Raw genomic sequence first — 71299 nt, 5'->3', positions numbered from 1 at the left:
CGTGAGTTCAAGCCCCCCATCGGGCTCTGTGCTGACAACTCAGAGCCTGGAGCCAGCTTTGGATTCTGTGTCTCCCTCTCTCTCTGCCCCCTCTATCTCTGAGCGTGCCCACTCACACTCTATCTCTGTCTCTTAAAAATAAATAAACATGAAAAAAAATTTTTTAAATAAATAAGCATTTGAAAAAAAGGATGAATGGATAAACAAAATGTAGTCTATCCATACAATGGAATATTACTCAGCCTTAAAAAAGGAAGGAAATTCTGCTACATGCTACAACATAGAATAACCTTCAGGACATTATGCTAAAACATAAACCAGACACAGAGAGACAAATACCACATGATTCCATTTATAGAAGGTATCTAAAGTGGTCAAGATCATAGAAACAGAAAGTAGAATGGTGGTTACCAGAGGTCTAAGGGGCAGGGGGATGAGGAATTGTTATTTAATGGGTAGAAAGTTTCAGTTTTGCAAGATAAAAAAGTTCTAGAGATTTATTGCATAATAATGTGAATATACTTAACACTACTGAACTATATACTTACAAATGGTTAAGAGAGTACGTTTTATGTGTTTGTTTTTTTTTTTACCATAATTAAAAATAAATTAAAAGCCAGGGGAAACTTGTCCATTTCCTCACTTCAGAGATTTATGATACTGACCGAGCTAGGCACTTTATATACATTGTTTTAGTCGTCACCTGGACTTAAAGTAGCCGGCATCACTATTTCTTTTCCATGGCCTGGGAAGTTGTGGCCCAGGGAAAGAAGTGGCGTCATCCACTCCCTTGGAATTTGCTGAGGGGAGGAGCCCAATTTGTACCCAGCTTTGTCTGCCTCCAAATTGGGGTTCTTGTCGCTTCCAATTCACCGCCAGATGAGTGTCTCCACATTCAAGCAGCGAGTCATTGACAGAAAGAAGATATTTATTTATTTATTTATTTATTTATTTACTTATTTATTTATTTTGAGAGAGAGGTTGGAGTGAGGAAGAAGAGTAGAGGGGAAGAGAGAGAATCTTTTTATAAAATAGTTTCTTTTTACTTTTATTATAATACATATATATTTTTTAAATTTTAATGCTTATTTATTTTTGAGAGAGAGAGACAGAGTGCAATCAGGGGATGGGAAGAGAGAGAGAGAGAGACAGAATCTGAAGCAGGCTCCAGACCTGAGCTGTCAGCACAGAGCCCGATGCGGGGCTCAAACTCATCAACCATGAGATCGTGACCTGAGCCAAAGTCGGACACTTAACTGAGCCACCCAGGTGCCCCTGTTATTATATTTTTTTAATTTATGTTGAAGAGAAAGAATGAGAGAGAGCGTGAGCAGGGGAAGGGCAGAGAGAGGAGGACAAACACTCCTAAGCAGGCTTTGGGCTGACATCAGAGAACCCCATGTGGGGTTCGAACTCAAGAACCGCAAGATCATGACCTGAGCTGAAGTTGGAGGCTTAACCGACTAAGCCACCCAGGTGCCCCGAGACAGAGAGGGGAGCGATGGTGGGGAGAATTCCAAGCAGGCTCCACACTCAGCACTGAGCCCCATGTGGGCTGGGATCATGACCTGAGCCAAAATCAAAAGTCGGACACTCAACAGACTGAGCCACCCAGGCGCCCCCAGAAAGAAGACAGGCTTTTAATATGACTGTTCCATTTCCCCAAATTGAGCAGAAGTTCCTTGGTGATAAGTTACTTGAATCTTCTACTTCTTGATCTGCTAGGGGAATTAAGTCAAGTACTGGGCACACATAGTTAGTAGGTAACAAACACTTGAGAACTAGTGGATTTTTTAAAACATCTCCCAGCGCCAGAACAGGTTTTCACGGAAAATACCACTTAAGCACTTTCAGCTCAGAAAGCATTTTCACATATATTAACCTCTTTGCTCTGAGTGGAATCCTTGGGTAAAAGAGTTCCTTATGGTCTCCATTTTACAGAGAAGGGAAACACGGCTCAGAGGGCCATGTTCAAGGTCCCACAGCTGGGACTGCAATTTCTGGAGGCATCCAGGGGTGTCTGTTGTTCTCGTGCTATGCTCACCTGCTGATAGAAAGACTGGGCCTTGACCGTCAAGGCCAAATAAGCTCCAGGAAGTCCATGTGAAGGCTGGATGTGCCTTTCTTGAGATTGCAGTCGTAACATCAATACTCAGCCAGGTACCATGTGCCAGTGAGTGAAAGGCTGGGCATTCCCAGCCCCAGGAAAGGGCCGGTCGGACAGGGGTCAGGCCGGAGTCCAGCTAAGCAGGGAGGCGGGGCAGCTGGCTCAGGGGAGGGAGGCACAAAGAGGCCAAGCTTGGGGAGCTAGCTAAGGCCACCACATCGATAATAGCCAACCGGGTCTGCCACCCAGGGGTCAGAGATTGTCCAGAGGAGCTGGAGTGGACAGATCAGAGGACCAGTGCTGCCTGTTCTCTGCCCTATTTTCCACTCCCTTGCCAAGTGTGAGCAGCTGCAAGCCCCAGGATTCTGATCCTCTGTTGAGGGCAGTCGTTGGCCTGCGGGGTCGGGGATGGGGGTAGAGGGATGGCCACCCAGTGACCAATCACATCGTTAGGACTTTTTCTCCTCCTGACAAAAGCATCTTGTGTTCACCACAAAAATACTGAGGACTAGGGGCACCTGGGTGGCTCAGTCGGTTAAGCTGAGGTCATGATCTTGTGGTTCTTGAGTTCGAGCCCCACATCGGGCTCTGTGCTGTCGGTGCAGGACTCACTTTGGATCCTCTGTCCCCCTCTCTCTACCTCTTCCCCATTTGTGTGCACACTCTCTCTCTCAAAAATAAATGAACATTAAAAAATATATGTTGGGGCACCTGGGTGGCTCAGCTGGTAAAGCATCCAACTTCGGCTCAGGTCATGATCTCACAGTTCGTAGGTTCGAGTCCCGTGTCAGGCTCTGTGCTGACAGCTAGCTCGGAGCCTGGAGACTGCTTCTGATTCTGTGTCTCCTTCTCTCTCTGTCTCTCCCCTGCTCATGCTCTGTCTCTCTCTCATAAATAAATAAACATTAAAAAAATTTTTTTAAATAAAAAAATTATTGAGAGCTACCCAAAAACCACATATGCACACAATAAAAATCACCTATAATGCTCTGTTTTTGAACTGTTAAGGACAAAAGTTAAAAAGCAAATGCCCTCAGCTTCCCCCCCTAACTCTCCCCTCCCCCCCACACCCAAGGTCATCAAAATGGTGGCAGCTTCATAGAACTTAGTAAGGCTCCTTCCCTCCCATTTTCTTTCCCTTGGAGGGATGGATTTTCCGAGGAAGGAAGCAAGAACTCAGTCACTGTTTTCAATGACAACACAAATGCAAATTTCCCTCTAATGTTGATAACAAGGCACTCTGTCTGGGAAGGGTCCCGGCTCTGTCCACTCTGAACACATGTACCCTCCTCCCCCTCCCCGACCCCTCCAGCCGCCCTTACAACCTCCCCGTGCAGGAAACCAGAGGAGGCGGCTCTGGGCTTTGACCTCAAGGCAGCCAGGAGGCTTTGGTGCCCTCCAAACACCTATTAGAGCACTGACACTGGAAATCCCACCATTTGAAGGTCATAATGTTAACGGAAGACTTCATTTTCCCTGAAAATACAACTCCCTCATGGGAACTATGAATCTTTTAAAAGCATGGAATAGACAATATGTTGCAAGCTTTTTTTCCTGAGGACGGAGTTTAGGGGGTTTTTGTTGTTTTGGTTTGGCTTTTGAGACAGAGAGAGAGAGCATGTGCCTGCATGTGAGCAGGGATGCGGGGTAGGTAGGGGCACAGAGAGAGAGAGAGAGAGAGAGAGAGAGAGAGAGAGAATCTTAAGCATAATCCACGCTCATCTTGGAGACCGACGCAGGGGTTCATCCCACCACGACCCTGGGATTGTGACCTGAGCCGCTGAGTGAAACCAAGAGCTAGACACTCGACCAAATGAGCCACCAGGTGCCCCCGGGTGCTGTTTTTGTTTAATGATAGTTACGGTTTTCTTTCCTGATTATAAAATAACGCATTTGTTGTAGAAAAGGTAGAAGAAAAGAACATAAATAAGAAAACAAAATAAGTCATATCACGACTAACATTTTTTATATAAAATTCTTCTAGGGGCACCTGGGTGGCTCAGTCAGTTGAATGTTCAATTATTGGTTTCTGCTCAGGTCATGATTTCACCTTTGTGGGGTTGGGCCCCATGTTGGGCTCTGCACGGAGTGTGGAGCCTGCTTAGGATTCTCCTCTCCCTCTCTCTCTCTCTGACCCTCCCCTACTCACAGGCTCTCTCTCTCTCTCCCTCAAAATAAATAAACATTAAAAAAGTAATAAAATAAAAATCTACGTTTTTCTATGTAAATTATATACGTCTAGATAAATACACACAAACACGTTTGCACACAGACATATAAAGAATCCCAAATTGGCATTAAAACAATTTTTTAATGTTTATTTTTGAGAGAAAGAGAGCACAGCAGGGGAGCGGCAGAGAGAGATGGAGACAGAGAATCCCAAGGAGGATCCAGGCTCTAAGCTAGCAGCACAGAGCCCAGCGTGGGCTTGAACCCACAAACCATGAGATCATGGACCTGAGCCAAAGCTGGACACTCAACTAACTAAGCCACCCAGCTGCCCTTGAAATTGTCATTAAAAATTTTTTTTAAAAAAGGTTTATTTATTTTTGAGAAAGAGACAGACAGAGTGCTAGCGAGGGAGGGGCAGAGAGAGAGGGAGACACAGAATCGGAAATAGGCCCGAGGCTCTGAGCTGTTAGCACAGAGTCCAACATGGGGCTTGAACTCATGCACGGAGAGATCGTGACCTGAGCCGAAGTCGGACGCTTAACAGACCGAGGCCCCCCGGGCGCCCATGAAATTGTCATTCTTAAAAAATATTTTACCATGTCATTAAATATTCTTTGATCACGTAACTCTTTTTTTTTTTAATGTTTTATTTATTTCTAGGAGAGAGAGAGAGAGATCACGTAACTCTTAATGTATACGTGCACAATTGTCATATAAACACACCCCAGTCCAGCGCAGATAAACGGTCCCCTGCCGCTGAACACACCTGCTGCACCAACTCTCCTCTCCTACACCCAATGTCGCAGCGAACAGCCTCCTGGAGAAGCACTGCAAGCGGGTGTACCCCTGGGATCGGGGAACACGCAGAGCAACACGGGCCAGAGTCTGGGCAGGGGCCACTGAGAAGAGAGTGCCACCCACCGGGGAAGCCTGAGGAACACGGAGACAGTGGGCACTTCCCAGGTCGCTCGCCATGGGCTGGGGCTGGCCTCCGCTGCATGGCACGTGAGACATGACAGGCGGGTGCTGCCTGCTGGCCAGCTTAAATGCCCCAGCGCTGTCCTCCTTCTATAAAAATAGCTCGCATGCTCCGGTGGGCGGTCTGCACGGCTCTCTCCGAGGGCAAGCTGCAGCCTCGGCCCCTGCAGGCACTGCCTCGCGCTGCCGGGCCGCAGGAGCCCACACCCTGGCCGCAACTGTCCCAGCCAAGGTTCGGCCTGACACAAAGCAGCCATTTACGGGCTGGGTTTGCAGGAGGGGCCTGTGGGAGGGGCAGGCCAGCATTCAAACTCTGCCCAGCGGGGCCCTTCTGCATGGACGGCGGCTTCCCCGGCCAGCGCCCTCTCGCAGGGATGCTTAAGAACTAGAGGACCATGGAGTGGGCAGAAGGTGAGGGCTACCTGGAGAGAAGGCAGTGGACGGAGCCACGTGGCGGAAGCCAGGAGGCAGCAGAAGACATCAGTGGAGACAGTCCATTACGAGGTTTGGTGTCAGCATGCCAGGACTCCAGGACCAAGACCCGGGTGCTCCAGAGAGCCGGGGCTTGCCACCTTCCCGGCACGGCTTTACGAGCAAGCCTCCTCCCTGGAAATGACCAGGGTGGGTCAGTGCTCCCCGCAGGGCGGAAGTTTCACTGCATATGCCTGGATGGCACTTTCCCGGGAGTGTCTCCTCATAACAAGCCCGGTAGGGGGAGGGGCTATCCCCATTTTACAGATGAGGAGACAGACGTTCACAGAGGATATGAGTCTGCTGATAGGTCAGGGGGCAGATACTCAGAGCCAAGTTTGCTTACTCCACGTCCAAGAGGTTCACACCACCCCAAGTGGCATCGCCTTCCCTCTCCACAGATGCCCTCATGTGCTGCCTACTGCTGTCACCAGCCCTTTCTGAAAGTCATCTAGCCGTAGTTGACATCATGTGTTTCAATTCGTCTACTCAGCTGGCTGTTATAATGCATGACTAGGACCACAGGTTTCCTCGTCTGTAGTGCCCCGTGCGTGGGGGATACAGTAGGTGCTCAATAAGTGCAGATGGCTCCCCATGCAGTTTTTCAAAAAGTAGAGCCCACTTCCCATTTCAGAGTATAGAATGGGCTTCTAGGCAGCTTTGAAAGAATGTCCCTGGGAATCAGATTACATTCCAATTTGAAACCAGATATACAGGACGCTTATTCAGGCCCCTCAACTCTCAAAGACTCGTCTATGAACCAGGAAATAAGGAAAAATATGTAAATAAGTAACCAAATGGAATCTCATAAATTCCATGCACAAAAGCTAAAGCATGCTCGTCTTAAAAAAAAAAAAAAAAAAAAAGCGGGGCGCCTGGGTGGCTTAGTCGGTTAAGCGTCCGACTTCGGCTCAGGTCACCATCTTACGGTTCGTGGGTTTGAGCCCCGTGTTGGGCTCTGTGCTGACAGCTAGCTCAGAGCCTGGAGCCTGTCTTCGGATTCTGTGTCTCCCTCTCTCTCTGACCCTTCCCTGTTCACACTCTTTCTCTCTCTCTCTCTCAGAAATAAATAAAACATTAAAAAAAAATTTTTTTTAATGCTTTAGCCTCACTCTGTACCTATGTAACCCTTACTTTACACATAATTCTAACAAGGCTGGTCACTTGAATTCCAAGCCCACAGTTTATTGGGAACTGGCTGCTAGTTTGAAAACTGAGGTCTCAGTATAGTAACAAACATCAGTAATCATAATCATGGCCTTGAGTTACCAAGACAAGGCTCAGTTATGTAGCAGGAAGATACAATTCATTACAGAAAGAGCTTCTAAAGAAGACAATGGTTTGGGTGGGGTTTTAAGATTTTTTAAAAATGTTTTTTATTTATTTTGAGAAAGGGGGGGGGCCTGTGTGGGCATGCGTGCATACTCAAGTGGAGGAGGGGCAGAGAGAGAAAGAGAGAGAGAGAGAGAGAGAGAGAGAGAGAATCCCAAGCAGGCTCTGTGCTGTCAGTGCACAGCCGGACACAGGTCTCGATTTCACAAACCATGAGACTGTGACCTGAGCCAAAACCAAGAACTGGACACTCAACTGACTCAGCCACCCAGGGGCCCCTGGGTGTTTGTTTTCTTTTTAATGTTTATTTATTTTGAGAGAGAGAGAGAGCAAGTGGAACAGAGAGAGAGGAAGAGAGAGAACCTAAAGCAGGCTGTGTACTGTCAATGCAGAGCTGACGCGGGGCTCAATTCCATGAACTGTGAGATCATGACCTGAGAGGAAACCAAGAGTTGGCGCTTAGCCAACTGAGCCACCCAGGCGCCCTGGTTTGGGTGTTTAAAGGGAAGAGTTCCAGGGGCACCTGACTGGCTCAGTCGGTAGAGCATAACACTCTTGATCTTGAGGTTGTAAGTTTGAGCCTCACCTTGGGTACAGAGATTACTTAAAAATAAAATCTTTAAAACTTACTTTTTAAAGGGAAGAATTCCAGTTACCCTGAAGAGTCACCATGTGCTGAAAAGGAACCCAGTCCTGCCCTCAGTTCTCCAGTATTGCCATCCCGCCGGTGATGATTGTCTCATTGCATTGCACCCCTCCAACGTGTGCACTGTGGACTCTAACGTCATGAACTCTGGAGCCAGATTCACGGGGTTCAACTCCAGGCTCTGCCACGTCTAAGTTGTGTAACGTTGGGCAAGTTACTCAACCTCTCTGTGCTCATTTCCTCAACAGTCGAATGAGGCTAATAAGGGTTCCCACCCACCTGATGTCCCAATCAGGTACATATAGAGCCCTTAGGCATGAGCGTGATAAAATTCAGCTCTATGGATCCTCATTTGTGAAATGGAGGGGCTAATGCCCACTTACAGGTTGTGACGAGGGTGAGCGGTGAGTACACAGAGCGCCAGCAGAGGGTGGACCCTCAGGCTGTCATTACTGCAAGCTCACAGCTCCTCACCTGCAGCCCTGGGGTCAGACACATGTGGGTTTTCTGAGCTCTTCAGATTCCAGAAGGGTCACACAATGCACATGCTGACACTACATAGCGCCCCAGCTGGGTCTGGGGCAGCACCCTCAGTTAAACCCAGAGAAGGTTTGGTGGCGAAATGCACAAGCCCTCCCATCCAAGTACTAACCAGGCCCGACCCTGCTTAGCTTCTGAGATCAGACGAGATCGGGCGCGTTCAAGGTTGTATGGCCATAGACTGCACAAGCCTTAAGAGACTTTAAGAGGGTGTCTGGGTGGCTCAGTGGGTTAAGCTTCCGACTTCGGCTCAGGTCGTGATCTCACGGTTCGTGGATTTGAGCCCCTGTGCTGACAGTCAGCTCAGAGCCTGGAGCCTGTTTCAGATTCTGTGTCTCCTTCTCTCTCTGACCCTCCCCTGCTCACGCTGTCTCTCTCTCTCAGAAATAAAAAATTAAAGACTTTAAGGAACCTCATGGCAGGCAGACCAGATTCACGGCTGAATCAGTTTATATCAGGCTTAGTTTTTAACGGCTGGTTTTTGGAGCTTTCAGAATTCAGAACTGCAGCAAAGGGAGTGTGAGCCGGGATGACAAAGGGGGACAGGCAGCCCTGGTGGAGACCCTGGGGAGACACTGCCAGTCTTGAAGTAGGGTGCAGGGAAGGACTGAGCAACTGCCTGATGGCAGGGGTGAGTCTGTAGTCAGGAGGAGAGGACACAAAGCAAGCCATCAGATGCTTTGGAGACCGGAGGGACCCTGACACACAGATGTAGGAAACTGTCAAAGATAGGGTCTGAGCAAGAGTGTGATCTAATCAACGACGGACAACAGATTAGTCAGACTTGCCAACAAACAGGAAGAAGGCAGCCTGGAGTTATCTCTTGGCCCCACTGAAATTTCCCAGCCTAGAAGGAAGAGCCCACCATGCTCCAGCCCCACCAAAGTCACACAGGGGAAAGATTTTAATATCCTGTCAGCCTGTCAGGGACAGCCCATAGAATCTTATCAATTACATGGGCACATTTAAATCATCAAAACATAAGCAATAAACATAGTTCGAGTTCTACTGGTGCCTGGTCATGAACAAGTTGTCTCTAGCTCTTACAGTAGTTTATAAGGTATGAATTATTGTTCCATTTTACAGAGGAGGACACTGAGTCTCAGATCACGTAAGAAAGTCCAGGGTCACATGGGTTGTTCATGTAATGCTAGTGCCTGAAGGTCTTCCATTAAACCACATGCTCATGGGACTACTGCAGCCGAGGCCACGAAAGGGACACATGGAGGGCTGAGGTCTGGGGAAAGGGTCATCTCAGAGGGGTCTGCAGCCTCAGAGACCCCTGCTTCAGACTTTGGGTCCCTCGGACTTTCTGAATCCTTATGTTTTGGATGTATCTCTTGTAAACCCCAGAGAGTCTGCCCTGACTCCATTCTGACAATCTTTATCTTTTGTTGGGAGCATTTAGTCCATTTATATTTAATGTAATTACAAATATGTTTGGGATTAAATATACTCTCCTTTCTGTTGGTTCCATCTGTTCTATGTTTCTTCCCCCCCCTTCTTTTTTTTCCCCTTCTTTTGTATTTATTGTTATTATTACTATTATTATTGTTTGCTATTGAATATTTCCCTCTATTAACTTGGAGTTTATTCCTCTTTCTGTGTTTGGGCCTATCCTCAGTATTTTGAGGGTTATGTAAGATAGAGAGAGAGAGAGAGAGAGAGAGAGAGAGGCAGACAGAGATAGAGATAGAGATAGAGATATGAAAGTGTTTTGTAGCTCTAGTCGGATACCTTGAGATGATCTTATAAAAAACAAGAGCTTTGGAGTTAGACAGGCCTGGGCTAGAATCCTGGCCCTAGCACCTTCTAGCTGTGTGCTCCTTCCTAGCTGCTTTTCCCCCAAGTCTCAGTTTCTCTGGCTGTAAAGTATGTAAAATGTCACACAGCTTATTGTGAAACTTCAGTGAGCTAGGAGATGCCAAGTGCGCCGGCCAGGGCTTGGACAGAAAAGAGGCTTGACGTTCTTCTCCGGCCTTCACTTCTCTGCATCCCGGAAGATGCAAGAGTCTCAGGGGCCTGGCTGCACAGCTGGGCTTGACCGTAGAAACCCTTCCCAGAAGGAGTCCCTTGGCTGCGAGATGTTCCCAGGGCACAGCCAGGCCATAGCATCATCATCGATGACGATGACGGACAACACTGCCTCAGTCTGGGAAGTCGGAGGCTGTTGGGAAATTCTGCCAAAATGCGGAAGGGGAGTGGGTTGTATTGCTCAGTGTCCCAGGGGAGCCCAGGGAAGGGGCAGGGCTCCCTGACACTGCATGTGTCTCCAGCCCAGCTGGGGAAGGGGGCCTGACCAGTGAGCAGCATCCTCCCCTCCTGGGAGGCAGGTGTGTCCTCATGGAGAGCAGAGCGGTGACTCACCAGACCGCCACGGCTCGTTATAAATATCTCTCGAGACACCTAACTCCCTCGGTCCTGATTCTATATTAGCACAGCGGCGCTCCATAATTCCATAATTAATTAGGTTTCCTAGGCACCCTGAGACTGGGAGAGGGTGTCCCAGCCCGTGGACACAAATATTACAAACTACATGTGAACTGAGAGAGAAGTTCTCTTTCTTTCTCTCATCTACTTGGGCTTTTTTTTGCAAAGCAGCGTTGTGGAAATTAGGAGAAATGAGTCCCTTATTTGAATGATTCTAAAGTGTTCTGATGGATCCAGTAACCCAAACCAACCCCCTTCTCATTTACTTAACCCACTTGAGGAAATTGAGGCTGGGGGCGGGGAGCATCTAGATCTCAGAATATGACAAACAGTGGCTGAGTGGTAACCCAGGGCTCCTGCCTCCCCTTTCTTCAGCTCCCAGAGTCTTGGCTGCCTCACCTGTGAGCAGAGGTACCAGTTCCTGATCTGAAGGGCTGTCAGGATACTGAACAAAAGAGAGGGCGAAGGGCCCCGTGTTGGGGGAGCCCAGCACATGGAGGCACTAAAGGACATGGGTCCCCTTGTCTGGTCCCTCGTCCTTATTTTTTCCTTCCAGACCAACATCTTTCTCTGCTTCCTTCTATTACGTCTGGCGGTCAATGGAAAGTCTTAATAAAATGATTAAAGGGGGCGCCTTGGTGGCTTAGTCGGTTGAGCGTCCCACTTCAGCTCAGGTCATGATCTCATCGTGGGTTTGAGCCACACGTTGGGCTCTGTGCTGACAGCTCAGAGCCTGGAGCCTGTTTCTGATTTGGTGTCTCCTTCTCTCTCTGTCCCTCCCCTACTCACAATCCATCTCTCCCTCTCTCTCAAAAATAAACATCAAAAAAGAATTTTTAAGTGTCTAGAGCAACTGAGGAGCTACATTTTTAATTTTAAATTAAATATAATTTAATATAAATTAAATATAATTCTAAATTAAAAAATTGATAATTCAGTTCTCAGAAAAATTTTAAGAATGTTTGGAACAATCTGGTATGTGAATCTACTGTTTCAACTGTAAATTTTGTGGAAACCTAACTACAGATCAAACATTTAAAAAATGTTAATGTTTCTATTTGTTTGTTTGTTAATGTTTATTTATTTTTGAGAGAGAGACACACACAGCACGAGTGGGGGAGGGGCAGAGAGAGCAACATACACACACAGAATCTGAAAAAGGCTCCAGGCTCTGAGCTGTCAGCACAGAGCCCGATGTGGGGCTCGAACCCACAAACTGTGAGATCATGACCTGAATTGAAGTCTGACGCCCAACCAACTGAGCCACACATGTGCTCCATGTTTTTACTTATTTTTGAGAGGAGGGGAGGGGCAGAGAGAGGGAGACACAGAATCTGAAGCAGACTCCAGGCTTTGAGCTGACAGCACAGAGCCTGATGCAGGGCTTGAATTCATGAACCATGAGATTATGACCTGAGCCAAAGTTGGACGTTTAACTAACTGAGCCACCCAGGTGCCCCTAGATCAAATATTTCTAATGAAAATTTAGTGTCCAAATTATAAAATGTCTTTTATATGGAGGAATGTTTATATGACAATACTTTGGATATATTGGGTTAAATAAAAATGTTATTAAGTTAATTTTACTTCTTTTCTTTTTTTAGTGTTTATTTGTTTATTTTTGAGAAAGAGCACATGAGGTGGAGGGGCAGCTGGGGCGCCCGGGTGGCTTAGTCGGTTGAGCGTCCGACTTTCGCTCAGGTCATGATCTCGCGGTGCGTGGGTTCGAGCCCCGCGTCGGGCTCTGTGCTGACTGCCAGCTCAGAGCCTGGAGTCTGTTTCAGAGTCTGTGACTCCCTCTCTCTCTGACCCTCCCCTGTTCACGCTGTCTCTCTCTCTCTCCTAGAAATAAATAAAACATTAAAAAAAATTTAAAAAAAAAAAAAAGAAAAAAAAAAGAGGTGGAGGGGCAGAGAGAAAGAAGGAGACGCAGAACCTGAAGCAGGCTCCAGGCTCTGAGCTGTCAGCACAGAGCCTGATGTGGGACTCGAACCCACGAACCAATAGATCATGACCTGAGCTAAAGTCAGACTCTCATCCCAACTGACTGAGCCACCCAGGTGACCCTACCTGTTTTCTTTTTACTCTTTTAAAATGTGTGCAGTAGGGGCACCTGGGTGGCTCAGTCAGAAGAACCTGCCTTGATCCTGGGGTTTTGAGTTCAAGCCCCAGGTTGAGCATAAAGCTTACTTTTTAAAAAATGTGAATCATAGAAAATTTTAAATTACAAATGTTTTGGGAAAAACAGTGAAATCTGAATAAGCTTGTAGTGTAGTTGACTGTATTGTGACAATGTTAATTTCTTAGTTTTGGCAAATGTACCTTGGTTATGAAAGATGTTAACCTTAGGAGAAGCTGACTGAAGGGTCTACTGAAACGCTGTACAATCTTGGCAACTTTTCTACAAATCTAAAATGATTCCAAAATTAAAAGGGTAAAATACTCCCCAATTACATATGTAATTACTATTGGAGAAATACATAATGCTATTGTATTCCTATTACAGAGCTTAAAACAGCTGTCTAAGAGGGGCGCCTGGGTGACTCAGTCAGTTAAGTGTCTGACTTTGGCTCAGGTCATGATCTCACAGTTCTTGGATTCGAGCCCTGCGTCAGGCTCTGGGCTGAGAGTGCAGAGCCTGCTTCAGATTCTGTGTCTCCCTCTCTCTCTGCCCCTCCCCCACTCACGCTCCGTGTTTCTCTCTCTCAAAAATAAACACTTAAAAGTTTTTAAAAAATTGGGGCGCCTGGGTGGCTCCGTTGGTTAAGTGTCTGACTTTGGCTCAGGTCATGATCTCCGGGAGCCCCACACTGGGCTCTGTGCTGACAGCTTAGAGCCTGGAGCCTGCTTCAGATTCTGTCTCTCTCTCTCTTGTTCTGCCCCTCCCCCACTCATCCTCTCTTTCTCTCTCTCAAGAATAAACATTTTAAAAAATTTTAAATAATAAATAATTTAAAAATGTGTTTAAATTAAAAAAAAAAACAAACCAGTTCTCTAAGAGATATTGTTCTCATAGATGAGGAAACTGGTGCTCAGAGGGATAAGTGGTGGGATTTGGGAGCCTATGTGTTTGGTTTAGAAGCCCTTGAACTTCCTGCCACCCTTGGCTTCCTCGTTAACTACTGGCACCCGTTAGATCGCCGGGAGCGTTTTCCCCAAGGACTCTAGTGTGGGTGCGCCCATTAGGAAGCCACTTACTGTGACAGGCAGGGCCAGTGAGTGGAGAGGAGACAGGGAGATGGGGAGCAGAGGCAGAGGAAAACTGGGGCTCCTGTGATAACAGGGACCATCCAGGTGGGAGTCCAGGCCCGAGGCCGCCAGATAAAAGGGAGGCACATGGGCAGAACCGATGCGCCTTCCATTTCACCGCCGCGCTGTTTTATCTCTGCCTCGCTTTGGAAAGGAGCTCAGGAGCGTCTGCTGCTGAGCAGGACAGACTCGGGGACAGAATGGGGGGGGGGGGTGCTGCTAAAGCCTTAGATTAACAGGCCCCCAAGGGGACCAATAATGGCACCGCATGGGGAGAGCCAGGGACCTGGTCACGTCCCAGTGTGCGAACAAGGCAGTGGGGACGCTCTGTTTGCAACACGCCCGTGGCACCTTCTTCCTTTCTCATTTCAAACGAGAGTGTTCTCCGTCCTAACGTCCAAGACCCTGCCTTCCAACCTGCCGCGCCCAGGCGAGGCCACCAGAAGCCGAGGCCGTCCCTGTCCCTGTCCACTCGCTTCCCGCAGCCCTGAAGCTACCTACCCTCCGCTCCCCGTCCCAGCAGGCCCCCAGGCGCCAGCCCAGGCCTCCCTGAGAGCGAGAGCACCGCGCGGGGACCGAGGGCTGCCACCTCCCCCCCACCCCCCACCCCCCACTGCGTGGGGACCCGAGGGCTGCCACCTCCCCACCCCCACCCCACCCCCTTAACCCCGCACCCCCTTCCCACCCCACCCATCCCCCCTCCCCACCCCACCCCACCCATCCCCCCTCCCCACCCCACCCCACCCTCCTCACCCCCGTCGGCCCGGGCCCCCGCGGGCCTGCGTCTCCCCGGCCAGGGAGGACGCCACCCAGCTGGCTCTCGGAGGCCAGGGCCGGCCCGGCTGGCAGCGCGCCGTCTGCGGCCAGCCGCCCACCGACTTCCCGCTGCCAGATGCGGCGGAGCGCGCCGGGCGGCCCTGTCCTGACGTGCCCCTTCCCCTCTGCTGCCCCGCCGCGAGCCGCGCTTCCAGGCGGCCAGATGTGCCGGCCCGGGTGCCGGCGGCCCCTAACGAGGTCCAGATGTGCGGCGCGGCCCGGGGCCGGCGGCCGCTACCAAAGGAGAGGGAGGCCCCGGGAGGGAGGAGCCGCAGCTGGACGCGGCCGTGCCGGGGAGGAATGCGCCGGGAAGGGTGCCCGCTGGCCTGCGAGCTCGGGATGGCTCTGCCTAAATAAGGGCCTGGCCTCTCCCGGAGCCCGAGGCCCCAGCAAGTCTAGGTGCGGCGGCGCTGGGGACGCGCCTTCCCGCTGTGCCGGGACCCCCCCCCCCCACCCCCCGGCAGTTTTTTCTCCCTTCGTTCTTCCTTTGTCTTTTCTTCCTTTCTTCTTCTTCTTCCTCCCCTTCTTCTTACTAATTGTTTTTAATGCTTTATTTATTTCTGAGAGAGAGCGAGAGAGACAGCGTAAGCAGGGGAGGGGCAGAGAGAGAGGGAGATGCAGCATCCGAAGACAGTCTCTAGGCTCTGAGCTGGCAGTCAGCACAGAGCCCGACGCGGGGCTCGAACCATGAGATCATGACCTGAGCCGAAAATCGGATGCTTAACCGACGGAGCCACCCAGGCCCCATTCTTCTTACTAATTTTTAAAAAGTTATACACAGTAATGAAAGGCAGTTTAGAAACCCAAATAGGAGCACCTGGGTGACTCAGTAGGTTAAGTGTCGGGCTTTGGCTCGGGTCATGATCTCACCCTTCGTGGGTTCAAGCCCGGGATCGGGCTCTGTGCTGACAACTCGGAGCCTGGAGCCTGCTTCAGATTCTGTGTCTCCCTTTCTCTCTTACCGTCCCTTGCTCATGCTCTCGCTCTCTCTCTCAGAAATAAATAAAAAACATTAAAAAAAATTTTTTTTAATTTTAAGAAACCCATATAAGCTACGGGGCCCCTGGGTGGCTCAGTCGATTGAGCATCGAACTTCGGCTCAGGTCATGATCTCACAGTCCCTCTTGGGCTCTGTGCTGACAGCTCAGAGCCTGGAGCCTGTTCTGATTCTGTGTCTCCCTCCCTCTCTGCCCCTGCACTCCTCTCACACTCTGTCTCTCTCTCTCAAAAACAAACATTAAAAAAATAATAATAAGTTAAAATTAATTAATTAATTTAAAAAGAAAGAAGCCCAAATAAACTAAAAGATGAAAAGATAAAAATAAAAATCACCTACAATCCCAGTACCCCAGGATGTGTCTTGCTAGACTTTTTTTTTTTTCTAAGTACAAATATGTTTGTAGGTTGGTTTGTTATTTCCAATCATGCTACGGAGGTTCTCGGAACCTGTGCTTTCCACTCAGCTCTTCACTCGGGAGTCGGCTACTGCAGCGTCTCCCAAACTGGTCCCATAGAATCCCAGAGCCACTGTGCTGTTACCAGGAGAGCCCTTCCCCCCTGTTTGGGATGTCCTGACTTATGCCAACCTAAATGGGCTTCTTTCCTGGAGAACTTCTCAGAGTCTTTAATTTACTCATGTGCGTTCTGAATCATCAAGAGGAGACTGGCATTTACTAAACATACTTCACTGTGAAATCCCTTGAGGAATCTTCTCGAAGCTTGGGTCTGTGGGACATCATGCAGGAAATGCTGTTCTGCAACATTCTTTATAGGGCTGCGTAGAAGCCAACTGCATGTATACACAGTGTTTATCTCAATATCCTTCAATGGGTGGGCATCACAGTTGTCTTCCATTTATTGCAATTCCAGATAATTCTGCGATGACCATCCTCGCACTCCTCCTTTGTTATACAGAAACATTCCAACAAGTAGGGCTGTTGCTCACCTGAAAGACTGTTGTTGGGGTGTCTGGGTGGCTCAGTTGGTTGGGCGCCAACTCTCGCTTTCAGCCCAGGTCATGATCTCACAGTTTGTGGGTTCGAGAGCTGAGCCTGCTCAGAATTCTCTCTCTGCCCCTCCCCCACTTGTTCTCTCCCTCTCAAAATAAATAAACTTAAAAAAAGAGAATGAGAAAAGAAAACCTAAGCCAAACTAGGGACCCCAGAAGAATGCCTTAAAGCATAGGCACATGGCAAGGGTTTGCCTTCAGTGTCAGGAGCCGACACGTGGATTTCGTGATGGTCCTGACCGAGAGAACTGGTTGTGGCTGACCCAGCTTGAACACACTCCAGTGAGGGCGGCTGCTTTCCATAACCTTCTATCTGCACCGGATCCTCACGCTACCTCATAAGTTTGCCTCCCACAGGGCTGATGGTTTGCTGGGAACTGACAGGTCCGTTATCCCTTACTCTCAGTTTCAAAATCCCCAATCTACTGAAAACTGTATGATAAAGCCATTTTTATCATAAGTCATTTTACAACAAAGCCTGACCTGATGTGAACTCATTTGGCAGCAAAACGAACCTCCACTAATGTGAGGCTATTTATGGCCTCTATTTCCACCACTTAGTGTGTGAATGTTCTTGGACTTCGCTCAGAACTGTTTATATGTTTACCAGGTACTGCTCCACACGCTGCTGGGGGTATTTTGTACCATACAGTGTTAAGTGAGCCCATCATGACACCTTTTTTTTTTTTTTAAGGGGGAGGGCAGAAAGACAGAGAGAGACAGAGAGACAGAGAATCCCAAGTAGTCTCTGTGCTGTCAGCGCAGAGCCCGATGTGGGGTTTGAACCCACGAAGTGGTGAGATCACGACCTAAGCCGAAACCAAGAGTCGGACGCTTAATCAACTGAGCCACCAGGTGCCCCTCAGGGCATTTTTCTAAACTGTGAAGAATTCTGAATTCTGAACTATCTGGCTCCCAAGGTTTTAGGTAAAAGATTGTAGATCTGTACTTACAAAAATGCCCCTAAAAAAATGTCATGGGCTTCCAAGTAAAAGGAGCCAGACACAGACACAGATAGGGTATCCTATAGGGTATTCCTGTTTCTATGAAGTTCAAGATCAGACAAAGCAAACTGACAGTGGTAGAACTCAGAATATCAATTACCTCTGGGGAGGAGAATGGACCAGGAGGGAGCCTGAGGGAACCTTGCAGGGTGCTGGAAATGCTCTGTCTCCTGATGTGGGTGGAGATTACACAGGTACCTACATATGTAAAAATTCACCGCGCTGTGCATTAAAGCGTACTGCACTTTGCGGTAAGTCTGTTACACCTCAAACTGAAAGTAAGAATAAAGATTATGGGAATATAGTACCTCAAGTTAAGCAATAAAAGGCTCCTCGTGGCCCCCCATCCCGCTCTCCGATGTCTTTGAACGTCCCAACAAAACTTAAAGTCATCTTCCCATATGTTTGGCTTGTCTTCAATCCCAAGAAACAAAATGTAACACAAAAGTCAAATTTAGCGAACAGGTAAAATAACTCTGATTTGCCCTCAGAAAGAACCCATGCCCAGAGCGCAGCTGCGCTTTGAATGTATGAAAGTACCGCAGGAAAACACTCAGGGCCTGGCTCCCTGGGGTGAGATCCTCTCCACTCACATCAGATGCTTCCCGGTACTGCTGCCTCCAGCCACGGCTGCTCAAATACACCGGCCGGGCGGTGAGCGCCTATCCAGGCCTGGCAGCCTACCCACGGTGCTGCAAGTCAGAACTTGCACCCGACCAACAATATCCCTTAATTGCATCTGATTAGCTGGAATTTGGAATTTGTATCTGAGAGCTGGAGGGCCCAGGGGACTCCTTGATTAAACAGGTCAGATAAGCCCAGACTGTTGAGAAGAGTGAGCTTCTTTGCTGTAGCTTCTTTTGCGAAGCTCGAAGCTCGCTCATTGCTCAACATCTGATTGCCCATGGCCTTGCCCTTTGACATGCACTCCCGTGACATGCCCACCTCCGCTTTCCCTCCCACTTCCTTTCTGGGCCCCGGAGGAGGTCAGTGCTCTGGACTGGGGCCTCGCTTCTCTCTGCTAGTCCACTCATGACTCAGCCCACATGTCAGCCTCCCCATCTCCAGCCAAAGGGCACCGGTCTGATGGCCTCGGGCTGTCCTCGGCAGCCTCTGATCCTTTCAGGAACAAGTCAGGATATAAACAAACAAACTGACCCACTTGGGCTTTTCCCTCATCTTTCTAGAGCACACTGTCCAAAACAAAAGTCTGTGCAGATGGAAATATTCGGTATCTGTGTTCTCTAATTCGATAGCCACTGCCTACCTGAGGTTATGTAAACAGCACCCCAAGTATGGCTAAGTACAACTTAGGAATTGAATTATATATATATATATTACTGATGTTGCATTCAGTTGTATTTTATCTTTTATTTTTATTTTTTAAAGTTTATTTATTGATTTGAGAGACAGAGAGAGCAGGGAAGGGGCAGAGAGAAAGGAGGGAGAGAGAATTCTAGGCAGGCTCTGTGTTGTCAGCACAAAGCCCGACTTGGAGCTTGATCTCATGAACAGTGGGATCATGATGTGATCCGAGACCAAGAGTTGGACACTTAACTGACTGAGCCACCCAGGTGCCCCTGTAATTTTCTTCCTTTCTCTCTCTCTCTTTTTCCTTCGCTCCAAGCCCAAGCTGGGGCTTGAGCTCACTACCTGGAGGTCAAGAACTATATGCTTTAGGGGTACCTGGGTGGCTTGGTCGGTTAAGCATCTGACTTCTGCTCAAGTCATGATCTCACAGTTCACGAGTTCAAGGCCCACATTGGGCTCTGTGCTGACAGCTCAGAGCCTGGAGCCTGCTTCGGAACCTGTGTCTCCCTCTCTCACTTTCTCTGCCCCCCGCACCCCCTGCTCATACCGTGTGTCCCTCTGTCTCAAAAAAATTAAAAAAAAAAAACAAAAAAAAGGAATTACATGCATTACTGACTGTGCCAGCCAGACACCCCCACCTTTTTTTAATTTAAAGAAATTTCACCTACTCTGGGCTTTGCCTTGCCTACCTCATCTGAAACAGCATTCCAATAGGTCAGTCTTCCTCATTGGCAGAGGGGTTGGAATAGAAAAGTGGCAAATACTCAGCATGTACTTTTTTTATGTTACCTCTGTTACACAAGGTCTCTATTATCCCCAGTTTACAGATGTGGAAACTGAGGCACAGAACACTTAAGGGCACACAGACATGAAAGGGGAAATTGCAAGGCCAGAGTCAGGAGAACCCTAGGACAGTGGATCTCTCCAAGCTCCCTCATGAATTGCCCGCTCAGTGTGCTGTGCCTCCTGTCCTCGCTCCGACCACAAGCCCATGACCGATGGCCAACCAGCAAACCTAGCCTCGCTAACGTAACGTGCTATTGACTGCCTGGGTTACCACCCCCCCCCCCCAGGAAATTCCATTCTAACCAGGAGGGAAATGCTGAGCCCCAAGGAGTGACTCAGTGAGGATCTCCCGTCCCAGTTTCTCAGCCTGGGATTCAAGGTTCACCAGGGTGTGCTGAGCCCCCTCTCCCCTGTCCTCCTGGCCTGACGGGGCCAGCCTCCTCTCCAGCTCCTCCTGACTCGGCCGTCCATCTGGCCAGCGGGCTGGGCCTCCCCCACCCCTAACAGCCTGCTGTTCCATTTGTTCATGAATTATGATAAAATAGACACAACACAAAATTTCCCACTGTAACCACCCTCAGGTGTTATAGCGTGTGGCCTGAAGTGCACAACATGCTTGTGCAACTGTCACTGCCGTCCGTCCATGCAACTACCCCACACCCCTCACAGAAGTGAAAGCACACAGTATTTGTCGGATGTGTGTCATTCAGTGCGTCTTCAAGGCTCATCCATGTTGTAACCTGTATCAAAGCTTCATTTCAATGATGGGTAATATTCCATTGTACGTAGAGCGCACATTTTCTTTTCTCTTCCTTCCTTCCTTCCTTCCTTCCTTCCTTCCTTCCTTCCTTCCTTCCTTCCTTCCTTTTTTCCTTCTTTCCTTCCTTCCTTCTCTCCTTCCTTCCTTCTTTCTTTCTCTCTCTCTGTCTCTCTGTCTCGAGTAGGTTTCATGGTCATTGTGGATCTCAACACGGGGCTTGAACTCACGACTCTGAGATCAAGAGTCAGATGTTTGGGGGGCGCCTGGGTGGCTCAGTCGGTTAAGTGTCCAACTTCGGCTCAGGTCATGATCTCACAGTTCATGGGTTTGAGCCCCGCATTGGGCTCTGTGCTGACAGCTAGCTCAGAGCCTGGAGCCTATTTCAGATTCTGTGTCTCCCTCTCTCTCTGACTCTCCCCTGCTCACTTAGTCTCTCTCTCTCTCAGAAATAAATAAAACATTTAAAAAATTAACACATTTAAAAAAAAAGAGTCAGATGCTTGGGACACCTGCGTGGCTCGGTCGGCTGAGCATCTGATTTGGACTCAGGTCATGATCTCGTGGTTCGTGAGTTCGAGCTCCACTTTGGGCTCAACACTCGCAGCGCAGAGCCCTCTTCTGATCCTCTGTTCCACGCTCTGCCCTTCCTCCACTTGCGCTCTCCCCAAAATAAATGAACATTAAAAATTTTTTTAAAGAAGATGCTTAACAGACTGGCCTGCCCAGGTGCCCCAAGACCACATCTTCTTTATCCATTCGCCCATCAGTAGACACTCGGGCTGTGTTCCACCTGTTGGCTGCTGTCAATAATGTCGCTGTGAACATGGATATGCAATGATGTGTTTCATTCCCTGCTTTCAATTCTTTTGGGTGTATACCCAGAAGTGTGATTAAAAAAAAAATTTTTTTTATAGTTTATTTGTTTTTGAGACAGAGAGAGACAGAGCATGAGCGGGGAAGGGTCAGAGAGAGAGACACAGAATCTGAAACAGGCTCCAGACTCCAAGCTGTCAGCACGGAACCCCACACAGGGCCTGAACCCACAAACTGCGAGATCATGACCTGAGCCGAAGTCGGACTCTTAACCGACTAGGCCACCCAGGCGCCTCAGAAGTGGGATTGTTGGACATAGGAGTAGGTCTCATTTTTGAGGAATTGCTGTTCTATTTTCCACAGCTGGGGCACTGCTTTTACTCTCAACCTTCGCTCCCCTCACAGGATCAATCTGGAGGAAACTCGGTAGTGTGCTATGGGGTTGGGTTTGACCTGGCTCATTTCAGTGTTTATATTAGTAGCTCCAATAAAGATGTGCAGGTCTGCTAATCAAATACAGGGAGCATGTTATAAGATGAGAAGTCTGGCACCCACATAACCAGGATTTCAAACTATTGTGACAGGCAGGAATGATACAGCGACAAAATTAGCTTCTCTTCAGGAGTACCTCAATGGACCAAGCACTGTGCCAAGTTCCTCTATGTATCGTTTAATTGTCACACCTCTATGAGATCAGAAATCGTGCCCCAGTTTACAGATGAGGATAGTGAGACTCAGAGAAAGCTAAGTAAGTAACTTACTCACTCGGAGCTTCCAAAGGACCCCAATGTTCATACCCTTCCCACCGCTCTATGCCGTCTCCTGCTTGGTTACACCAACAAAGTGAACATGAAAGGGGTAATTGACCTTGATACAACGCCATAGTAAAGCTAGAGGAGACCTGGCTTTAACATTCATGACATCAAAATCTTGGCATTTCTGCTGAACTTAGAGAGCAGTGATATAACTCCCGAAAAAGCTCGCCTGACCTCGGTCTCCACCACGGAGTACAGTGACCACATTGAAGGAGCTAGCTACCCTTCTGTGCACCCCACCAGTCAGTGACATCGAGAGGATGGGACCAGTTCCAAATAGCAGGCTTTTTAAATAGCTTTCTTGAGGTATTGCTGACATACAATAAACCGTGTGTGTTTAAAGTATACAATTTGAGGGGCGCCTGGCTGGCTCGGTCGGTAGAGCGTGTGACTCTTGATCTCGGGGTCATGAGGTCCAGCCCCACGTTGGGTGTGGAGCCTATTTTTAAAATAATAAATAGGGGTGTCTGGGTGGCTCAGTCAGTTAAGTAATGTCCCACTTCAGCTCAAGTCATGATCTCAAGGCTTGTGAGTTCAAGCCCCACATCGAGTTCTGTGCTGACGGCTCAGAGCCTGGAGCCTGCTTTGGATTCTGTGTTTCCCTCTGTCTCTACCTTTCCCCCGCTCATGCTCTGTCTCTCTCTGTCTCTCAAAAATAAACATTAAAATTTTTAAAAATAAAATAAAATAATAAATAAATAGGGGTGCCTGGGTGGCTCAGTTGGTTAAGCAATCAACTCTTGATTTTGGCTCAGGTCACAATTTCATGGTTCATGGGTTCAAGCCCCACGTCGTGCTCTGCACTGACAGATACTCTGGGATCCTCTCTCCCTCCCTGTCCCTCCCCTGCTCTCTCTCTCAAAATAAATAAGCTTAAAAAGTTTTTAAAATAAAAATAATAAAGAAAGCATACAATTTGATAAGTTTTAACATATGTATAAGCCCGTACAACCATCATCCCACAGAACGTCCTTGCAATGTTTCTCCGGCTCCACTCTGCCCCGGCGCCCCCAGCAGCCACTGAGGTGTTTCCGGTCACCATCGGTTGGTTTGCATTTTTTAGAAGTTTGTACAAATGAAATCATCAAGCCCTGACTTTTGTTTGTTTTCATCTGGCTTCTTTTACTCAGTATAATTATTTTGAGATTAGCGTGATTCAGTATATCAATAGGTTTGGTTTGGGTTTTGTTCGTTTTGCTGACTAGTGTTCTATGGCCAGGATATACCAGTTTGTTTATCCATTCACTGTGGATGGACATTCCAGCTTGTCTTCAGAGCTTGGCTATTACAGATAAAGCTGCTATGAACACTTGTCCTTAATTGGACAAATGCTTTATGTATGTATATATGTATGTATGTATGTATTTAAGTCTTTATTTATTTTTGAAAGAGAGACAAGGAGAGGGAGATGCAGAATCTGAAGCAGGCTCCGGGCTCTGAGGTGCCAGCACAGAGCCCGATGCGGGGCTTGAACTCACGAACCTCGAGATCATGACTTGAGCCGAAGTCGGACGCACAACGGACTGAGCCAGCCAGGCGCCCCTGGACAAATGCTTTAATTTATCCTGGGTTAAATAGCTGGGCAGTTGAACGGCTAGGCCATATGCTTAACTTTTTAAAAACCTCGCCTGCTCTTTTCCAAAGTACCTGTCCCACTTTATGTTCCCAGGACAAACCCAGCTGGAATTTCAGGTGCTCCACAGCCTCGCCAGTCCTGGGTAGGGCCTGTTTGTTATCTGAGCCATTCTAATAAGTGTGGAGTGGTCAGACATCACTTTTTAAAAGGGCCATTTTACAGGGGACTAGCTGGCTCAGTCGCTGGAGCATGAGACTTGATCCTGGGGTGGCGAGTTCGAGCCCTAAGGTGGGTGTGGAGCTTACTTAAAAAAAAAAAAGAAAGTGATATTAGAAACCAAAAAACATATGGAAGACAAAGTTGGAGGGGAAGGATCTGGACCCAGAACCCACAGGGAGCTGGGAGTATTTGGTTTGGAGAAAGATGGGTATCTTAAATATCTGACAAAGGGATTACATTTCTATGTTGTTTTAGGAGATGCTCTAGAACCTGAGGGAAACATCACTGGCAAACAAGACCTTGCCACTCAAGAACTTTTTCACTCAAGGACCTTTGGATACAGGCTGTCAAAGGCAGAATGAGTGTCTGAGGAAGTGGGGTCTCTGTCATTAGAAGGATCAGGCAGCAGTATTTGGCGGATTCCCCTCTCGGGGACGGTCAGTTCAACACTGTTCACGTCGGTTGAGTACCTACTATGCACTGTGATGGGACCGGGTAAGAGGACACAAAAGCAGATGTTCTCATGCCTTTGCCTAAATACTATCATGTGATTAGGGCTCTGGCAAAGCTATGGGCAAGGGTGACGGGAGGGAGAAGGAGGGAGAGCTTCCCAGAGGAGGTGACCCTGGTCTCCCAAGTGCAGTAGGACACTCTGAAAGAATTCCTAAGTAGGGGCGCCTGGGTGGCTCAGTCGGATAAGCATCTGACTTAGGCTCAGGTCATGATCTCGAGCCCCGCGTTGGAATAACATTCAGCTGAAATACAATCTGGAACATTCTCTCCATAAGCTATGGAATGCTCTCCAAGATCCGTTAAGAGGAAAAAGCATGGTCTCGACACTGTGCATGGCAAACTACCGTTTGAATTTTTTAAACGGGGTTTGGTGAGTTAAGAACACACACACACACAGGGTTTCATTTGCATAATACCTTATACCTCTCGCCTAGTAACACAGGTTGCTTTTGAGACAGGAAGTGGCTGGGAAACAGGTGTGGGAAAGAAACTGTCTGGCATGCCCTTCTGCATCCTTAGATTCTTAACTGCGTGAGTGAGTTGCCGATTCAAAATAAAATTAAAATTAAAATTAAAATCTTAAAGGCACCTGCCTATTTCAGCATGTTTTCCTGGAGTGCCTTCCTCAGCTTTTTCCTCTGTGTTCACTTCCCTCCATTGAACCAGGGCTTGTGGGCAAGCCTTCCTCTCCCCAGGAGGCCGCCCTGGGGCGCTTATATTTCTTTCTGCCTCTCTCCCCAAGGTACGCGTCATCGAGACCAATTTTTCTTAAACATTAACGTCCATTGATGCAATCAACGAGCTATCTTGTAAAAATGCAGATTCTGTTTCAGTCGCCTGTGGTGGGCACCAAGAGTCTGTATTTCTAACCAGCTCCCTTGTGGAGCCAATGCTGCTCGTCTCAGACTACACTCTGAGCAGGAAGGGTCTAGAGCTCTGTGTGCTGCACGATGAAGCTCATGGTTGAAGCACTGAGAGGTCTCGAGAAGCTATTCTGCTCCAGAGAAGGGAAGGGATAGGATACTGGAGATTCTGATGGAGACAGGCACGTCGATCCCTGAGCCCCTTAGTCAGCACTGCCAACAGAGTAGGGACCACTGACCGTCGCCCGGGGTTTCCATTCCCACCCCCCACTCTCTTGCCTGGAGCACAGATGGACTCCCACTGCTTCCATTGAAGGGAAGCCCAGATAGCAGGTGGGACCAAATGGTGCCTGGAAGGGAAGGGAGGCAGCTGGAGGGGAAGATGCACCCACGAGAGACATAAATGCCTTTCTTCTCTCTTTCTTTCTTTTTTTTTTTTCTTTTTTATAGTTTTAATGTTTACTTATTTTTGAGACAGGGAGAGAAAAACAGAGTGTGAGCAGGGGAGGGTCAGAGAGAGAGGGCTAATCCGAAGCAGGCTCCGGGCTCTGAGCTGTCAGCACCGAGCCTGATGCAGGGCTCAAACCCACAAACCACAAGATCATGACTTGAGCCGCACCCAACGGACTGAGCCACCCAGGCGCTCCTCTTTCTTTCTTTTTTTTTTTTAAAGTAAACCCTATCCCCAACATGGGGCTTGAACTCACAACCCCAAGATCTAGAGTCGCATCCCTTTTTTATTTCTGATGGGCTAATGATGGTGGCTGCGGGCCACCCCCTCTCTCAGGCCCTCCCTGAAAATTCAAAAGCCAAACCAAACCTCCTACAAAAAACGAGACCAGACAGCATTCGGCACAGCCTTCCTTCCCGGTGAAAAGCAGCTGTCTTGGATCCAGGTGTGGCGGCACCACCTGCTCTGGCAGAAAGCGGATCGCCCTCCGACGGAGGTCTCTTCACTTGCCCAGGATGAGAACTGACCTGTGAACCTGGAACCCAGGCTGCTGAACGCCCCCCCCCCCATCGCACCCCTTGCCCCAGGGGACAGGGTAGTTTCCTAGGCCACACATGTGGATTTCCCTGATGAGGCATCCTTCTGTATGACAAAATCCTGCTTCTGCCATTGCCAGAGAGAAAGGAGTATGGTGTAAGTTCTGGAGGGAAACCAACAGGCACATTCCCTCGGGCTGACCTCACCCCTGCCTGGAGCACTGCCCCCTCACCCCAGTGACCGCTGGAGAAGAGCCAGGAGAGGCACCCCCTCTCCCCATATCACCCCCACCCACCCTTGACCATGCCTGAAATTGCACCGTGCACGTTCATTCTTTGAGGATGAGAAATTGCATCTCTTAAAATACTCCCACCCACAGGACAGGTAATACATGAAGCTGTTATCAGTCATCTACACCTTAATGTGAATTAGTTGATTGGTCCTGGAATGTTTCACCGGGAATGGGCCTGGTCCAATCCCTCTTATTACAAGTGAGGAAGACCAAAGCCCAGAGTGGCGGTGACTACTGAAGGTCAAGCAACAAGGTGGTGGCCACATCCTGGCCGGGAAGAGGCTTGAGGGAAGGATTGTTTGCAGGTGGCGGGGCAAGAGGAAAAACCCCAGTATCACCGAGAGGAACCGGCGCACCCTCAAGGCTGTGCTTTGGAGACTAACTCAGCCCGTATCAACCTTTTCCCCCATGCGAAGGTAGGAGGCAGAAGCAGAAGCGTGCCTCCACCCCACCCCACCCTTGAACATAAAACTTCTTTGAAGTTTATCTTAGAGTTCATTCAGATGCAACAGTCTGCTCTAAAGTATATTCTGGTTTGTTTTCACATAAAAATAGTAGAGAGAATAAACTGGTGGTTGCCAGAGGGGAGGTTAGAGGGGGGATGGGCAAAAGAGGTGAAGGGGATTAAGAGGTACAAACTTCCAGCTATAAAATAAATGTTAAAAAGGTTTAACACAAAATATTCTTTATTATTTTTTTTTTAATATTTTTATTTATTTCTAGGAGAGAGAGAGAGACAGCGTGAACAGGGGAGGGTCAGAGAGAGAGGGAGTCACAGACTGAAACAGGCTCCAGGCTCTGAGCTGGCAGTCAGCACATAGCCCGACGCGGGGCTCGAACCCACGAACCTCGAGATCATGACCTAAGCGAAAGTCGGACGCTTAACCGACTAAGCCACCCAGGCGCCCCTTCTTTATTATTTTTAATGCTTTATTTATTTTTGAGAGAGACAAAGAATGAGCGGGGGAGGGGCAGAAACAGAGGGGGACGGAGGATCCAAAGCAGGCTCTGCATTGACAGCAGAGAGCCTGATGTGGGGCTCGAACTCACCAACCGTGAGATCATGACCTGAGCCAAAGTCGGATGCTTTAACTGACTGAACTACCCAGGCGCCCTAAAATATTCTTTAAATGGTGAGATTTAGAGACGCCTGGACGGCTCGGTCGGTTGAGTGTCCAACTTCGGCTCAGGTCATAGTCTCATGGTTCATGGCTTTGAGCCCTGCATCAGGCTCTGTCTTGGCAGCTCAGAGCCCGGAGCCTGTTTCCAATTCTCTGTCTCTGGCTCTCTCTGCCCCTCCCCCACGCACTCTCTGTCTCTGTCTCTGTCTCAAAAATAAATAAACATTAAAAACAAACAAACAAATAAATAAATGGCGAGATTTAAAGGACCACCTAGGTGGCTCAGTCAGTTAAGCAACGGGCTTCAGCTCAAGTCATGCTCTCGTGCTCGGTGAGTTCAAGCCCCTCCTTGAGCTCTGACAGCACAGAGCTCTGTCTCCCTCTCTCTCTACCCTTCCCCTACCACTCTCTCTCTCTCTCTAAAAAATAAATAAACATTTAAAAAATAAGTAAATAAATGGCAAGACTTATTTAGTCAGATAGCATTTTCCACTTGCCAGGTAGGCTGAGATCGAAGCTTGTATTTCTGAGGAGGAAACTTAGCTGGCTGCAATGGGGTGAGGAAACTTCTCACTGTATCCCCTTTGAACCTTTCTTTTTTTTTTTTTTTTAATAATCTTTACCCACAATGTGCAGTTTGAATTCACAACCCCGAGATCAGGAGTCTCATGCATGCTTCACCAACTGAGCCAGCCAGGCAAACCTCCCCTTTGTACCTTTTAAACTTTGCCAACTGCAAATATTACCTAGTCAAAAAAATGAATAAAATTGAAACTTGAAAATGTAGGTGGTCTGGGGTATGGGGAGACAGACTTTTTTGCTCATATCTTTTGCATGTTGGACCATCGTGGTATTTACCCATGTTAAACGTGCACCCCTTTCCCCAACAATGTCAGCCATGGGGATCGAGCCCACACCTCAGGGTAAAAGGCACACAAGCATATTCATGGCTCTATCATCTGTGCTCTCCCTCAGAGGCTGACCTGAGCATCTAGTTGTCTCTGAAGACCTTGCTGACACTAAACAGGAGCTAGACTGTGTCCTTTGCAGTCTGGTGACCTTCGCACACCACCTCTTAAAGAATCGCTCAGTGCACAGTAGTAAAATAACAACAGGGGTGCCTGGGTGGCTGAGTTGGTTAAGCATCTGACTTAGGCTCGGGTCATGATCTCACGGTTCGTGGGTTCGAGCCCCAGACCTGACTCTGTGCTGACAGCTCAGATCCTGGAGCCTGCTTCGGATTCTGTGTCTCCCCCTCTCTCTGCCTCTCCCTTTCCCCGGCTCATGCTCTGTCTCTCTCTAAAATTAATAAATGTTAAAAAAAAAATTTAAAAACAACACCAACAACAGCTGCTGCCTACCAAGTGCTTGATTTTGCCTGGCTCTGTTATACTGCCAATACCTTCCGGGTCACAGCCACTTCGTGAACTGGCTCTTCTCCCCAGCCGTGTGGTAGACAAGGACATGAGGGCACGTCAGTGCTGACCTTGCCCACAGCCACGCTCCCTAACTCGGCCGTGGCAGACAGAAGATTCGAACCAGATACACATGCATACATACCAGCTACCATTTATTAAGCACCTGCTGTGTGCTGAGCCGCTGTGCTAGTCGCTTGGTGATGTTTTTCCGAGGTCATCTCATAGTCCTGTGTTGGGTGCAAGGGGTGATGGGAGTTAGGGGTGTCACTGAGGGAACCATCCCTGCCCTTAAGAAGCTGATAATACGTGTAAGAAGATGACAACAACGATCCTTCCCTTTCTGCAAAACGTCACGGTTTTCAAAGCCCTTTATCTATCTCATTTAATCTCCTTGACAATCTTGCCAAATAATTTTCATGATCTCTGCTCCGGGGTGAGGAAAGCAAAGCTCTCCCAGTCACATGGGATTTGCCCCCAAGATCATCCAATCAGCCAGGGGAGGGGCTGGAACCTGACCTCAGGTCTCATGACTCGTCTCTGCGAAAAGGGAGGAAGGGGGGGTGACATGCTGCCTCTACCGCCCAGATCCGTGGTTTCCAACCTGCTCTAACACGAGGACTCCTCCCCCCCCATCCCCACCCCTTTGGAAATTGTCGCAATCCTGCAAATGAATGGAGCTGTTATTTAGGGTTTTAGTCAACCGGAGAAATTCACAGTGGAAAAATGACCAGGGAAGCAGCACAGTTATACCCAGACATTACTTATACAGTCGGCAGACGATGTTTGTAGTACAAACAGACACAGAGACTTCTTGCAATAACCCTGCAGCCGTGAGCAGGCAGCCCCTGGCTGAGGCCCACTGACCGAGGAGTTCAGAGGAGGACAGGTCTCCCAAGCCCATCTTCTCGATCAGAGCAAGGTTGGGGGGGGGGTGTAAGCGCCACAAGTCAATGGGATTGGCAGAAAGTGGCGTGGGGGGAGCGTTGGCAGCAAAGGGGCTTGGTGAGGGCAACCGGTCAGTGGGGAGACCCACAGGGCTTGTATGCGTATTTCTTTTGGAGGAAAAGCTTAATTCTGGATGCCCAAGAGCCGTTAGAGCAGTTGGGATAAGAAGCAGACCAAACATTAAAAAAAGAAAAAATTGTGAGTTCGAGCCCCAAATCGGGCTCTGTGCGCTCAGCTCAGACCCTGGAACCTGCTTCAGACTCTGTATCTCACTCTCTCTGCCCCTCCCTTGCTAACGCTCTGTTTCTCTCTTGCTCAAGAATAAATAAACTTAAAAAAAATTTTTTTTTTTAAAGAAGCAGACCAGAAGTGGAGAGGGTGACCTGGAAGAGAGATCATGCAAGAGGTTTGAACTTGCCGTGACATTACCTTTCGTGAGACAAGGAGAACATCCAAGGCGGTAGCAGTGGGTCTTCGCTTGCTACTGAGTGTCCCCCGCCCCAGGCCATACCACTGCCCGGTGCACCCATGTCCGGGCTGGTCAGACAGGCTGCCCTGCGTGCCCTTGACTATGTAGAAGGCCTCCCTGCTTGGCCATCACTCACCTTGCCAGGATCTGGTCGGCGCATGAGGCTCATGGATGTTAGAACGCAGAGGCCCAGGGGCTTGTCCCAGCTCTGCAGCGACCCTGTAAGACATTACACTTCTTAGGGGGTCAGTTTCTTCGCCTGTAAAATGGAAGTAACAATAGTACTTGCCTGTTACTATTTCGAGGATTAAGCACATGTGCAAATGTTAAATACTGAGAACAGAGCTGTCCTAGAACAAAAGCTTGAAATTATTCCTATGAAAAAGCCATTAGTGGGACACCTGGGTGGCTCAGTTTGTTGAGTGTCTGACTCTTGATTTCGGCTCAGGTCCTGATCTCATGGCTTGTGGGATTGAGCCCTGCCTCAGGTTCAGCAATGACAGTGTGGAGCCTGCTTGGGATTCTCTCCCCCTCTCCCTCTGCCCCTCCCCCTTCATGCTCTCTCTCTCTCTCAAAATAAATAAACACTTAAAAAAAAAACTTTAGGGGCGCCTGTTGGCTCAGTCAGTTAGGTGTCCAACTTCGGCTCGGGTCATGATCTCACAGTTTGTGAGTTCAAGCCCAGAGTCAGGCTCTGTGCTGACAGCTCAGAGCCTGGAGCCTGCTTCAGATTCTGTGTCTCCCGCTCTCTCTCTGCTCTTCCCCCACTCCTCCTCTCCCTTTCTCTCTCTCTCAAAAATAAATAAACATTTAAAAAATACTTTAAAAAAGCCTTTTTCATAGGAACTAATCACTCTTCTCCCCTGCACACTTGCCTATCCAAGCTCTTCTGACACTTTTTTTTCACTTACTTGCCTGTTTATATTTGATTCTTGACATTAAACTGTAAACACCTGGCACATCATAGACATTTATTAAGCATGGAAGGAAGGGAGGGAGGGAAGGAGAGAAGGAGAGAGGAAAAAGGGTCCTAACTACAAAAACTTAAAAATTTTATTATGGAACGAGGTTGGCTCAGTCTGTAGAGCATGGATGGGACTCTTGACCCATCGTGCGTTCAAGCCCCGTGTTGGGCATAGAGCTTACCTAATAAAATAATTAGTTTACTGTGGAAGGTCATCAAAGTGAAAAGAAACTATACAATCCTCATCTGTAGGCATATCTTAAAACGAAGCTCTGGGAATGGAGTTTGCAAAAATCACCTAAGTTGCAATCCCCGCGTCCATGGAACTGGCAATCTATGTTGGGTGGTGGGACGTGCCAGGTGAAAACTAGCTGTAGAACAAGGTTGTGGTACTTGCCAGCCAAGGGATCAGCAGCAGCCCCGGAAGGCCACAGCTGGGAGAGGGCAGAACAATATGGGTGAGTCACGAGTGTGTGTGTCGTCCTTGCTCAAGGTAAAATAAGACTGTTGGGTAACAATAGGAAAATGTCACAAAGCAGGATGAGCCAGCGCATGTCCCTGATTGGTGGGCACAGCCTTGGGTGTGGAGGAGGGAGACAAAGAGAAGGCTTTTTGCTGGGGGTCAGGGCAGGCGTGGTGATACAGCGGGATCGAAGTCCAGAGTCCGAGCCCTTCCAGAGCACCTACTGGCTTAGAACCTCAGCTTTTTATCTTCCCTGTGTGGTGAGCTCTTCTAGATGTTGGTTTCTGATAACTTTTTTATTATTATGCAAGTAACACGCTTTCATAGAATAAGGAGGAGCCAGAAGAGGGTTAGGAGACGGAAAAGAAAATACAGAGAACCAAAGAGGAAAACTAACCTAAAGTCCCACCCCGCCCCCAAATCACTCCGTATTTTGGTGCCTGCCCACCCACCCTTTATTCACCCTTTCACTCACCCATTCATCCATCCGTTTTGCACCCACCCACCCTTCAACCTACCCACCCATCCACTTGTTCATTCATCTATCCATCCATCTGTATCAGAATTCTTAGTTACAAACAACAGAATCCGCTCTAACTGAAAAGGAACTTATCTCTCTTTTTTTGATGATTTTTTCAGTTTTTATATATATATAAACTGAAATATAAACTAAAATATATATATATATATTAATGTTTTAATTTATTTCTGAGAGAGAGAGACAGCTTGAGCAGGAAGGGTCAGAGAGAGAGGGAGACACAGAATCTGAAGCAGGCTCCAGGCTCTGAGCTAGCTGTCAGCACATAGCCCGAAGTGGGGCTCGAACCCATGAACCGTGAGATCATGACCTGAGCCGAAGTCAGATTCTTAACTGACTGAGCCACCAAAGCACCCCTCAGTTTATATTTTTAAATTATTTTTTCAATGTTTATTTTTGAGAGAGAGAGAGAGAAACAGAGTGCAAGTTGGGGGGGGCGGGCAGAGAGAGAGGGAGACACAGAATCTGAAGCAGGCTCCAGGCTCTGAACTGTCAGCACAGAGCCCAACATGGGGCTCGGACTCACAAACCACGAGATCATGACCTGAGTCGAAGTCAGATGCTTAACTGACTGAGCCAAGGAGCCCCTTTTTCAGTTTATTTTGAGAGAGAGAGCACAAGTGGGGTGGGGGCTGGGGGGAGAGGCAGAGAGACAGGGAGGGAGAGAATCCCAAGCAGGTTCTGCCCTGTCAGCACAGAGCCTGATGGTGGGGCTCTATCTCCAGGACCGTGACATCATGACCTGAGCCGAGATCCAGTCAGATGCTTAACCGACTGATCCACCCAGGTGCCCCTAACAGAAAAGGAACTTGTGAAAACAACATTCAGTAGCTCACAAAATCCAGAAGGGAAGATAGGCAGAGACTCAGAATTCAGGCATGATGCCCAAACCACCTAGGGGTACTTTTCTAGCCAAGCCACCAAGGCAGCTATTGGCATAAATTCTGCAACTTGCCTCAACTCACCCCCTGCAACAATGGTGGGAATTGGACCTCAGACCATTCCTCCTGTTGCTCCGAAGGCCAGACGCCTCCTCTAAGTCCCTTCCCCAGGACACCTGCTTCCTGTTGTCCTCTTCCAAATCAAAACCTCACGTGGAACCTAGGCCACATGCCTTTCCAACCTTAGTTGCAAAGGAGTCTGGGAAAGTAAATTTCTGGCCTTCAGTGAAGCGAGATTTATGATCTAGGGAAAACCCACAAACACAAGAAAGTTAATCAAAAGATACATACTGGTGACCTTAATGCAGGGCAAATGTCCCCTGCACTAAGCATTATCTTTCTTCTTACAAATATAGAATGATATCAATGATTCTCTGAATCTCCAGTCCCTGGCACACTATAGGCACTCAATGCATGAGGAAGGAAAGGAGAAAGAGAAGGGAGAGATTACATGTTTACATGCTGCCTTACGAAACAAGATTGAATGAAAACTTTATGTTTAGAGAGTCCATACAACTCCCAAGGCCTTCTCTGGATTATGAAGGAAATTCTCTTGCCCAGCACGTTAGTACGAAACTGTCCCCCCCCCCCCCCCCCCCCCCCCCCCCGTCAGGCTTGTGCTCTGGCCATGGCGTGCAGCATCTGGACCCCAGGGAACGCTGTGTCCTGAGGAGTCACTTTCTCCATCCATAGTCCACCTGTTGGCTTAATGTCACTCAGGCTGATGCAGAATCTTCTCCTGTCCCCAATCCCAGAGTTTCATGAGGTTTTAAGTAGTCTCTGAAGGCCAATCTAAAACAGTTGCTGCAAAGGCAACATTAGAGGCCTCCCAGGGTGATAAAATCACTGGCACCGCTTTCAGGCAGATCTGTGAAAATCAGTCTTGTTCTTCATGGTCAAGGTGTGCCTTCACAGAATTATATGTGTCCTGCCTTTTAGAAGTTTATACTGTACTTTAATTGTTAAGAGGCAAGATACATGCACTTAAATGACAAGCTCTCTTGCTGCCAAATAAGGTAGGAAACCATCCCTATTCCCAGGGCGTGGGGACGGCCAGGCCCCACAGGCTGTGAGAGGAGGCTGCTGAGAAGGGGAAGGGCTGGGGATGGAGTGGTCAGGGCACTGGCTTGGGGCTCACAGCAACCTGCATTCTTCCCTAACCCCTTCAAAGCAGGTCAGACCCTGTATCTTCAATGGCTATAGCATCGCCTACCCCTCTTTATGGCTGAATTTCCTTTAGGGAGTTATCTGGTTGTTGTCTGCTCCCTCCCCTCCACCATGAGCTGGTTGTGGTGCCCTAGGGAGGTGCTGGGTGGGCAGAGGCTGGTGAGGACCAAGGCAGGGCGAGGCTGCAGGGAGGGTGAGGCTGAGACCCATCACAAAGACAGTCTGAAGCCTCCCCTTCACACTCCTTTCCCCCAGGGAGGAGCAGCTGATGCGTTTCTGGAGTGTTCCAATCCAATTAGTGCCCTCCCCTGCTCCAAGGAGGGGCCCAAGCCACCACTCCCCTCCCTGAGGTGGAGACGGGATGGGGAGGGGGTACTGAAGAGGTCTGAACACCCTGACCCAGCTCCTCCTGGCAGCGCGGCTGGCTCGCCGCTACTGAGAGGCTGCTATGACAGCGCCCGTTTCTAGGCGACTGTTCTGGGGAATGGTCTGTTTTGGCAACCGGAGGGCCCCTGGGTAAAGGGGGCCCGCAGCCCGCGGCACATTTGCATAGCAACCTCCTCCCCTCCCAGAGCTGCTGGCTGCTCGGCGGCGCTCCGCGGGGCGGTCGGCTCGGGCTCCAGTCCTTGCCCTCGGCCCCGGCCGCCTGCCCAGCCCCGGGCCCGCCCTGCGCTGTCACCGCAGCATGGCCCCCTCTCACTTCCCGGGGAGGTGGAGGCTGCTTGCTGAACTGGGGCATTTCCGGAAAGGCTAGTGCCCTAGGGAAGTGGGGGAAATGATGCTTGGGAACAAAACACAGAAATGGGGGTGGGGGCAGGGAGGGAGAGGGGGGAGGGGATGAAATATGTATATTTTTTTACAAATCAGAGTCAAAGTCACATGGCTTGGTAGCATCAAAATGCATTCTGGATATCAGGGGGGGCTCACAAAATGTTTCTGTAGGTGAACCCTCAACTAAGCCCTCGGAGGTGCTCAGATAATGTCTTTGGGGTCCTTATATTGCAAGCGTATATGTGAATATGGAAATGGGTAAGCCTGGAAAAAAATATTTCTTATCTAGAAAAGTCAGGGGGTGATATTCTTAGGAAATATTTTCAAAAATTCGCAGGAGGAACTTGGCGACGTAGTATTATCTATGTAGTTTCCGAAGAAACCGAAAGGGAAAATAAATAACTCCTGGAGGCCCCCCTTCTGTCCTGCACATGTCCACCCCACCCCAACTACATCTGCTATCTGGAGTCCGTGATGCCAACTGAGATACCAGGCTCTGAACACACAGACATTAACTGCCCAAGGACACATGCCCCGGGCTGGAACCCGAGAAGGGGGTTGGGCAGAGGCAGGTCACCTCAGCTGAGCGATCACATTCCCTGGCAGCTGTCCAAGGGGCAGCTCTGGCTGCACCTGTTTGTGGGGAGATTTGCTTTTATCAGTATTGACACAGCGCAGGGCCAGGGAATAACATAGTAATAAATAAATGAAAGAGGGAGAGGAAAAAAAAGGGGGGGGGGGACCAGGAGCCACCGAGGCGAGGCAAAAATGCTGAGGTCTTTTTTTGCTTGTTGTATGTCAGCGCGTTCCATCCAGTTTCCCCACCCCTGAAATCTCCGAGGATCACGGAACAGCCTTGGCATGGGAGCTCTGGGTCTTAAAGAGATAGAATTGCAGATCGGAAGCACCTTAAGATACGTTTGGTGCCAGTCTCCCTAACCTACAGATCTCAAGGTTACTGGGTATCCTCACCTGCGTAGAATAATTCGTCGGTATATATACAGTTCACTTCGTAGCTGTTATTATGTATCAGCTTCCCATCAAGTTTTTTTTCAGAAATATCCTTTCCTCCCCATAAAAAAAAATAAAAAATAATAATAAAGAAAAGAAAAAGGTGAGGGGAATCTGGTCTGTTCCAGAAATGGCAAAGGGAATGAAAGCTTGAAACAGTCTTTGTCTCCAAACAGGGGCCAAACGTGACCCCTTAGTTTCTCAGGCTTGCTTCCAGGGGCTGCAAAGCACCTCACTTCCAATCTAGTCCAAAACAGTGCAGTCAGTGGGTAGCAAACAAACCTGTGTCATCAGGTTTGTATCATCAGAAGATACCCTGACCAAGCCCAGCAATAAACTGCATTTGTAAAAATTACTTGCAGTGAGTCATTACCACGTTTAAGACCAGGAGGTAGTTTCTGCAGAGAGCAGGCTAGTGTAGCAGTGAAGACGGCAGCCTGAGCTGTCAGACCACTGGACTCTAACCCCAGCCTTGGCATCTGCTATTCATGGGCCTGTGACAGCTTATTTAACTTCCATAAGCCTTGCTTTCCTTATCTGTAAAATGGGCATAATAATGCCCCATAGGCTTGTTGTGTCCACGGAATGCATGAAAAGCATGTAGTGAGTGCATGACACAGAGAAAGTGCTTAATCTTGTCAGCACTTGTAGTCATTGCTGTTTGACGAATGAGGCCAGGGACTGTGTCATATATTCATCCCTGTATCCCCAGATCCTCAAACAAAGGCTGGCATTTAGTCGAGTACAGTAATGTTTGACGAATGAATGAATGCAAGGCCCCTGCCCTCAAGAAGTTAAAACTACCCAGAAAATAGAAAACATAAACTACCTAGGGCACTCAGGCGCTGGAGATAGCAGAGGGTTAAAAGCCATTCTGCCAGTCCCGAAGCCCCAGAGGCAGACAGTCCCTCGGATCCCTGTTTCATCTACCCAGGATGCTTTCAAGGGAGGAAAACAGGAAGTATCCCTGATAGCCCAGCTTGCTCTGTGTGTGTGTGTGTGTGTGTGCGCGCGCGCTTTAATGATGAGGGGTGGGGGTGGGGGTGGGGGAGAATGGTCCTCTGGGTCACATTTTGCCAGTAAATCAGCCTCCTTCCCTTGAAATGCTGGGACTTCCAAAGGGGCAGATAAATAGCTTCTTGCTCAATGCAGAGAGAGAGAGAGAGAGAGAGAGAGAGATGTGGTCCAGAAATGACACAGCTGACAGGTTGGGGTTCCTTCGTGGACTGCAGGTGTTTCTAGTGCTTGTCCTTTGCATTCATTCCCTCCCTCCCTCCCTCACTGTGGACTAAGTGCCTGGTCTGGGGGTGGGGGAGGGGGGCCCTAGGGTTACAGCTCAGTGCCTAGTGTTCAGGATATAAACAGTCCCAAACAAAGGGCAGTGGTGAACTTAGAGAAGATGGAGAGAAACAGCAGCATTAGGAGAAAACAGTGGTAGGAAAGAAAAACAGAAGAGGGGCACCGGGATGGTTCAGTAGTTAAGCGTCTGATCTTGGCTCAGGTCATGATCTCAAGGTGGCTCGTGAGTTCGAGCCCCACACTAAGCTGTCTGCTGTCCGCCTGTCAGCGCAGAGCCTGCCTCAGATCCTCTGTCCCCTTCTCTCTGACCCTCCCCTGCTTGTGCTCTCCCAAAAATAAATAAATATTTTTTAAAAAAAGAAACAATGGAGGAAAACAAAAGAAAAACCCTAGAGATTAGGCATTTAAGAAAAACAAACGAGAGCTTCTTTTTTTTTTTTTTAGGTTTATTTATTTGTAGTAATCTCTATACCCAACGTGGGTCTTGAACTCATGATCCCGAGATCAAGAGTCGCATGCTCTACTGCCTGAGCCAGCCAGGTGCCCCAAAAGCTTCTAAGAATTTGCAGCCCAGGTAACAATAACTAGACACAGAGCACATGCAGAAGGCCGTCACCTCTAGGGCCCCACAGGTAGCAGGAGTGGACAGAGGCTGGAAGGAGAAAAATAGCTTAAGACAGCAGATCTGACTCTGGCCTAGCCAGCCTGAAGAGAGCATGTGCTAACTAACCCCTCCGTGTTTGCTAAGTTCACACTGATGTTTAATTTAATTGTTTAATAAGTTCTGTTATCCATTTGCCCATGATGGACAGGAGAGAACTTTCTAGAAAGGTGGAAATATTCTCTATTGTGAGAGAGGTGTAGTTTACAAGGGCAAATCTATTTGTCAGTATTACACAGTTAAGATGTCTGCGTTTTGGGGCATCTGGGTGGCTCAGCAGGTTAAGCGTCTAATTCTTGCTATCAGCTCAGGTCATGATCTCAAAGTTGGTGAGATGGAGCTATACACTGGGCTCGGCACTGACAGTGTGGAGCCTGGTTGGGATTCTCTTTCTCCCTCTTTCTCTGCCCTTCCCCTACTTGCATTCTCTCTGTCTTTCAAAAATAAATAAATAAGCCTTAAAAAAAAAAAGAGAGAGAGAGAGAAAGAGAGACAGGGGAGCGGGGGGCACCTGGGTGGCTCAGTCAGCTAAGCGTCCAACTTCAGCTCAGGTCATGATTTCACAGTTTGTGGGTTTGAGCCTCTCATCACAGAGCCTGGAGCCTGCTTTGAGTTCTGGGTGTCCCTCTCTCTCTGCTCCTCCCCCTCTCTCAGTCTGTCTTTCTCTCTCTCAAAAATAAATCAAGATTAAAAAAAAATTTTAAAGAGAGATTTGTAAATTTCACTTAAAACAAGAACTATACAAACTAACCACGCAACTCTACAAAATAACCAAGTGGTTGGGGCTGGAGGTACAAGAAAGAACATAAATGATAGGTAAAGCATAAGTGGAAGTTTTGTTGACATTAAATTTGGTTTGAAATTTTTCATGATAAAAAAGATTTGGGGTGGGGGTGCCTGAGTGTCTTAGTCAGTTGAGTGCAGGCTTTCAGCTCAGGTCATAATCTCGTGGTTGGTGGGTTCAAGCCTCATGTCAGTGCTGGCATTGCAGAGCCTGCTTGAGATTCTCTCTCCTCTCTGCCCTCCCCCATGCGCGTGCTCTCTCTCTCTCTCTCTCTCCTTCTCTCTTAAAATAAATAAATAACCTTAAAAGTTTTTGCTTTTTAATTGCCTGTTAAATTTCACTGTTGTCCTTAAGCAAGTCCCTTTTGGGTTATCAGGAAGGCAGTGGGGACATTATCTAATCCAGTCATCATGTTATAGATGAGGAAGTCGAGGTGCACCTTGACTTGTTCGAGGTGTTCTCAGATATCAAGCAGCAGAATTGACGCTGGAATATCAGGAGGGAGCGACGCCCTTTTGACCTTTTCAACTGTCACCCACTTGTAGGGAGTCAGCTGGAATTCACCTCTCGCCTGGGTTTGCTTCTCCAACCCCCCCCCCACAACCCCCCCCCCCAGCCCCAAGGACGTGCAGGGAGGTTAATGTGGGCTGGAGGGGGTCTGGTAGCTGCAAACCACTTTGCTTTTGTTCTTGGTTGTTTTCAGTCTGAGAGGTAATCCTGAACTCGCAGAGATTCACTTAGGTCCCTTAGCTGCCACTTACAAAGGCAAAAAAAGGAAACCCAGACAAGTAACAATTTCCAGTAACCAAGAGCTGAAATTCCAAGAGGGCCGGAGTCCCAGCTCTGTGGCCATTAGAGGCGTGGCCTTAGGGCAGTCGCCGGCCTCTTTTGCCTTGGTTTCCCCTCATTTATAAGAAGGGAGGGAAGAAGACTTTTGAGTTTGATGACCTCACGGGGTTGTCGCGAAGATCTCGAGAGGTGTGGCTAGGAAAGCACTATGAAAAGTACAAACACCAATAACATAGAGCAGCATTGTCACAGAAAGAGAGGGAAGGGTGGGCGAGGGGAGGTAGGAAAGCAGAAAGCCTTCTGCAGGATTCTTTTTTGTTTTTTAATGTTTATTTATTTATTTTGCGAGAGAAAGGGATAGAGAGTGGGGGCAGGGCGTAGAGAATCCCAAGCAGGCTCCGCTATGTCAGCACAGAGCCCCGACCCGACCGCGGGGCTCGAACTCGCGAACCGCGAGACCATGCCATGAGCAGAAACCAAGAGTGGGATGCATGAGGGACTGAGCCACCCAGGTGTCCCTTGCAGGATTCTGAAACAAGTCCTGTGCGCTGTGCCTTGAGGAAAAGACTTTCCGAGGCCGGGAGGGGACATGTATGGACGTCTTGCACCGTGACTGACACGTGTGCCTTCTCTATGATCCCTCATTTACTCCTCAAAACACCTCGCGGGGATTCAGGTACTATTATTTTGCTCATCGTACAGTCGAGGAAGGAGGCACAGAGACCCTTAACCAACTTGTCCAAGGCCAGGCAGCTGGTCCTGGGCAGAGCCAGGACCCAAAGCCAGGTGGCCCTTCGAGTCGCAGGCAAGAAGGCCACACCCTCATCTGAGGGCCCGGTGGCTGCTGAGGCTCCCGGTCACCTGGGCAGCCGACTCACCATCAGGGGACCCAGCCTCGAGTTCCAGCTCAGCAGCTTCTGAGTCCCGTGACCCAGGCCGAGTCACACGGGTCTCCAGCTGTGCGATGGTGATAATACTCCCCGCCCCACCTACCTCACGAGAAGGCGGCGAGGATTCCATGAAATCACTGATACTGCAAGTGTTTTGAAGCAGCTGCGAAGGGCGACAGAAATGAGGACCTCCGGACGATTTTGTCAGAGACGCATTCCTGGGTTATCACAGGGAGGCCACATTCCAGCTCGCGTGTCCCCGGCCCACCCTCAGCCCCCGACTGGTGGTCAGATCCGGGGCCTGGCCACCTCTTCGAGTCCTGTTTTGGTGGAAAAGGGGAAAGAGGGGCGTCCCAGCCTAAGTATTCCCCAAACAAACGCGCGAGAGCCCTGGCTTCAGGCTCCACCCGAGGCCCGAATTTCAGGGAGGGCCCCCTTTTCCTGTTTGTCCTAAAACAAACAGGCTTTCAGCTACTCGGGCAGGATTTAACTGGCGATCGGCACTAGAGATAAGTGGATCGCGCTCAACAAGCTCACAGGGGAGAAATTTGTACCCAAGAGCGGTTTATAACTTATATTTTTGAATCCACAGTTAGGGAGCTGCCTGTGCAGTGACTAAAGACAGTCACCCCGTAAACTGTATGCTCCCTTCCATCCAGGCCTGAAATAACGGAGATGCAAGAGACCCAGAAGCAGGCATGAAATTAGTCAAATGAGCGAATAGCTTCTTCTTATAAGACTGGAAAACTTTGGGGGCGCCTGGTGGCTCAGCGGGTTAAGCGTCTGACTTCCGCCCAGGTCATGATCTCGTGGTTCGTGGGTTTGAGCCCCGCGTCAGTCTCTCTGCAGTCAGCACAGACCCCACTTTGGATTCTGTCTCTCTTTCTCTCTGGCCCTCCCCCGCTCACTCGCTCTCTCTCAAAAATAAATATTAAAAAAAAAAAAAAAGGACTGTAAAAATGTGAGGACAGGACCTCTTCCAGTGTCTCTGTTTTGGATCTATACCTCCCTCCCCCACCCGCATACCTGACGCACTTGGCGCAGGACATCACACAAAAGCACAGAGAATGTTTGAGAGACAATGCAGAGGCTTTGCAGGCTTCCTGGAGGTCAAGGCGAAGCTGTGTGTGCGGCTCTTCCACAGGGTTTGTGCCTCTCTGTGACGCCCCCCCCCCCTCACTGCCCACCCATTTCAACTCTAAGCTTAGAGAGACCGTGTTTCCAAACCACAAATCAAGAAACCAGGCCTGACAGAGTATTTGAGACCAGGAATCTAGGTTCCAGAAGGATTTGTGCCCTTCGGTCTGCACTTGGATTTATAATATCCTCCTTCTGCATTTTGGCGGATTTTGCTCAACCCAATTTGCCCGTTTACAGCTTTCTTTATGGTGATTAAATCGATTCCTAAATACTCCTAGGGAGATGCCATGAACTCATCAGCAAACCATCAAGTTAACTCGCCTGGTGACTTGGTGGTCCAATTCTGGGGCTTGCCTGTGTCTCCATGTCCCTGTTCTGCTGTCCTTCCTGGAGTCCGCTAGGCCAGCCGCTGTGACTTGGAGCACAGGAATGGGGGGGGGGCGGATAACTGACTAAGGTCAAGACTCCCCCCAAGGGAGAGCCTTCAGGTGCTGGGCAGGGCAGGAGGAGCCTACATTCTAACTGCAAATCTGCTTCTAATCAATGGTGTGTCCTTGGGCAGGTTGCCTCCACTTCCCTCTGGTCCCACTTTAAATGAAGGAATGTGTTGGGGCTCTGGTGGCTCAGTTGGTTGAGGGTCCGACTTCAGCTCAGGTCATAATCTCACAGTTGGTGAACTTGAGCCCCGCATGGGGCTCTGTGCTGACAGCTCAGAGCCTGGAGCCTGTTTCGGATTCTGTGTTTCCCTCCCTCTCTGCCCCTCCCTTGCCTATGCTCTGTCTCTCTCTCTCTCTCTCAAAAATAAATAAACAGTTAAAAAAAATCAAGGAGTGTGGTGGATGGCACAGGCCCCAAGTGTGATTGACATCTTGCAACTCAAGCACTCAGTGAGCCGTGGGATGTGAGAATTTACCCGCACACTCTGCTCTTCCTCCTGCATTTTGGGGATAAACTGTCTGGCTCCTATCTATCTAAGGCAGACACCTTCACTGGCCTCTAGATCCCATCCTCTCCCTCCAGCAATGCTCTCTTCTGTACCATCTCTATTTCCCTGTTCGCTAAGTCATTCACAACGGCATATAAATATATTTAAATATGGTATAATTTCCCCCATCTTGAAAAGAGTCTCTCCTGGGATGCCTGGGTGGCTCAGTTGGTTGAGTGTCCAGCTCTTGATTTCAGCTCAGGTGAAACCCTCCATGCGTCATGGGTTTGAGCCCTAACTCGGGCTTGCGCCAACAGTGCAGAGCCTGCTTGGAATTCTCTCTCTCCTTTCTGTCCCTCCCCTGCTCTCCCATACGTGCACAATCGCTCTCAAAATAAATACATAAACATAAAAAAGAGAGAGAGAGAGTCTCTCCTGACCCTATTTCCCCTCTAGCTTATCTCTCTCAAACTCATTTCTTTTGTTGTTGTTGTTGTTTTTAAGTTTATTTGTTTACTTTGAGAGAGAGAGCATGAGCCAGGACGGGCAGAGAGAGAAAGAATCCCAAGCAGGCTCCAACTCCCAAACCGTGAGATCATGACCTGAGCCAAAACCGAGTCAGCTGCTAACCGACTGAGCCACCCAGGCACCTCTCTCAAACTCACTTCAATCACTACACAACTCTACCCAAACTGCCCTTTGTTGAGGTCGGCAAGCCTCCCCAACCCCCCTTGTGGTTAATCCTAAAAGTCATCTTTAGTCTCCATCTTTACTTGACTGCTCAGCAGGGATCAGCCGACCATTCCTTCTCCCTTTAATACTTGTTACTCTTGGCTTCCAAGACACTGCATTTTCTGGGTTGTTCTTTAGGGTAGGTTCGCTCCATCTCTTTCACCGCTACATGTTGGAGGGTCGTGGGGCTCAATCCTTGTATCTGCACCCAATCTCCACCAATCCATTTGGTGATCTCATTCAGTCTCATGTTAATGCCACGTGGCTGAGCTTAGGCACCTCTAAGAGCAGAACCTTAATAAAAGGTTTGCATGCAGGTTGTTTATACGGGAATGAAATTCCAGAGAGCAGAAATGAGGGACAGGGTGACGAAAACAGAGAAGAAAGGATAAACCAATTCAAGAATGCATTATCGAGCACTACTGAGTGACCACCACTATGGAATACTGATGCTATTCTCCACAGAACCTTCTAAGGAGATTCAGAACTGTCTGTGAAGGGATAAAAGGGATCTACATGTATCCATCGGCTTCTCTTCAACAAGAGCATCAACTCCCCTATCATCCCAACTCTCTGGGTTATACATATGGTGATGCGGAGTGAGTTTCCATGGTTGTCCTCAAGCTCACTTTGTACAGGAAGCAAGAGGTAAACAGAGAGGCAGGGGTGAGGCACTGTCAGTTTGTACTCATTGCAAATCTGGCCAATACCAGCTGCATGACGTCAGGCTGGGGGAAGAAGCCAGGGCCCAGAGAATTTTAAGTATCTGATGCGTCATCTATACCTGGACAGCTCTCACGTTTATATCTCTAGCCCGGACCTCCCCCTTAAACTCCAGACTCATGTATCCACTGCTTACTCCATGCTTCCCCTTGATTGTCTCCTCAAAACCTGCTCCATTTCTAGTCTTCCCCATCCTCAATATGTCAACTCACAGATATTCCTTCCTTCCAGGGCAAAGATCTTGGAGACATCTTGGAGTCAGTTCTACATACAATCCATCAGTACATTGTGTTGGCTTTACCTTCAAAATACATCCAAAGTCTGACCACTTCTTTTTTAGTTATTTATTTATTTTAATGTTTATTTATTGTTGAGAGAGACAGAGAGACAGGGTGTGGGGGAGGAGGGGCAGAGAGAGAGGGTGACACAAAATTCAAAGCAGGCTCCCAGCATGGAGCTCAAACTCATGAACCATGAGTCGAAGTTGGATGCTTAACCAACTGAGCCACCTCGGGGCCCCCAGCCTCTGACCACTTCTAATCTCTACTCCTTGTCCGAGCCCCACCACCAGTCCAGGACTGGACTGCCACAGCTATCTGCTAATCAGTCTCCCTGATTACTCACTTATCTGCTCATGGTCTATTCTCCACGTCAGCAAGTGAATCTTTTAAAATGCAAGTCAAATAATGTCATTTCTGGGCATTTCCTTTCCCCTTCCCTGCTTGATAGTTCTCCTTCACACTTATCACTGTCTGACATAATATATACACTTCATGTATTTTCATATTTGCTTTGTCTATTGAGTCTCTTTCTCCTGGAATAACAGCAAGAATTTTTGTCTGCTGTATCCCCAGTACCTAGAACAGTGCCTGGTGCCCGGGGGGGTGGGGGGTGGAGGAGGGGGAGTAATACAATAAATATTTCCTGACTAGAGACCATCTAGTTCAAGTCCATGCACTTTACAGATGAGAAAACTGTAGCCCAGAGACATGACCATGTTAATTATACTGCTCACCTGTTTTGTTTTTGTTTTTGTTTTGTTTTGCGAGGCTTTCTTGATACCTCTACTGGTGTTCTGAATAACTGGTCTCCATTTTCAGCAACATTAATTGTTAGCTATTATTATGGATGTTGGCCCTCTCGCCAGTCTGAAGAGGAGCTGGTAGTCAGGTTCAAAGGTTCCTCCACAAAATCACTAGAGAACAATTCCAAGGCCTTGGAAGCTTAAGTAATCCTAGATCATACAGTATAAAGGGAGCAAGCAACATCAGAGGGACTTCAAGGTGAGGAAAGTCTCCGGGGTGTTTCAGGAAGTGCAACATTGAGATCCCTGAAGGAGAAAGTGAGTGTTTCAGGTGGAGGAGCGGCGAGAGTAAGGAGACAAAATTACTCATCCCGAGGTGCCTGGGTGGCTCAGTCAGTTAAGCATCCAGATTCAGCTCAAGTCATGATCTCACAGTTCGTGAGTTAGAGCCCCGCATCGGGCTCCGTGCTGACAGCTCAGAGCCTGGAGCCTGCCTCAGATTCTGTGTCTCCCTCTCTCTCTCTTCCCCTTCTCTGCTCATGCTCTCTCTCTGTCTCTCAAAAATAAATAAAAATGTAAAAAAATAGATAAATAAACACTAAAAATTTTTAAACCTTACTAATTCCTAATATACAGCATTCTCTGCCCCTCATTTCAGCAGAGTAGAATGGCAAGTGTGTATGATTTTGGGTTTGACCTGGGGGGTTAGTTCTACTCAGCTATGTTCTAGCTGTGTGACTTGGGCAAGTTACTTAATCTCTCTGAACCAAGGTTCTCCATGAGGAAGATGATACCTACCCCCACTGAGATGGGAGTATTACATGAAAGAACATTAAAAAGCACTTAGCAGAGAGACATAGACAACCGATAAGTAGTATTAAAGTTATCACTGTGATTCTTTGACCAGAATCATAAGAATATGTGTCTGGACCAATCAGGAATAAAGTGGTGACCGGCATAGAGAGCTGTCGTGAGGAATGTGAAGATTCAGGGGCCAGATAATGGAGGACTTGGCACGAGTTGGAGTCTTGGCACTGTGATGTCACTAGCGGATCCTGACCAGGGAACACACAACACTCGGTGCCTGTGATGAAGAAAACCTGGCATCCAGAAGACCAGCAGGAAGGAGCCGCCTTCCGACACCTAGCCTCGCCGCAGGTATGTGTACACCTTCCGTCACGGCTCTTTCCTCATGCCATTGCAGTGACCTGTTTCAGGTCTTTGTGTCTCCTAGAAGGTCAGGACAAAGTCATCCCTACCCTCAGAGCTTGGCACACAGGGCCTGGCACATAGTAGGGCTCTGTGAGAATTTGTTCTAGTCTTAACAATCTAGACGGACTGCTCTGGTGATAATTCCAGTGTGTGATGATGGAAGCCTGGGAAGGGAGAGTGGCAGTGAGAATGGGCAGGGTCAAATCATAGAAACCTGGGGAGAGACAGCAATTGCTGCAATTCTTTTAATTTTATTTTTATTTTTTAATAGTTTTTCTTGATTTTTAATTAATTAATTTTTTGAGAGAGAGAGAGCTAGCACAAGCAAGGGAGGGGCAGGGAGAGGGAGACACAGAATCTGAAGCAGCTTCGAGGCTCTGAGCCATCAGCACAGAGCCCGACGCGGGCCTCGACCCCACGAACTGTGAGATCATGACTGGAGCCGAAGTCAGATGTTTAATCGACTGACACACCCAGGTGCACTGTTGTTCTTTTTACACAGAAAATCAAGAAGACGTGCAATCCAGGCTAAGAGGTCATTTGTTTTTTTAAATATTTTTTTAAATGTTTATTTTATTTTTCAGAGAGAGAGCAAGATGGGGTGGGGGTGAGAGGGAGACAGAATCCCAAGCAGGCTCGATGCTGACAGCACAGGGCCCGATGCGTGGCTCACGCTCATGAACTGTGAGATCATGACCTGAGCCCAAGTCAACTGAGCCACCCAGGCGCCTCGGAGCTAAGAAGGGCATTTAGAAGGTAAACCCGAGTTCTACCACCCAGTAGCTGGTTGATCCTGGATATGTCATTTGCCCTCTCTGAGGCTCATTTTATCTAGAAAATGAGGTTAATGCCAGCCCCAGCTGCCAGCACCATAAGAATCCAAAGATGGCGGATCTCTAAATGATTTGTAAACTGTCAAGTGTTTTTAAAAGGTAAAGTGATGTTAGTAATATGCTTATGACTAATTCCCCCATTCTATTCTATTCAATTCTTCATTTAAAATTATGAGGGGACTGTCTTTGAAGGTTCAAGCTAAGTCCCTTCACAAACACAGAAGAAGCAAAGACCTCAGGTGTTGAGGTTTTCTGGCTTCAGGTAAAGTGAAGGGTGGGTGTGTGGTTGGTCCACAGCTCCCAGGCAATGACAATGACAACAGAGAATAGCAGGAAAGAATGACAGCCAGTTGTCCTTCAGCCCCGAGGTGAAGAAGTTCCCACCTCTCAGAGATCTCCCCTTGCTGCTTCAGGAAGCTACGCCTGCTGCTCCACTCCTCCACCAGGGACTGAAACAGAAGATTGCCCATCCGAATATTAAATGATAAATTACCATGATCGGAACTAGAGCAAAGAAGGACATCCATTTGGTTTTAAGAGTTTATTTATTATTATTTTTTTTAATATTTTTATTTATTTCTAGGAGAGAGAGAGAGAGACAGCGTGAGCAGGGGAGGGTCAGAGAGAGAGGGTGTCACAGACTGAAACAGGCTCCAGGTTCTGAGCTGGCAGTCAGCACAGAGCCTGACGCGGGGCTCGAACCCACAAACCGCGAGATCATGACCCAAGCGAAAGTCAGACGCTTAACCGACTAAGCCACCCAGGCGCCCCTTAAGAGTTTATTTTTAAGTAATCTCTACACCCAGCGTGGGGCTTGAACTCACTACCCTGAAATCAGGAGTCATATGCTCCATGAACTGACCCAGCCAGGAGCCCCAAGGAAGGCATTCTTTTTTTTTTTTTTTTTTAATTTATTTCTGAGAGAGAGAGAGAGAGAGACAGTGTGAGCAGGGGAGAGTCAGAGAGAGAGGGAGACACAGAATCTGAAACAGCCTCCAGGCTCTGAGCTAGCTGTCAGCACAGAGCCCGACACGGGGCTCGAACCCACAAATCATGAGATCATGACCTGAGCCGAAGTCGGACGCTTAACCGACTGAGCCACCCAGGTGCCCCGGAAGGCATTCTTTTATAGCCCTCAGTGGCACCAGAAGACAGGTCGTACTAGACTGAAGGAATTTTGGCATACGTTAAAATTAAATTGTCAGGGGCACCTGGGTGGCTCAGTCGGTTAAGCGTCCGACTTCGGCTCAGGTCATGATCTCACGGTTTGTGGGTTCAAGCCCTGTGTCGGGCTCTGTGCTGACAGCTAGCTCAGAGCCTGGAGCCTGTTTCAGATTCTGTGTGTGTGTCTCTCTCTCTGACCCTCCCCTGCTCACGCTGCCTCTCTCTCTCTCTCAGAAATAAATAAAACATTAAAAAAAATTTTTTTAAATTAAATTCTCAGGTCCCACCCCAAACTTCCTGAATCCCAATCTGCATTTGTTTCTTTTTAATTTTTGTTTTATTTTTGAGAGAGAGAGAGAGAGAACATGAGCAGGGGAGGAGCAGAGAGAGAGGGAGACACAGAATCTGAAGTAGGCTCCAGGCTCTGAGACGTGGGGCTCGAACTCACAAACTGTGAGATCATGACCTGAGCCTAAGTCAGTCATTCACCCTGACTTAGTCACCCAGGCGCCCCCCAGTCTGCATTTAACAAGATTCCCAGGTGATTCCTATGTAGCTTGCAATTGTAAAGCATCTGTGAACGGGAGGGTCAAAGGCAAGGAAAAGTAAGAGTTACAAAGGCAAAGATTCAGGCCCACCCGACATTTTTCTAGTTGAAAAGTAAACACCTGGCATTTTCATTTGATACACAAATCAAAACGTCAGATGAGGGCCCACTTCTGGGTTCTGATAAAGGAACCTGGGTCATAATCAGATAGCCCTGTCCTGAAACAGGCCAGCCAGCCAGGGGGCCTTTTCCAACAACTCTCTCATCTCCATCCCTCCTCAATCCCAGAACTTCTACCTGTGTCACATCAGTTGGCTCTGCTATTCGTCTAGCATCCATTTCTTAATTTCACACTACCAGTGGGTTCAGTTCCCTGCAGGCAGCCAAGGTCTGCAACTGAAAACAAACATGTAAGGATCAGTGGCCTGGGTGCCATGAGCTTAAACCCAACTAGAAAAGGGAGTGCCTGCAATGAAACTGTGATTTCTTGGTGGGGGTGGGGGTGGGGGGGGATGGTATTTCGCTGAGGTTTTGATACTGAAAGAAACAAAAAAGAAAGAAAGAAAGAAAAGCAAAAACCAAAAAACCAAACCATAAACAAAACACACACACACACACAGGAAAAACAGGAAGCAGAGTACACGTGGTGGACGGATTAGGGAATGGCTACGCGAATTAGGCATATGTATACAGTGTATGTATATATTCAACACAGTGCTATGCGGCACGTAGATTGTGGGTAGTAATCTGGAAAGTACTAATCATATATATTCTGGGACCATCAGAGTCCCAGCAGGAAACAGATGGCACGATCAAAATTGGGAACTTTGAAGAGAGTTTAATAAAGGCACTATGTGCAAAGGTGTGAGCAGCATTTGGAAAAGCAAGAGCGAGGGGGGCTGCTTCCACTTGCACGCTGGGCCTGAAGGGGAAAGTGGGGCCCTATCGGAACACGGAGAGAGAACCACACGGAGTAGTTCTCCCCCATTCATTCACTCTCTCTCTCTCAAAATAAATAAATAAACACTTAAAAAAATGTTTAAGGGGGCCCCTGGGTGGCTCAGTTAGTTGAGCATCTTGACTTCAGCTCAGGTCATGATCTCACAGTTCTTGAGTTCGAGCCCCGCATTGGGCTGGCTACTGTCAGCACAGAGCCCGCTTCGGATCCTCTGTCGGCCACCCCCCGCCCCCCTCACCGCCCTTTCCCTGCTTGCACTCTCTCTCTCAAAAATAAATAAGTCTTTAAAAATAAATGAGTAAAAGTTAAAAAATAAAAAGTATAGACACTTATGAAAAGAGATCGAAGGGAAATCTATCCAAAAGGCAGTCGTTCTTGTAGGAAGGCGCTGGGGACTGGACTGGGGATTTTGGTGCGATGCAGGGTTGTTGACTTTCAATTATTGATAATGTGGTCACACAACTTTTCTAATAAAGCACAATCAATGAAGTGAGCTGAGGAAAAGCAGGGGAGGGGGCGGAGCAGGCCGTTCCTTGAGGCACCTTCTGGTACCCTTCTGATCGCTTCATTGTTCAAAAGGGAGAAATGACTTGTTCAAAGTCATAAAGCAGGTTAGTGGCAAGCTGGGAGGAAATTTGGATTCCGCTCTCCCCAAACCCACACAGTTTTCCAAACGGTCCTTACCTCTCCATTCATCCCCCCGCTCCCCTCCCCAGCCTCCCCCCCTTTACCCTCTCCCCTTCTCTTCTGGAGCTACTCCTACTTGAAGCCGCTAAACAGCCTCACACCCTTAATCTCACTGTCTAAATGATAAATCCTGCAGCTCATTCCATTCAAGCCCTTCACACTCCCCTTTGAGTAGCTGGGTGGTCTCTTCCGCCGAGGCAGGGGCGGCTTGCCCTTCCTTCCACTTAGCATTCCCCCAGGAGTCGAGGACTTCCCGGGAGCCAGGCATTCGCCTCCAGAACAATATCCAGATACGACACGGCCCTCCCAACCCCCTTTCAGGGCCAGACCATAAAATAAAGCCGCGTGGGCCTTGCACCCCTGGACAGAATCCTTTGTCTGGGTTGGAAACAGCCTAAAAAGATGAAAGAGGCTTCCACTCTGACCTCTTCACCTCTTGTTATCTTGGGCTCACTCCTTTTAGACTCTCTGAAGCAGACGGCAGCATTTTCCCATGGTCGCTGGGGTTAACAACGTCTTAGCAGCTAGCGGAGAGAGGAATGTGAGGAATGTACCTGCCTAAGGGGCGATTATTTTCATCAAGGACAGGCTGAAATGGATAATGAGGTCAAAAACAAACGCCATCTCTTTCTCAAAGGACTCTGTAAAGAGAAGCTATTAGATATAGTTCATTAGTTAGGGGGGTGGGGGGGGGTGGTTAGAGAGCTACTTTTTAGACCTGCTGCTTGAAGAGAGAGGAAGGCATTTTGCCAAGTTGAGATTCTTTCCAAGTCAGCGGGGGGCTAAGTTTAGACGCAGATTCAAGCCTTTATGTATCCGCGTTTGCGTTTCATTCAGGTACAGGCAACAAGTGATATCCTGGACTCAGGGGAAAGATTTGCAAAAGCGAATGTATCATAACGATACAAGTGGGGTCCACGGTAAAACAAACAAACAAACCCCAAAACACACAAAAAAAACAAAAACCAAAAACCAAATCCCCACCTCCCCCATCCTATTTGGAAAACCAATGAGCCAGGCTTTACGTATAAAAATATATTTACCATGTGTTAGCGTCCTTTCACAACATCCCCCTCTCCATGACCATCAGCCTCACCTAAATTCAGGCCCTAACTCCCCACCCTGCACCCCCAGACTTGATCATGACTTGTCAACTGGAGCCTTCTCAAACCCTTTCCCTTCCGACCCATCCTGCATTCAACAGGCTCTTCTTAAGCTGAACCCTCAAACACTTTTCGCTGCTCACCAAGGTGGAATGTGAAAAGTTTCTGGTGGAAGACCGTCTCCCTTCCCTTTTTCTTATCACCATAAAATCAAGTTTAAGCTCCAGATGGCAGCTAAAGCTCTCTAAAATCGGAGCCTAATTAACTTTCAATTTGTAACACACACACACACACACACAACACCCCCCCCCCCACACGCATATATTTAAAGGACCACTTTCCAGTAATAGTCCTATCTTTGTGAACGTGAACTCAGGGCAAATGCCTTGGGCAGCAGCGGTGTGTACAATAAAGTCTTCTCGGTACGTTTCAGTTCTTCTTTAGGGTTAATTTTCTCATATAAAAAAAAAAACACAACAAACGGAACTTCAGGCTTGGTTCAATGCATACACCATCATTTGCTGGAACACTGTGGGGAGGCAAAGGCCAAGGCCAAATGGGTGACCTCCCAGAGTGCCCCGTCGGACAGGAGGGGGCCTGGACATGACCATACATACATACATGTGAGAAAAAAGGTCACGCCTCCAAAACAAAAATCTGTAAAAAAAAAAAAAAAGGAACAGAAGCAATTGGGAAAAGAACAGCACGGGCGCTTTTTAACCTGGGGCAGTATCTTCCCGGCTCCCTAAGCCTGTTTTCTCACCTATAAAAGGTGTTAAGACTTATCTCTTAGGGTTGTTGTGTTTAAAATGGGAGATGTGAGTAAAGCACTTAGCAGACTGCCTGGCACAGAGTAAGTTCTATGTTAGGTCTGATGGTTATGATTATAATGATATAGACTGACACCCTCAAAAGTTCTTCATGCATAAAAAAACAAGGCTGCTCTCTGTGGAACATGCGGGACTCCAAGGTCCCTGATCAGGCTGTGCTCACTCAGGCTTTGTACCTTTGCCCCAGCTCCTCTCTGGGTTTGGAATGTACTCTCTCCACCTCCTATCTCTGTTCAAAGGACACCTTCCCAGACCAGTCCCTCACTCCCAGCCTAGCAGAATGAATTCTTCCCTCCATTAAGGGACCATAGCTCTGATGGCATGCCTCACACTGTAGAAAAATGGCTTGCTTATATGTTGGTCTCCAGAGTTAGAACATTAACTTCTTTTTTTAAAAATTTTTAATGTTTTATTTATTTTTGAGAGAGATAGAGACAGCGTGAGCAGGGGAGGGTCAGAGAGAGAGAGACACACACAGAATCTGAAACAAGCTCCAGGCTCTGAGCTGGCTGTCAACACAGAGCCCGACGCCGGGCTCGAATCCACGAACCGTGAGATCATGACCTGAGCCAAAGTCGGACACCGTACCGACTGAGCCACCCAGGCGCCCCAGAATATTAACTTCTAACCCCACTATTAGCTGTGGAATTCTCAGTGTCCAACGCAGCCCCATATCTAATTTGCCCATTGGGGTGTTCAGTAAGTACCCGCAGAAGGAATGCACAAAGAATAAACAAAGAAATGGCCTTACCTGCATGGTTTCACGCCAAATCCCACCCACCTAGCCTCTCCAGCGTCAGACCCCTGCTGACACCTGTCTGAGAGTCCCTACTCCCAGAGGCTCCCTGGAACCTACCAGGGTATTATTGCATTTTCAGCTGTGGCCTTCCCCCACCTGGAGTGACCTGCTGACCAGCTGGAGATGCCTTAGGGAGCGTGACTCAGGGTGGCCAAAAGATAGTTTACTCCCCAAACTACAGAATTCAGTTACCGGAGACTGCCTAAACTGCTGCTTTAGGAAATGTATGCAAATTGATCTGTGTAACGTAGTTTATCAACACTGACAATTTGGTGGGCTTGCATTCTTTTTAGTTCCTAGGAAGCTCAGAGGAACAAAACGGTAACTGATTACTTTCTACTTTTGTCCAGTAGTCATGAAAGACACTTCTCCTTAATTCCAAGTATTCATCAAATTCAAAGGTACATAGAAGTCTGTGGTCTTGGAGTAAGACAAAGATATTGGGTCCTCACAGGAATAAGGCCAGTGACCTCCATCTCTTTACCACCTGTTATGTCCTAGTGAACTTAATGGGCCACAGCCAGAGCTTCAGGGCTGCTGGAGACGTAATGCAAGGTGGTGTCGCTGGGGAGGTAATATAAGAAATGAAGCCTGGTCTCCAGTTAGATTTCAGTCACTATGGGAATTTACCACTTATTTTTTAATGTTTATTTATTTTTGAAGGAGAGAGAGAGAGACAGAGTGTGCATGGGGGAGGGGCGGAGGGGGCGTACCCCAAACTCGAAGCAGGCTCCAGGCTTCGAGCTGTCAGCACAGAGCCAGATGTGGGGCTTGAACTCACGAGCCAGGAGATCATGTCCTGAGCTGAAGTCGGACGCTTGCCAACTGAACCATCCAAGCGCCCCAGGAACTTACCACTTATAAACTATGGGAATATGCAAGTATGGAAATTTCTGAGCCTTGGCTTTCTTCATGTACATAATGAGGATGATAACTTACATCAGAAGACAGAGATAGGAGGATTAAACGTGACAGTGAGTGTTAAATCACTTAGTGAGTGATTCCTTAATAAAAGGCAGTGGAAAGCTACAGACATATAAGCTTGAGTTAGTGGACCAGTAAACAAGCAGAAATTAGGGAATGTGTACCTGCGTGGGTTGGGAAGGGAAGGGAAAGGGGAAGAAGGCTGTTCTAGGGTAAATGTTGGTGTCTGAAACAAGGGCGGGGGAAGGGACTGAAGTGAACAGGTGGGTATCAAAGGTAATGAAATCGTCTATCCCAAAGTCTGGGAGTTAGCTGGTCATCTGGTCCCCCCGCCCCCTTCCTCGGCATGTATCCTGTCTTGTCCTGGGCCCTGGGCTCTGGTCCACTAGATCCACTAGGGTCCCTCAGGGAGCCTAGGCGAGTCACTCAGTTATGATTTCACATCTTAATTTCTTTTTTTTTTTAATGTTTATTTTTTTATTTTGAGAGATAGCGCATGTGCATGCACACACACAAGTTGGGGAGGGGCAGAGAGAGAGGGAGAGAGAATCCCAAATCTGACAGGGCAGAGCCCAACTCGGGGCTCTATCTCATGAACGGTGAGGTCGTGACCTGAACCGAAATCAAGAGTCGTACTCTTGACTGGCTGAGCCACCGCCGTGCCCCTTACATTTAAGTAAGTTCTTTTTTTTTTTTAAAGATTTTTATTTATTTCTAGGAGAGAGAGAGCGTGAGCAGGGGAGGGTCAGAGAGAGAGGGAGATACAGACTCCGAAATAGGCTCCAGGCTCTGAGCTGGCAGTCAGCACAGAGCCCGATGCGGGGCTCGAACTCACGAACCGTGAGATCATGACCTAAGCGAAAGTCGGACGCTTAACCGACCAAGCCACCCAGGCGCCCCATTTAAGTAAGTTCTTGAGGGAAATCTTGGACATCATTAAATCCCACCACACCATTTTATCAGTGAGGGAACCAAGGCCCAAGTCACCATTCTAGTCCTGCCTATGCCACTCACAGGCCGTGAGGCCTTTGGGCAAGTCCCTTTCTGAGCCTGCAGTTTCCTCCTCTGTTAAGATGAGAGGTCTGCAGTATTTAGAGATCTAAGTTCCCTGCAACTGACTTTTGCTGTTTTAAAATAATGGTTCTTTCTACCACTCTCGTTTAGACGTTAGATTCCTCATTCTCCGATCGCCCTCCCTCCACCCTGCAAAACACACAAAAGTCAAGAAAAGACATAAGACATGCGTGGATACCTTTTGAGCTCCCTTCATTTTAACCGAGGGCTAGATGTCACCAAGGGTGAGGACAAGGAGAGAGTGGTCACATAAAATTAAGTGCTGGAGGCTGAGGGCTCCTGGGCACTCACCCGGTGTGCCCAGCCCCCACGATCCCTCCCTTGAAGGGCTAAGAGCTGGCAGCGCAGCGGGAGAAAAATGAGGCCAGCGAGCACCCTTACATGGCCATCCCCAAGGCTGCCTGGAATCCCCAGGATTACGCAGACTTCTGGAGGCTTGGAGCAGGTGCCCGTCACCTGTTGCGGCCACAAGTGTGCCTGGGCTTCGGCGGCCTCCGTCTTGTGACCGAGGGATTTTTACGTGGAAGCTCTGTGCTCACAAAAAAAGTAAATGTCTCCCTGATGTCACACAGTTGCTGCCAATTCATCAGCTCGAGCTAAAGGTCAGGGAGGGGGAAGCCACGGCTCCAGGGTCCTGCGGCTGCTCCCTCAGATGGGGCTTCCCTTCCAGCAGGCTCCCCGCCAGCCACCCAGGCTGGGCCAGCGGGGGAAGCCAAGCCGAGAGCGGCTTGCATTTCCAGGGCGCGCACAGAGGCGGTCCTTACACCGCTGAGCCGGCTCCTGCCCTTTGCAGACGTTAACCAGTTCCCCCTCCCAGCCCTGTCCTGACACCGCTCTCTTCTGCAGTCAGCACACACCTTGAACCTTGACGCAGTGCTGTCTGTCCTCAGGGTCCTTCCCTGGGATCGCTTCAAGAGTAAAACCAAAGCGCACAGAGCTTCTTTGGGTATTGTAAGAACTACATGCAGTGTTCAAAGAGCAAAGAAGAGGAGCCCCCCCTCCTTAGGATGGCGGCAAGCTGCTTCCATAGAGTCCCAGGAATGGCATATTTGCAAGTTATTTGACCTCTCTGTGCCTGCTTCCTCCTGACCTGGAAAATAAGAATCCTTAACTCATAGCGCTTTCCCGAGAGTTCAATATGAAGCTCCTGTCCAGAGCCTGGCATGTTGTAAGTGCTCAATAAATGTCAGCTTGGAACGAACACACACAGCTGTAACTGGACAAGATATTTAATCCCTGAGTCTTCGTTTCCTCATCCGATGGGGATGCAGCATATGTAACTGACAGGGTCACAGCGAGGATTCAGTGAAGACAAATATAAAGCAATTAACACAGCCCCCAGCCCTGGAAAACTAAATGGTGGCTGCTGGGACCGTTCTGTCCGACAATCAAACTGTGATCTGTAGGGGAGGCCTGTTGTATTAGCACCTCAAAACCTGACACAGTCCTTGGGCCCCCACAAATCATAATCCAGAGTTAAAAATAGGACACATAAAAAAAATATGTATTTGGGGCGCCTGGTGGCTCAGTCGGTTGAACACCAGACTCTTGGTTTCGGCTCGGGTCATGATCTCACGGCTCGTGGGATGGAGCCCTGTGTAGGGCTCTGTGCTGACAGTGCTGAGCCTGCTTGAGAATCTCTCTTCCCCTCTCTCTGCTCCTCCCCCACCTGCTTGCATGTGCATGCTCTCTCTCAAAAGTAAAGAGACGGAAACTTAAAAAAAAAAGTCATGTAGGCTTTAAAAATAGAAATAAAACTATTAAAAAAATAAGTAATAAATTAAAAAAAAACATGTATATGGTTCAAACATGGGCACAGAAAAAAATTCAACAGTTGGGAAAACTGTTTTCATTTGTGACCTGAGTTTCCAGGAGAAGAGACGGATGATAAAATTTAATGGTCCAAAGAGAGGATTCAGTAGGTGGACCCAAGGGGACACTAGATGCAGAGTGAAATGACATCGAGGAGGAGGCTAAAGTATTACCAAGTAATAAGAGAGCAGTGGACTTCTCTAGAATTGAAAGGGACTACAGGCTGGGTTCTCTACTTCAAATGTAAAGAGCACACCTGGAACGATAATGACAACAGCCACCTCCGGCTCAGAGTGGCTCACGTGCTGCTGACTGTGGTTCTCGATCTCCGGCACTAAACTGAGACTTCTGTGTCAGTGACTGACGGAAGGCTGCCTCCTCCTATCCACTCTGCTGCCAACCCTGTCTCTCCTTCCTCCCTGGTCTCTCCCATCCTTCGCTTCTCCTGGCACAGGAATATTCTAGATGAGGCTTTTCTTCTGGGCTCCTCGTTCGCTCTCAGTAGGCTCTCACAGGGACCCAAAGAGGGGAGCCCTGGTAGCCTCTTCCCATAGTCCTTCCTCTTACCCTGAAGACAAAGGTGTTCAAGGCTCTTCATTTCATAGTTCCATGAATAAATATTAAAATATTAATATTTTAATGACAAGCCCAAGAGAGTCGACCTAAATATATCACATTCTGTGAACATTCCTTGAGCCTTTTCCCAATTACCAGGCACTACTCTAGACCCTTCCACTTTCTCACAACTACCCTAGCAGCTTCCCAGAGGCTTCAGGTGTAAACCTAGCATCACAGGGCATTGACCCTCCACATCCTCCTGCCCTTCAAATCTGGGTGATGACCAAGGGTCGTGAGATTTTTCTTCGGTCCCCCACGCGTGTTTCGCCCTTGCTGTTTCCACTGGCCACCTCCCCTCGGCCGTTCCAGCCTGTCATTTGTACCTTATTCATGGATGCCCCTGCCTCCAGAGCCTTAACCTTCCTCTAACCTATTCTGTACAATCACATCTTCCCCAAACGCCTCCTTCATCACGTCATCCAAACCCCCGACTCCAAATCCTTCAATGGTGTCCCCCCCACCCCCAGATTTCATTGTGTTCTTTGTAACCCTGCTGTAACTCTCCAGAGTGGGATGTATTCATAGAGCCCTCCCTTACCATGACAGGGGTTTCGGGGAAGGCAGAAGGGGGTGTCAGTCTCGGTCGGTCGGACCAGAGGGCCATGCGCCCAGGAGGGCTTAGCGCAATGTGGCTGGGGCAAAAATCTGATTCATAGTCAATGAGGGCAGCCAAATTCCTATCTGGGAAATCAGGGCAGTCTGAAGGGTGAGGCCAAGCCGTAAACAGAATGAGTAATGAGGTCAGAAGCTGGTGGGGACCAGAATCATGTCTAGATGCAGTTCAAGGAAACGGAAATGGTACAGGACTGAGGCTGTGAATTGAATTATAAGAAGGTATGCTGCTCTACATGGGGATGGGGGTGGGAGGAATGGCCCTCGAAATCTCCCTTCCCTCTGGCTCTGCTCTTTGGGCTCTCAGGGCGGGGGGGGGCGGTAAACGCCCTGCCTTCCCTGCTGCCGTGGTTTCACAGGCTTCCCGTGCCCCCAGCACGGCCAAGTGACTTGTCCCAGGTTGTGCGATGGCGGATGTGGAAACAAAGCCCCATCTCCCCCCTGACGGGCGATGTGCTAGGGAAGTAAGCTTAAAGCTGTCAGTTGGCAAATTCCCTCCCAACTCCCTGTCTCAGATTCCTCATCTGTAAAGCAAGGACAATAATAACACTACTTCATAATAGCGTTACATAATAATAACACTCATATGAGGATTAGCCAAGCAAATATTTGTAAAACGCTTAGAACAGTGCTTGGCACATAGTAAATGCTGTATAAGTGTTAGTTAAATAAAAATAAGGTGCACAGCTGGTAAATAGGGCCAGCACTCAACGTCGGTTCTAATTTTAACATTTGAGTCCTTAGATCCTCCACTAAGGTCAGCAGCAGGTTATGATGGACTTAGCTGACTATGGGACTTTCAAAAATTAATTTTCATGTCAACTAAGAATAGAAACATGCTGTTGGCTTATTTCACTTGGGCACAAAGGAAATATCACTTGAGTTACCTCCCTTACCTTTTCTTAGGAAACCACTAAGAAATCCAGAAGGGCCAGTTCAAATAATAGTTCCTATTCCCAAATGTAATACACCTTAAAAAAAAAAAAGTCAAACTTGGGAAATGACTGCAGGTGTCAGGAAGGAACAGCACAGGGGTGCCTGGCTGGTTCTGTCCGTGGAGCACGCGACTTGATCTTGGGGTTGAGAGTTCTGGACTCGAGACTTTTGATCTCAGGGGTTGTGAGTTCTGGCCCCACCCTGGGCGCAGAGATTACTTAAAAATAAAATCTTGAGGGGCGCCTGGGTGGCTTAGTCGGTTAAGNAAAAAAAAAAAAGTCAAACTTGGGAAATGACTGCAGGTGTCAGGAAGGAACAGCACAGGGGTGCCTGGCTGGCTCTGTCCGTGGAGCACGCGACTTGATCTTGGGGTTGAGAGTTCTGGACTCGAGACTTTTGATCTCAGGGGTTGTGAGTTCTGGCCCCACCCTGGGCGCAGAGATTACTTAAAAATAAAATCTTAAGGGGCGCCTGGGTGGCTTAGTCGGTTAAGTGTCCGACTTTCACTTAGGTCATGATCTCGCGGTTCGTGGGTTCGGGCCCCGTGTCAGACTCTGTGCTGACTGCCAGCTCAGAGCCTGGAGCCTGTTTCAGTCTGTCACTCCCTCTCTCTCTGACCCTCCCCTGCTCACGCTGTCTCTCTCTCTCCTAGAAATAAACAAAACATTAAAAAAAATAAAATAAAATCTTAAAAAAGCAAAACAAAATGGGGCAGTGTAGATTAGGGAAGCTTAGTTTCGTCTGGCAAGGGTCATGGCTACAGAGAGCAGAGATAACACAGGGGAAGAAACACCATATTTATTTTCCAAAAACTGTTGGGGGAAGGTGTTTGGAAAAGAGGGAGAATGTGTGTTCAGTTTGTAGGACGATAAAAAATGGACTGAGTGTATTGTTCTTTAGCTCAGTAGCAATTCAAAAGACATAGTGCAAAAGCCTGTTTGCTCTTCTCGGTCTATCACCCAGAAATCTTTATTAACTGAGCCTCTCACGAGACTGCAACGTGGCGCTAATAGATGTCTGAAAGTGATGACCCCGATAGGCTGTAAAATCCTAAACAGCTTTCTGAAACAAGAGGGAAAAAACAAAAAAAAGATTAAATGAAGCTTGGTATGGTGTGTGACATGTGTATTTTATTGTATTCTGTTTCTTCCCAAACAGGCAATATTTTTGTCACTGTGGAACGGGGTGAATTATATGCCATCTAATAACTTTCTACTCATCATATTATTAGAACAGTACTTTGCCTGATTAAGGTTGGTATCAAGGTTTCATAAATATTCCTTTTCTCTACACCCGCTTTCCAAATTGCTTGCTTCCGGGTTCCCACCCCTGTCCTTTATGCCCGTCTGGACTAGAACTTGAACTTGACCCGGTGGTCCTCCATTTTTTTTTTTTTTTCATTCTTTCCTTAAAGAGGTGTCCCTGGCCTCGGGAACGACTTACCCTGCTTTGCACACTTTCACACTGGCATGGAAAAGGACACAGCCTGGGTAGAATTTAAGAAACAAGCCCAGCTCTTGGGAGGTAAGGCCTCGGAGAGGGAGGCAGCGACGGTTGAGCAGCGCGGAGCACGTGGCTGGACTAGAACAGAAACCGAGCTACAAGGGACCGCCCCGGGGACGCCCGAGACACAAAGCAGGGCCCCGGGATCCCTCACCCACGTAGAAGGCTCTCCCGCCTTTTCTAATGACCTTCCCGTTCCTCTTGCTGCCCCCCGCAGCCCGCGGTTCAGGCTCTGCATACCACCGGGGTTAGACACGGATGAAACCCATACAAGGACTCCACTCTCCGGCCGCAGCATCTGCTTACCGACTCCGACCCAAGGCGGCCTCGGCTCCCACCTCCCTTCCCCACCGCCTTCTCCGCTTGCAAACACCAGGCACTTAGTAACACCCTCAATCAGACGCCTCTGGGCTATTATTCATCCCCGACTAACCTTAAACCAACTGCATCTTCACAGGCCTCCCCCCAGAAGAGAGGAAATTCCACAGCTCTGAGGTGATGTGAAACGTGTTCAGCCCGCCCCACTCTCTTTCTCACTCTCCCCCGGCCAGTTCCCAACCTGGGTTTCCCTGGCCCCCCTGGAAGTGGCCTTCCCCGTCCCCCTCTCCAACCTCCCCCCCTTCTTTCCCTCTCTCCATTTAACACACTGTAACCTGATAGGCTGGAAATGCAGCCTCTTTCATCTTCCATTTCCCACATCCTGAAAGTCCTTACAGAAGGAGCCCACCCAGATGAAGGAATTCCAAGTATGTACATCCCCCTCCCCCTTTAGCTCCATTCACAAAGCAGATTACTAAAGGCTCCCGGCTCCAGGGAGGCCTCACTCCCCTCCCCTGCCCCCCCCAGTGCCCCAGCACCGTCCCTCCCCCCCCACCAAGAGTTTACTCATTCCAAACCCTCACTCTTCGCCCCCACAAAAACCTAAGTCCACATGCCTGCAACCAAAAATTAACTTTTCCCTGGACTCTGATCCTAAGGGAAGCTTTCAAACTTCACTCTGATTGGGACTTGCAAGGACTGGAGATTTTGCCTACCATTCATCTGTCCCCTCAGCATTTCTAGATAGGAAGGCTCAGAGAAAATGTGTCATAAGATACAAATGTAACATGTGGACACTGCTCCTGTCTTTAGGAAAGATCACAGACTGTTCTAACCCAGAGACATTGCCTTCTAACAGAAATTTCTTGGAGGCCAGGGAAAAAGATGCTTTATTAGAGGGGATAGGCGTGCGTGCGTGCGTGCGTGCGTGTGTGTCTGGGGAGGGAAGGTCTGGTAACATTTTTTGTTAAGAAATGTATTGAGTCCAACTATCCCATTCTAGCGCTTCCTTACCCAGAAGTCAGTGACTATAAACCATGCCCTCCGCTCAGTTCTCTGGCGGCCCTGTCCCGAGTTGTCACTGACAGGGAAACAGAGGGCAGGTACAGCCTCTCTGACCTCATCCTCAAAGGTTAGGAGGTACCCCCCAATCATCTCCTGTCATTGAGGATGATAAACTATCATATCCGTCCTTTAGGGAGGGCGGGAAAGCTATCTGAATCTGTCCCAGGTCTGGGATAATCAGGTTTCTGAGTTTACCAGTCACTGTGTGAAACAGGATTTCCTGTGTCAAAAAGTGCTCCCCAGTCCTGATACAACGGCGTATAATTAATAGATTATAAACCATACCATCTTTGAGACTCAGGCTAGCTAACTTGCTCAACGCACTAGCATTGGACAGAAAATATGCTAAAATCTAGGCGCAGGCGTTGGGTCATGCATTCTAATAGATATAATTATTACCCAAGAAGTCTCATGGAATTGCAAGAAGAATCCAAGAGCCCAGAGCTGGGAGATGCAGTAATGATGATAAGAAATAACAGACTGGCTGAGCAGCCACATGGCGGCTCCTCAGATCATCCCCTCTGGTGCCGAGGAGAAACCTGTCCCGTAGCTCAGTAGCTCAGCTCCAGGGCTGGCCCACTTTTGCGGTCATGAAATAATGCAGCATGCTGCCCATATCCAGTTGGTAAGGGGCTCCTACACGGCTCGGCCCCCTTAGAAAACAGCAGCACAAAGGGATGCGCCTGATGCCTGCAACTAGGAGCAAGTATTATTCTGAGTCTCGGTTTCCTAATCTGTAAAGTACAGATCCTGGAGAATGAAGGAGTAGGCTTCACCCGGGAACTGGCTGGAAATGCAGAATTTCAGGCCCCACCTCAACCTACTTCATTTGAACAAGACTCCCAGGTGATTCCCAGGCACTTTACACTCTGAGACGCTTCTGGCCTGGGGTCCTCTTTCTAGATCTGAGATTGTCCAGACCCACGAAGTGGTGTCCAGGGAAGTTTTTCTTCTCTGATAAATGGTGTTTCTTCTTTCTTGCGCCTCCTCTTGCTGTCTCCCCTGGCAAGGAACTCAAGGGTCAGGAAGCATCCGATTTGCAAGAGGAGCTTATTTAAAACACAGATTCCCCAACCCCATCAAGAAACACCGACTAGGACTGGGGCAGGGCCAGAGAATCTGCATTTCAGCCACTTTCCTCCAGGTGGTTCTGCAGATTATGGTTCCCAGATTACATTCCTTTCTTCAATTAAAAAAAATTTTTTTTTTTAAATGTTTAGTTATTTTGAGAGAGAGGGAAAGGGAGAGAAGGACAGCAAGTGGGGGATGGGCAGAGAGAGAAGGAGAAAGAATCCTAAGCAGGCTCTGTGCTATCAGCACAGAACTTGATGCGGGGCTCGGACCCACGAACCATGAGATCATGACCTAGGCCGATATCAGAAGTCAGATGCTTAACCGACTGAGCCACCCAGGCAACCTTCTTCAACTTTTATTATGGAAAATTTCAAACACAAAACAGCCAAAATAGTAGTAATGACCAATCGTATTTCAAAACCTAGCTTCAGCAATTATCAACTCAGGGTCAATTTTGCTTCGCTTGGGTTGTATTTTTGAAGAATGTTCGCATTGAGACCTTCCCAGTCATCTCAGTTCCCGCCACCTAAGTGCCTGTAGTCCTTTGTTTGTTTGTTTGTTTACAAGTAAACTCTATGACCAATGTGGGACTAAAGCTCACGACCTTGACTCCAAGTGTCATTTATACTCTGCCGGCTAAGCCAGCCAGGTGCCCCAGGTCGCAATCTTTTAAAGCACAGTTTATTCTCCTTCAGGGCAAATCTTGTGTCAAATCTTCTTGGAGCCCCCAGTAGCTACCATTGTGGGCACCCAGATATCCAATAGTACACTAAGAAGAACTTTAAAGTAAAACCTAAATTAACATCTACCTGGATGGTTTCAGATGGAGGTAACCGGCATAATCAGATCCCCCGTTTTTTCAATGTGTTTGCCTGCGAAGTCTTCAGTCAGAGAAATGAAGGCCCCCAAGTGCACCGGACCAAGGGACAGAACTGGTGGAGAGTTTCCAAAAGTCCTTGTTTACGTCTCTTTCCTTCTGGTTTCAACATTTTGTAAATGATTTTGTGTTTGTGTGTGTGCGGTAAGAGAAAAGGTGGGACAATAGGTCTGGAGAATGAGGATATCATCTCCTGGCCTGTTTTTACTCTTTAACCTGGTAATAAATCTCTTAGAGCTCCTGAGGTATTCAGAATATCCTGTCCACGGCAAGGCCTCCCCACAGTGGTGAAAGGAATTCAAGTTTGCTATGTGGACGGAGCGATGAGATCCCAAAGACACAATCCTACCCTTTACGACTATTTGCTCATTATGAAGGCTAAATCTGAGAGCTCTCGGACGGACACGCTAAATAATAGGAGGGGGAGTGCGGGAAGAGGCAGGACCCAACTGAGAAAAGAACTCTGCAGTTCCAAAACTCAGCACAACAATCAAGGGATAAAGCGGTAATTAGGCCTGATTATCATGCAAGGCGGCCCCGGTTAAATTGGAATGTAGCCGGAGAGACGGAAGGCTGGATGGACAGTTTGCTATGCTGGAGACACGCTTTGATGTCTACAGGGAAGGCTGTGTTTCATTCAGCCATCCAACCAGCCAAAAAAAATGCTGCAAGAGCAATAGGAAACCTTCTAAAATGCAGCGGACGGCAAGCTGGCGTGGAGAGCAAGCGGCCGGGTCCGAGTCCTCCTCGCGAGTGTGTGTGTGCGCTTCCATCTTCCTTGTCTCAGACTTACTGCTCCAGCCTCTTGGATATGTCATTAGACAGGAAGAGAGGACACGCTCCAGCTATTAACTCACCACCCTTGGCTTGGCACATTTGTCTGGCAAGGGGGAATGTCTCAAAGCGTGGGGCAGCCTTCTTACCTGCTGTGGGGAGAAAGCAAAGGAAATGGAGGTGAATTCCTCTGTGTGTCCTGCGGAGGCCAGGACTATCCTGACAGTGGCAGATGGAGTCATCTGAGGCTGCCGGCTACCGCAGCTTTTACACCGATGAATGTAGGGAGAAGAAAATGAGCCAAGAAAGTAGGTTAATCTCCCGGAGAAACGCAAAATAGGTAGCAAGTGCCATTTTTACACCTTTCACTTTTTAATTGCTTCCAACCCGGAGCTGTGAGGCACAAGGAATTCCTTTTGTGTCCTTACCTTACCTTTTAAGGGTATCCCCGATCTCAGGTATTGTTTCTGTTCGGGAGTTAATTGCTCCGCTAAGTGCACTCCCCGAACCAACCCTATGATTTCCATTTCCAGGCAAAGGATTTTCAGTATAGCTTGGTATTGGGAGACCATGAACTTTTTCTGACAGGAAATCACTGACAGGAAAAACAGTAGTTAGGTTTGGGGCGTCTGAGTGGCTCAGTGGGTTAAGCGGACGACTCCGTTTCAGCTTGGGTCATGGTCTCACTGTTCGTGGGTTCGAGCCCCGCGTCGGTCTCTGCTCTGGTGGTGCAGAGCCTGCTTGGGATCCTCTCTCTCTCCCTCTTTCCCTGCCCCTCCCCTTCTCGTGCTCTCTCAAAATAAATAAATAAGCTTTAAAAACCAAAATAAAATAGTTAGGTTTTGTTTTACTTATGCGCAGGGTTTTCACCAGAGGAAGCAGGATAATGCAGTCTTGACCTTGTATTAAGACAGTCCATGAAAATACAAAAATCTTGCGTGGAAGACCAAATGCAAATCCTAGCTGTCAGAGATTCCCAAAATAAGACCCTCTCACCACTATGCTATACCATCCAGACACACAGTTCAATACTTGTTTTCAAAAGAGATGAAGTTGCTGATCAAATTATCCTGAGGGGAACCAAAGGAGCATGAATTACATATCCAGCACATTGCTTCTTGGACTTACCTCAAGGTTGTCCTCTGCTTTTGCAATAGACAATCCACAGAATCAGCTATTTTTGCTGTTTCTTCTGTACCCTATATTCTTAAGAACGGTATAAAATAATGATGTGTATTTACCATATAGGAAAGAGACCACGGAATAACTACAGGTGCAAGCCTATTGCATCTATCACTACTGATATTGCTACAATACTACAGAAATTATGTGAGTGAAGAATGAGCCTTTGATGTACCAGGCTCTTCCTCCTCCCACCCCTCCTTCCGACCCACCAAACAGTGTCACTTGATTTAGAAGAAACCCTACTGCCACCCCCTCTATCAAATTCCCTGAAATTACTCTTGTAGTGTGCAGCATAAATTTAGGATAAATAAATTGCACAAGATTGAAAATACCCTTTCAGCTATCTTATTTCGTATAATAAATGAAAATGAATTGTGGAGTTTTGTTTTTACTCAGCCTAAAAAAAAGAGGGTACAGGGAGGAAGAAAGAGTCTTAGCAGCTGTGTGTGTGTGTGTGTGTGTGTGTGTTTTAAATAAGAAAATAGCATTCCCCAGAATTTCCAGTAAAACCCTTAAGATTTAGGCAGTTCATCCCTAAAGTATGTGTGGGATGCTGGGAGCTCCCTGGCTTTTCCAGACAGCCCCCCCCAAACACCCCACAAAAAAACAAAAGCAGATGGGCTGCATCTGAACGAATCAAACTCCCCAGGGGCCAGAGCTCTCTGCTCTAAATGCTAATAGAGTGAGTAATCAGAAACCTACATTTGGTAAATTATTTATCTTATCTCTGGAACTCAGCAAAGCTTAGAAGACAGCAACTTCTAAAGATGCTGTTGGTCAAGAACTGCAGCTGGAATTTGTACTTTTACTAGAAAAGGGAAAAGTTCAGAGTGCAGTGTGGCTCATGAAGCAACACGGGTTTTTTTAATGACCAAAGGCAAAGCCAAGGAAAACTGACATCACAGTTCTGTGGAACAGGTCTGGTTCATGTTTTGTCTAATGGGCCTTATGTTCCATCTGAATTAGGGTAATGGCAAAGCAAACCAATAGATAACAAGGATCCCAGAAGAGTCGGGGGTAGGTTCCCGCATCCCCCATCTCAAAATTTCCTTGCAAAGGGCAGCCAGCCAGAGTAACTAACTAGAAGCAATGGCTCTGGGAAACTTGAGCTTCCCGCATCAGAATCACCTGGAGGGCTTTTACAACTCAGATTGCCAGGCCTGCCTCCCAGAATCTCTGATTCCGTTGGCTTGCTGGGGCGGGGCCTGATCATTTGCATTTCCGCATTTCTGAACAAATCTCCAGGTTGCACCCTGAGGAGCACTGGCCTGGAGGAGGGCGGGAGTCTTTCCGCAAGCTGGTTGGCTTTCTGTAGAATCTAAGCTCCCTTCCTCAAGTGAGATGAGTAGACTTGTAAGTGTAAGGCCTGTAACTGGGATTTTGACAGTGGAATGAGCCCTAGTAAAGTATCTCAGCCCTTTCACTTACTTTACAAAATAGATTAACTTGATAAATCAGTTCTTGATTAACATTATACTGATGGCATATATAGTCGCTTTGTGTCCAATAGTCCCAAGCACTTTGGGGTTCAATAGAATTGAGTAAATAAAAAAAAAATAAAGGCTTCATTTGAATAAGTATGGCAGTATAATTCACATTCATATTTATAAACACATTAAAGGTTTTCTTTTGTCTCTATATGACTTTAACAGTTCATCCACATTGTGAACTTGATTCTGATGGACTGATTTGTACAATCAGAGAAACGCAAAGGATTCCTCTACCTTTGCATCTTTCCTTCAAACAACAAATATATCTGGAGCACATATTATATGTATGGATAACGTATAACAAAAATATAATACAAAGTATTGCTTCTAAGGGGAGATGAGACCAAATGATACAAACCACATGGGTGAAGGGAATTCCCCAGCAAGTGTGGCTGCCAGGTAATAATGCTTTTACAGAAGGAGGCACTTGAGTTGGGTCTGTTCAAAATCCTTCTAGGGCTTTCCATCACCCTTCAGATAAAATTCATACTCAACAGAACAGCACACACAACTCTTTATGGTCACCTGTGGTTACCTGTTCAGTTGGATTTGTCTCTTCTCCTTTTACATCCCAGGGGTCAGACTCAGCAGCAAGGTAAACGTTTGTGATAATGTGGAGCACCTGGCTAGTTCAGGCAGAAGAGCACACAACTCTTGGTCTTGGGGTCATAAGTTGGAGACCTTTGTTGGGTGTGAAAAGTCTGTGATGATTTGAATTTCAGATGTAACTGCAATTGACAATGAATCCTCTACCAAGCACTCTACCACTTTTTCAAATGGGGGCAGACTAAAGAGCTCTTTGGATGGAGTGTTTTACTTTTTGTTTATTATTTATGTGTTTTAACATTTATTTATATTTGAGAGACAGAGTGCAAATGGGGGAGGGGCAGAGAGAGAGGAAGACACAGAATCTGAAACAGGCTCCAGGCTCTGAGCTGTCAGCACAGAACCTGCTGGGGCTCAAACCCACAAATCATGATATCATGACCTGAGCTAAAGTCGAACCCCGAACCAACTGAGCCACCCAGGCGGCCCTGGATGGAGTCTTCTAGGGAGCAACTGGAAATGACTGCCTCATGATCCTTTGTACTTTGCTTCAATGAGCAGTCAGTCATGTACACAATGAATTTCACCACCATTACTTTGTGTGCTCTTTGTGACAGCACAGATCCAACCGAAAAATAACCATTTTTCTTTAACCTTGCAATAATGCAACCTTTACCTCTATTTTAGGCTTATAAAATTTTAGACCCTACTTACAGCGATACGGTGGGTTTTTTTTCCTCCCATGCAAATTTGTGACTCTGGGTGTTTACACATGCTGGTCCTTCTCGCTGAAATTTGAATTTCCCTATCCTGTCCTTTGACTGGTTGATACCTGTCTTCCTATTTATGTTTCAAGACCCACATCAGGTGCTACTTCCTCTCTGAAGATCCTTGATCCTGGAGATCAGATTTAGAGGGTATCATAACTTTCTTTGCATACTGTGTCCTAACTCTGGTCACCGTAGAATAAGTGTTTGACTACGTGAGGGGTGTTTATTAAATGTTTGTGAAGAAACGAGCCCAAATGGAGAGAGGCGGTACATAAACAAAGAGAGATGGGAAAAATCCAAGTCTCACTCTGGGGACAGCAAGTTCTGTCCTGCCTTCACCTTCTCACATCAGAGGAAAAGAAAGACACGCAATTATGAGAAGAAGACCTCAGAATAGTTGGGTCTTAGTTTCCTCATCTGTAAAACTGGGATCATGACAGTACCTGCCTCATGGAGTGCTTGGGTTGGGGGAGGGGAAAGTGTTTATAAGGCACTTAGCACTGTTCTTGGCACATAGAAAGGGCTCAACACATGTTAGCCGTTATTTGCTATATTAGATAAATTTCAAGCTTTCATGAGGGAGTCAAATGGCTTACGTTAAGGTGATGTTTCATAGGTACTTGAGTAAGGAACTGGGATCCAATGTATCGCCCAAATTTAGACCCAACAGCTAAGTGGTACTTTGGGGATTTTCTGTGTTACTGATGAGTCTTAGAGTGAACAGTTCAACAGTGAGATCTCCTGGGACTGAGACTACCCCAAAGGTGGGGGTGGGGGAAGGAAGGGTAGTGCATGCTATCTCTCCCCACAACAAAATGGCTTCAGGGAGAGCAATAGCTTTGTTTTGAGTTCTTCAGAGGGCCTGGTGAAGACCAAATGAAGTTACAGAAAAACAGATTTTAACTGAACATTTTAAAGGCTTTCCAACAAGCATGGCTGTTTGGGAAAGGTTGCCTGTGAGGTGGCAAACTCCTTTGTAGCAGGCAGGGGTAACCAGGGTTTCTGGATAATCAAAAAGAATGTTCTAGGACCCTCAGCTTTCAGACTCTTGACTCAGAAACATGAAAGGCTGTTAAGTTTCTGTTCCAACCATAAACTTGGGAGTTCAAAGACTGGGCTTCACATCTCATTTCCCATTTGACTGTGGTGTAGCTGCTTAGTCTGTCTTTGCCTCAGTTTCCTTATCTGGAATGGAGATAATGACCCCTATTTTCTTCAATACCAGAGCATTAGATCTTTTAAAATGTGCAAATACTTTAGTACAGTTACTATAGTTAACATCTGATAAAAGGCAGCTATTTTCATTATTAGGTTCAATGTTCTCTCATATAAATTCCTATCGATGTCTAGGATCTTTTTACCTGTGATGCTTCACTGCCTGTTATCAGTCCTTGATCAGTGTTTGCATGACCCAGCTCACTCATTTTGGTTAATCTGGGCACTAGTTATTCGGCCATCTCCAGAGATTAGGTAGAGAAGTTTACCTCTAAGCCCACGGAATGTGTGTTTTCTGGGTAGGTTCCAGAGTAAATGCCCTTTTCCTTTAGGTGCCATAAATAGTCCAGGCACTGCTTCCAAGCTCTGTTAAGAAGAGGAACAGACCTGTTTCCTCTTAGTGTCCCCTGAGTGCTGATAACTGGATGCCAAGGAGTTGGCCAGATCATGTGGGATAGGCAGCTGTCTACATGGTGTAATTTGAGGGGTCTGAGGAAATCCCCCTGCTTAAAATATCTTCCCCTGGTGGCTGGGACACATGCCTGAAATGTATGACTTACCGTTCAGAATAAAGTGCTGCTTAAATCAATTGTTATCTAGAAGTAGACTCACATTCGGCCATTATCATTCATTAACACCTCAGTTTAAATGAATTTGTCAGATGAGTTGCTTGAGGATCCCAAAGAGAAGCAGGTACAAGACAAGTAAGTTTCAATGAGGGAAGCTGATCCCAAAAGGTCAGAAGTATGAGGCTCTGGGTCACTCAGGTGAGGGGCTGTGAGAATGGTCAGAACAGTTAGGGGACAGCAAGAGAGGGCTGAGATGAAAGGCAGGAGAGGTGAGCTATAGATGGGGGTTGGAGAGGCTCAGAACACCATCTCTGTTTTGATTTTTATTCATTTTTGAGAG

The 71299-nt window shown here is 47.9% G+C and overlaps 2 long non-coding RNA genes across 2 annotated transcripts; one reads left to right on the top strand and one right to left on the bottom strand.

The window, feature by feature from the left end:
* Positions 1-29395: 29395 nt before the first annotated feature.
* LOC120233838 lies at positions 29396-32051 on the bottom strand. The gene is made up of 3 exons (XR_005528930.1): positions 31789-32051; positions 30779-30861; positions 29396-29455 (listed from the first exon to the last, which is right to left on the bottom strand). It is a non-coding gene; the product is annotated as an uncharacterized LOC120233838 (long non-coding RNA).
* A 148-nt stretch (positions 32052-32199) lies between these two features.
* LOC120233837 lies at positions 32200-48031 on the top strand. The gene is made up of 3 exons (XR_005528929.1): positions 32200-32329; positions 46372-46622; positions 47807-48031. It is a non-coding gene; the product is annotated as an uncharacterized LOC120233837 (long non-coding RNA).
* The last annotated feature ends 23268 nt before the right edge of the window (positions 48032-71299 follow it).

This window comes from Hyaena hyaena, unplaced genomic scaffold (genome assembly GCF_003009895.1).
Source record: "Hyaena hyaena isolate Hyena2069 unplaced genomic scaffold, ASM300989v1 scaffold_96, whole genome shotgun sequence".
NCBI lineage: Eukaryota > Metazoa > Chordata > Mammalia > Carnivora > Hyaenidae > Hyaena > Hyaena hyaena.
Note: the sequence above shows the minus strand (reverse complement) of the source record. Positions and strands in the feature narration are given on the sequence as shown.